We start from the raw sequence: 72,089 nt of genomic DNA on the forward strand, positions 1-72,089 counted from the left end.
CTCCTTGGCTAACTATGAGAGATTGGCTATTCTTCTTGAAAAAATGCCTGTTTTTCAGCTAAAGCCAAGGGCGCCCACGACATGAAACTAGATAACCTCATCTTGCAACCACCCACCAAAGACAGAGAGAGAGATTGATTTCACTTTGTGAGTGTGGGTGTGGGTGTGGGGGTGTGTGTGTGTGTGTGTGTATGTGTGTGATAGAGAGAGAGAGAGAGAGAGAGTGTGTGTGTGTGTGTCATACATATATATATACCCATATGTGAGTGTGTATGTGTGTGTGCCCTTTCATGCTTGTTGCCTTTAAAGTGTGATAAATGGTTATATGGGGTTGTGATTTCAATGGCATGTATTTTGTTCATTTGTATGTGCATTAATTTTGGCATGCATTAACTTTGTGTGTGTGTGTGTGAGAGAGAGAGAGAGAACATTTTCAAGAATGCAAGTGCCGGAGATTCATCGTTACAGGGAGATGTGGACGATGCTTTGATTTTTGATATATTGCATTTTCTATATGCATTTTTTTTTTGTAATATTGGCTGGGTAGGTTAACATGTTTTCTTTTATGTGTGTATTTCTATAGTCAAATGGTGAGGCTGCAGGGCACTCCGAGGGAACAACTTTGGATGCTACCGATGAGGGCTCAATCGTCTCAAGGAGGAGGGAATGCTACTACGGACACTGATTTGGGGGGGGGGGGGGGGGGGGCTATTGTAGATGCTTCCAAAGGGGGATCCACGGTCAAGGAGGGAAATATTGCAAATCGAAGGTACAACACAAGACATTGTGGCATTTGCATCATGAAGTCCTACACTGAAGGACGAAAGAAGAAGACCGCACTTAAGTTGCCATATTAAGATCCTTTGTATGCATTTTGGAGTTTGTGATACAGAGTTCCATAGAGTCAATATTAATGCAATGTGTTTCCATTATGGAAGTTTATCGTGAGGAGTAGCATTAGTGTAATGTATCGCCACAATGCATCCCTATTAATATTATTTTATGTGTTATTTGCTAGAAGATGTGTTGTGTATTATTGTTATGTATTACCATTATTGTAATACTATTAGTGTTAGAGTAACATGTGTATTATGTTAATATTGTTGTTATGTTAATAGTACTAGGTATAATACGGTTAGTTCGTGTTATGTGTTAGTGTTACCTGTTATGTGCTAGCTACTATTATGTAGGCCTGTGCACTGTAGTCCTAAACATCCTATTGATTCACATTGTATTTTTTGTTAAAGGCTTGCACAATCAACAAATTCTCATCCCTCACAATGTGTGGATACAAGAAGAATTTGATTCTTCCCCATGAATACAAGAAAAATGCAAGAATGACATTGTTGAATAGTTTATAATGATGTGTTGAAATAGGTCACCTCTCGAATTACAAGTTTCGAGTTAATGAATGTAATGAATGGATTAATAAAGCTTATGAAAGACCTCTAAAGAGCATGAGCGTCTTCATTTGGAGTTCTCATTATCGTAAGAATGGTCAAGCTTCCCTTGCATTATGACCCTCTTTTTCTTTGTCCCCTTTGGAATTGGGGCAAAGCTCTGACCTCTTGTTTCCTTCTTAGAACCTTCTTAAGGCAACCAACCTCTTGCATGGGCAAATGAATTCCCAAACCCGTCTTCTCGAGCTTGCAACTCATGGGATGGCTATGTTGTAACCATGGCCCTAGATGCTTTGGCTTGTTGCATAGATGCTTGCATTTGGAGAGCTAGCACTTAGTATATGCTAGAAGATTGTTATCACCATCTGAAACAACACACACAGTCCTGCTATTTTCCTCACGAATGGGACCTCACCCAAGTAAGCTAAAGATGATATGGACAAGAAATCATTAGGAAAATGGAAACGGGAACCTTCGAGCTAGCAAGCCTGGATGGAGAAAGGCTAAAGAAACTTGTGAACAAATATAGGCTGAAGCCTTATCAGGATGCCAGAACAAGAAGAGACCCAAGCAGGACAAGCATGCCAAGATTTGGAAAGTGTCCAAGGACTAGAATTTGAATCTAATCAAGATCAGGAAATGGAAGTGGGATAGGATTCTGGAGGGAGAAAAAATGGAAAAGCACAAAATCTAAAAATAGGAACTCCTACGAGCAATGTGAAGGATGTTTCAGAGGTTTCCAAGAAGATAATATGCTTTCTTTCATTAATGAAGTACCAAGTGTTAACCAACCAATCACCAAGGATAACCTCTTCGAGCTCCTCATGGGTAACTTGAAATCATTTCTTATTTTTGTTGAATATTTATGCCCACTATGAATTCTAGCCAAAGGTTGATTGGATTCTAAAGTGGTAGCATAGATGTTTCAATGAATGATTCCCATTCACTTTTAGATTCATTCATTTGATCTTCACCCTCCAGTTCATATTGTCTTGGAGCACCTTCAACTATACATTTATTTGTCAAAGGTTGATCAAGAGTTTGAAGGTCATTATTATGGTCTACAACATTTTTTGTGTCCCTCCATGTAGCACTTTCATCCTAGCCTCTTTGTCTACTAGCAAAACTTGTTTTGTGCTATCAACATCAATAGTTTTGATGTTTCTTATGCAGACTGTAGATGTTCTTGCATTTTAAGTTGACTTGAGTCCTTTTGGTGAGACTATTCTGATTTTCCTATTCTCATTTGATCTTGTTTCAACCTCCACCTTAATCTTATCATGGGTTTTATTGGGTTTCTGAGGGTCCAGATCCCTTTTTTGTAGTTAAGATTTTGGTGGGTTTGCGGCTTGTTTGTCTTCATTTTGTTTCCATTTTGATCTCTAGGATTCATCCTTCAACTTTGTATCCTCTGGTTTGATTTGTTACAACATTTTCCTTGACCCATTTTGTAGTTTCAACATTGGCAAATTTTGTTTCGGTTTGCACCTTGGCTTGCAGCCGTGTTAACACATTCAATGGTACGGTGGTTAACCGTACCATTATGCACACTAACAATGTTGAGTGATGTAGCTTCTATTATGTTTGGTTTTGTTGTGTTAAGTTTTAGGTAGTCTTTGAACAAGTAGTGTAACACACATTATTCACATACGGGTTTCAAAGTTTTGGCAACAGAGCTGCTATAGTGACGACGTATTCCAGAGACTGGGCAATCTACTATCTTATGTGGTCCATGACAATAAAAGCACTGGAGTGACGATCTTGTCACATCCTTAATAATTTCTACCCCTTGTCTGGTCTCATTCTAGGCCAATGGCACTAGACTTTCTAACCTGAGTTCTTGGATTTGCAGGGCTTGAGGGTTTTGTGTCTTAAGTTGATTCATTTGTGCCATAAAGATGATGCTCCAATCAAACAAGGTTCATGCACAACATGTATTTGTGATTTAGTTGGTTTAATTGTACAAACCTTAGGATAAAGTTGGGCTTGTTTGCAATCATTTCAATATAAAAGCATTGGCTTTATGTCTCTAGGTGGAAGAGGTTTCATATTTTATTGATGTTTAATCCCTTTTTCATCCCGTGTTTCTCTCCCCACCATCAAGGCAGTGTAAAGCTGTTGAGTGGTAAGCTCTGAAATCAATTTGCTTACTCTTTGTTTGGTTGAAGGATTTCCCACTTCCGAGTCATCATGAGGTCATCATCCAACATGTTGTCATCCAATCGGATAGCCTCTTTGCAACATTGGTCAAAGGTCTCAGGATTTGATACAAAGATGTGCAAGGCATTTTTCTTTAGTCCCATCATAAAATATCATTTCAATTGAGCCTCATTCAAATTTCCCCATGGTTCACACTGTGAATCCGAGTGCTTATTTGAAGGATAAAATCTCCTATGGTTTCAGCAGGTTTTCGCTCAATTAAGTAAAGTTCACGTGATGCACACCACCAATGACCTTGCTTCGAGAACCCGTTAGATAAAAGCTACCTTAAAGTTCTAAAATTCACTTTGATTTTGGGATGTAGTGTGGTAAACCATCAATTAGCTTTACCCTTTAAATATAATGTAAAAGCTTGAACCTTAGACGGTCAGTCAATGGCTATAAAAGCACCACGATGCTATTCAAACACTTGCATGAACTCATATGAGTCCGTGAAATCATCAAATTTATTGATATACTTGGATATTTCACAGGCAACATGTTTAAGGGCATCCCTTGAGCTATATGCAGATCCTTCTTGGCCTAAGACATCTTTCAACCCATGTGCAAGCCCTTCCTAAATTTTTCAACATGGAAAGAGTTTGTTCACTAAAGGATAAAGGGATTTGAAAAGTGATTGGGTTGAACTTAGTGTTATACAAGGGACTTGAGATTTGTGGCATTGGGGTTATTACAGAAATTTTGGTGAAACCCAATGGAGCACTCATGTGTATAGTGTTGGTCCAATGCGGGTTTAAAGTCCCTAAGGAGTCTGAGGTCTCAATGTGTGGGATAGGTAATTGCTACATAAGGCTGGCTTTGAGGTCTAAATTAGATATTTGCATGTCTAGGGGTAAGCTTTAACCTTCTACACTTGCCATTCTTTCCTTTTTTAACCTTGTTCTTGCACCATGATTTTATAGGCTTAAGTTTTCACGAGACTGTGATTCAAGAGGCGTGATTGGTGATATGGCAATCGTCGTCGGTGATTGGTGATATGGCAATCGTCGTCGTGATTGGTGATGTGGCAACCATGATCAATGATGTGGGTTGTGATCTCGATGATGTGGCGATCAATTGTGATCAATGACATGGTAGTCATGATTCCAGACATGATTGGTGATGTGGCAACCATGATCCTGATCATGATCAATGACATTGTGAGGGGCATTTTCTGATGCTTGCCGAGGGATTAGAGCCCCAACAAAAGTCTATGATAGGTGTTAATTTGAGGAGAAATAGATATAGGTAGTCCTTGAATCTTTGTAATATGAGGTTTGATGGAAGATGAATGGATGTATGTGGAGAGTGATGAGAATGAGCTATGATTGATGATGCACATGGTAATGATACATGATTATATGGATCAAGTACCCATATGGTAAACCTATCCACTTGGCAAAGCAGACGGCTATTGGAGATATAAGTCTAAGAGGGGATGGCTTTAGATGATCATAGGATGCTCATGATGTGAGGATGTTGGAAGATGTGTGAATGTATGTGAGACGTATGTGAGGATATTGGGAGATGTGTGAATGTATGTGAGATGGTGTTAGAGATGTCCTATGGTTAATCATACACATAGTAATGATGCATTGCCATAGTATCCATGCATAGGTTACTTGTTCCACTTGGCATTAGGGAGAGGTGTCATCATTTAGAGAGAGACCAAAAGGAGTATAAGTAGAAAGTGGTAGATTTTTTAGTTAGTTCCTAATTGGGAGTGCATGCAAGAAAGAAGGAAAAATGACGGGGAATTGGCGGGATGATCATCAAGTTGGAACAAAGGTAAATTGGACAGCAGATACCTATGTCACAAGATGTGAGGGAAGCTATAGGATGAGGGAGTGAATGGGATGACCAGGGAGGTGTTGAGATATCGACCTCATCTAGTGAGGCAGTGGACACTGATGACCCGCCTGGGGGATAGGCCCCACACTTACACCACTGGCATGGTTGGTGAGATCTTGGGTGATATGCGGCCACTGGGATGACAGGCTGTGTGACAGCCATTCTAGAGACTGGCATAGTTATAGCACCAGCTCATTTAGTTGGGTTCACACTATAGAGAACCCGTGTATGTATTTGGTTGAGTACCTTTCATATTGTGTGTACTCTTATCTTGTATATGAGTGTTGAGTGAAGAAGAAGAAGATTTTCAGCCTCTCACCTTGTGTGTTCTCTATTAGGGTTTTGTGAGTGTGTGTGTGCTTGCAAGAGCTCAAGCTCTCTTCCCCCCTGCATCTTGTCATGGTATCAGAGCCTGGTTCATGCTAAGGGGGCTGAGCTGCAAGCAAGAGAACCACAGGAAGCGGTACGAGGGTAAGAGCTTCAACTACTCTTCCCTATTTGTGTTGGTGTGACTACACCCTTGTCGGGAGCTCTACGGGAGGCACCAGCAAACGATCTCTGATTGAGGAGCTTTCTTCGCGGGAGTAAAGCTATAGGGCAACTATACTGTCCTATCAAACTTAATTTTTCGGGCCGAAAACGCATTTCGGGCGTGTCTGGACCTCCGTTTCTCAGAAAGCAGGCGATTTCGAGCGATGCGGGTAAGTCATCGATTCTCTACAGAACTCTCTTTTAAGAACTGCAGGAAGACAGATTGGCTGTGCAGACACTGTGGGTGCTGCAAAGAGGTCAACAATTACCATTGGGTGTATGTATGCATATTGAAGTCACTCGTTTGTGACATTTGAGAGTACTACAATACCGCTACTGTAGAAATATAGCAGTTTGTGCAGGATAAACCAGAGTGCTGTTTCTAGTAAAATTGTATCTGGCAAGATGTCAAATGATGGCATAACCCAGATTGTGGCTGAGAAGCTTGATAAGAACAACTTCCATGCTTGGAGGTTCAGGTTGACGAATTTCCTGATGGGAAAGGGCTATTGGGACTACATAGAAGGTGAGCATGAAGAGGCACCAGAGATACAGGATATAAATCCGACTGCTGCAGATGTGAAAGAGTTTAAAGACTGGAACCAAGGAGAGTTATGTATTGGCTCTCCATTAGTATACAGGACACCATGATTGGGCACATTCAGGATGCCAAGTCTCCCAAGGAGGTGTGGGACACCTTGGTAAAACTCTATGAAACAAATACCAAGGCACGTAAGATACAGTTGAAGAATGAACTTCATACTGTGGAGAAAAAGAGCATGTCTGTGAATGACTATGCATTGAAGATAAAGGGTATTGTGGAATCCCTTGCATCTATTGGTGTGTCAGTAATAGATAATGATGATAAGGTGGAAGTCTGTCTACGTGGTCTCAGGCAACAATACAAGGCGTTCAAGACGTCTATTCAGACTCGGGAAAACATTCCCAACTTTACAGATTTGGTGTCTATGCTGATTATAGAAGTGAAGAGCTTGGGTGAAGACCAACACTCTTCACAAAACAAAAACAGTTCAGAGCAACAGGCCTTCTACACAAGTTCAGGTAGAGAACGAGGTAGAGGAGGCCGTGGGCGCGGTCAAGGAGGTGGCCGAATAGGTAATCAGAATTATGGCCAGCAGCAGCAACAACAACAGTCCCAGAATACACAACAACAACATCAACAACACACAGGTGGAAGAGGCAAATTCAGAGGCAGGGGGAGTCAAAGAGGACGTGGAAATTGGCAAAGGCAATATAATGATGCACGTGAATGCTTTTATTGTGGTAAGCCTGGACATGTGCAGGCAGAATGTTATAAGAAGCAGGCTGACATGCAAAATGGGAAAGTGCAGCAGAACAACTATGCATCCTCAAGTAGAAACAATGAGGATAATGAAAGGTTGTTTGTTATGCAGCATGTCGTGAATGCCATGTCTGAAAATGTTGAAGCAGCACAAAAAGATGATGTATGGTATGTGGATTCAGGTGCTTCGAACCACATGATAAGTCATGGGGAGTGGTTAAACCTTGAACGACCAAGTTTTGCGGAAACGTTTTGTGGAAATAGGGGATGACACTGCTTATCCAATTGCCCATGTTGGAGATGTGCCATTGTCTATGCAGGATGGCAAAGTGAAGTACCTTGCAAAACAGATGTATTTCACGTTCCGAACATAACAAAGAATCTAGTTTCAGTTGGCTAGATGATTGATCAGGGTTTGCATGTTCGGTTTAACCCTGATGGTTGTTATGTTGAAGATTTTAAAGACAAGTGCAGGTTGGTTGCAAAAGGCAACAGAGTGGGCAGAATATTTACGTTGAATGTAGACATGCCTGAAATGAGTGCTGCGATGTTTGCAAATGGTTCAGGAATTATTGCAGACACAGACATTTGGCATAAAAGAATTGGACATGTGAATGTGCAGAGAATGAAGTCTATGCATACTAAAGGAATTGTGAGAGGGCTGCCAAAGTTTAAAGTGGAAGTATGCAGAGAATATGTGAGGCATGCCAATTTGGAAAGCAAACAAAGCATGTATTTCCACGTAACAGATATGTGAGCAGAAATGCACTAGATGTTGTGCATTCAGATGTATGGGGTCCTACGAAGACCATGTCTATGGGAGGCAGGTATTATGTGACATTCATAGATGACCACACAAGGAAAGTGTGGGTATATTTCATGAAGGAGAAGAGTGAGGTGTTCACTCACTTTCAGAATTTCAGAGTTTTGGTTGAAAAGCAAACAGGGAAATATGTAAAGTGCTAAGGTCAGATGGAGGGGGAGAGTACTTCTCCAATGAGTTCTCTGAATTTTTGAAGAAGAATGGTATTCGGAGACAGTTTACATACAGATACACTCCGCAGCAAAATGGAGTTGCTGAGCGGAAAAACAGGCACATTGCTAAGATTGCACGAGCATTGATGGAAGAGAAGAATATGCCGCATAGCTATTGGGCTGAGGCTGTTTCTACAGTAGTATACATCATGAACAGGACTCCAACTGCAGCCATACATGATGTAACTCCAGAGGAGAGGTTTACTGGGGCAGAAAACCTGATTTGTCTCATCTGAAAGTCTTTGGATGCATTGCATATGTGCATGTGCTAGATGAGCTGAGAACTAAGCTGGATCCAAAAGCTGAAAAATGTGTGTTTATTGGATATTCCGTTGAGCAAAAGGGATATATGTGTTATAACCCTAGTTGAGGGTAAGCAGGGATGTTGTTTTTGATGAGATGAGCAGCTGGTATGTTGCTGAAAAAGAAGCTGTTGGGGCTAATGTGAGTGGAAGTGTGGTTGCACAAAATGCAGGTCAGCAATCACAGTCATTGAGTGGACCAGGAGAGTCCTCATCTAGTGGGTCTGTTGATAGACCATGGAGTGGCAGGCTGCGTCATAATACCAATCCTGCAAATGTGATTAGTACATCATGTAAAGGAAAAGAGAAAGTGGTTGAGCCCCTTGGTATGCTTGACATTTCTGCAGGGGCATTCTCATGTTGATGGAGATTCTAGTGGCTCAGATATGAGCCTTGATGAGGAGCTTGGGATCCCAGCTATGAGAACACCTGGTGTAAAGAAGGCTATGAAAGCCATGAATGAAAAGCTGCGAAGATCTGGGAGAGTGAAAAACCCTATGCAAAGGTTTACCTATGATGGTTATGTGGCATATCACTATGCATATATGGCAAAGGTTGTGCAGGTTGTAGAGCCCACATGCATTGATGAGGCTGTTGGAAATGTGTGTTGGGAGAAAGCTATGGATGAGGAGATGGATGCACTATATGGAAATGAAACTTGGGATTTAGTGCAATTGCCTGAAGGCAAGAAAGCCATTGGATGCAAGTGGGTGTACAAAGTAAAACATAACAGTGATGGAAGCATAAACAGGTATAAGGCTAGATTGGTAGCCAAAGGGTATGCGCAGACATATGGCATTGATTATGAGGAAACTTTTAGCCCAGTTTGCCAAGATGGCAACAGTGAGAGTTGTGATAGCAGTGGCTGCATCAAAGCAATGGTCTTTACATCAGATGGATGTAAAGAATGCATTCTTGCATGGGGATTTGCAAGAAGAGGTATATATGTTGCAGCCACCTGGTTATGAGGATGTGAGTCACTCCGAGCATGTTTGCAGGTTGAAGAAAGCCTTGTATGGCTCAAAGCAAGCACCAAGAGCATGGTCGGACAAGATTTCTGATTATTTTGTCACTATTGGCTTTGATGTAGCCAATGCAGATTTCTCGTTGTATGTGAGACATGGTGATAGAGGGGTTGTGCTTGTTGTCATCTATGTAGATGACTTGATCATTACGGGGGACCATGATGCAGAGATTTTTGATATAAAGATCTTGCTTAGACAGAAGTTTGAGATGAAGGATTTGGGGGAGCTCAGATATTTCTTGGGCATTGAGGTGATTAGGTCACCACATGGTATTGGATTACTGCAGAGACAGTATGGCTTGGACATGTTGTCCAAGTATGGTATGACAGGCTGTAAGCCTATTTCCATGCCATTGGATCAGAATGGCAAGTTGAGTGCAGATTCAGGAGAGATTTTGGAGGATCCTACTATGTATAGGCGCATAGGAAGCTTGATCTATATGATGATCACCAGACCAGATTTGAGCTATGCTGTTGGGTTGGTGAGTCAGTTTATGCAGATTCCACGGAAATCGCATTTGGATGCATTGAGACGGATACTGAGGTATGTGAGGTCTACTTTGCATTGTGGACTATTCTATGAAACTGGGACAGAGATATGTGTACGTGGGTACACAGATGCTGATTGGGCTGGTAGTATCTCAAATAGAAGATCTACAAGTGGCTTCATGTTTTCTTTGGGGAGTGCTGCTGTGACTTGGAGCAGCAAGAAGCAGCCTACGGTTGCTCTATCCAGTACTTACAGAGGCCGAGTACAGAGGAGTTGCTATGGCAGCATGTGAGGTAGCTTGGTTGAGAAAGCTACTTGCAGATTTGGGTCTATTAGTGGATAGACAAGTTGTCATTTTCTGTGACAACATTAGCAGTATATAGTTGGCCAGGAACCCAGTTTTTCATGCTCGCACGAAGCATATAGAGGTCCACTACCACTTCGTCAGAGAGAAGGTCTGGCAGGAGACATTGACCTTGTTTATGTCAGCACACAAGATCAGGTAGCTGACATCTTCACCAAAGCATTAGGTGTAGAGAAGCTCCACAGATTCAGAGCTTCACTTGGTGTACATGAGATGGAGTTGAGCTCGAGGGGGAGTGTTGAGATATCGAGCTCATCTAGTGAGGCAGTGGACACTGATGACCCGCCTGGGGGATAGGCCCCACACTTACACCACTGGCATGGTTGGTGAGATCTTGGGTGATATGCGGCCAGAGGGATGACAGGCTATGTGACAGCATCCTAGAGACTGGCATAGTTATAGCGCCAGCTCATTTAGTTGGGTTCACACTATAGAGAACCCGTGTATGTATTTGGTTGAGTACCTTTCATATTATGTGTACTCTTATCTTGTATATGGTGTGTTGAGTGTTGAGTGAAGAAGAAGAAGATTTTCAGCCTCTCACCTTGTGTGTTCTCTATTAGGGTTTTGTGAGTGTGTGTGTGCTTTGCAAGAGCTCAAGCTCTCTTCCCCCCTGCATCTTTTCAAGAGGTTTATACGGGCTAAATTAGAAGAACAAGTAGCTGAGTTAGAGAATGTGTGAAGAAGAACTTGATCATTTTGGACCTCGGGATCAAAGGCCAGAGTAGGTAAGGAGCCAATTGGGGTTGGACACACTTAGGACCTTTGATAGTGGCTCTGTTGGAACTTGGATTTCTCCTCAAGTTCCATGGTGATTGAAGTTTGTCTCAGCTAAGAATTTGTGGCTTCTTGTTGGGAGTTCATCATTGGATGCTTCTACCTTTATTCTTTCATATCTAATTGTTCAAAATTAGTTGTGTGTCAATTGTCATTGCTTTCATCTTGTTCATTAAGGTTCAATCATAGAAAAACTATTTCTAAATCAGTCAAAAATAGAGTGTCATTTGCATGTTGTATCTGAGGGATCAATGTTTGGTAGATGGCGATTTATTGTGAGCTCAGAATGTTGAGATTTTGTGTATATTGATCATGAGTAGTGAGTACTTGATTATACATGTTCAATTTCATCAAGTGTGTGGCTTTAATTGGGATGCTGTGATTGAACAGTGAGTGCTAATCATGGAATGGGTCCCTAATTTATACGAATCGCTTGAAAGAGAACATCTGTGAATAGGGGATTTTTAGCTTAAGTGTTCCATGTTTGAGTCTAACGACAGAGCCAGATAGGAGATATAAGAGCTTACTGGAAGGTCTACATCTTGGATCAAAGTAGCCTAAGGAACAAAAAAGGTAGATTTCTCTAGATTATTAGGAAGGGATTCAATTTAGGACAAATTTGATGTTGTGATGACAGTGAAACAAGATAGAATTGGGCTTGAATTATGGGATGATATGAGATTATAACCTGTCCAACTATGAACTATTAGTCTGGTTCTTTTGAGACTTAAGGGGAGAGAGGAATTACAAATTTTGGGAGACTAGTGAAAGAGCAATTGGCTGGATTAACCATCTCAGAAGAATAATAGTTTGGACTTGAATAGAGGGGTGGTATAGGATGAGAGGTGATCAGAGAATGGACTATTAGTATGGTGTTCTTCTGAGGATTGAAGAGGGTGATGAAATAGAATAAATGTTTTTGTGTTATGCAATGCCTCGCTCTAAAAACCATTGTGAAAAGTTTGATTCAAGTATTTGTGGAGTAGTTAATTCTTCTTAGAATAATTTATTAGAAAAATTTAAAGATGTTTTCCAAAAACATTGCCATTCAAAGCCAAATAGTAAGCCACCTTATAGAGTAAGTTTGACTCTCTTAAATTCTATGTTTAAACGAATGTGATGAGAATCAGATAGATGTGAATGAATGGATGGATGGATGTGATATGAATAGAAGTGATGAGAATGTGATGAGAATAGATGTGATGAGATGTGATGAGAATCAGATAGATGTGAATGAATGGATGGATGGATGTGATATGAATAGAAGTAATGAGAATGTGATGTGGATAGATGTGATGAGAATCAGATAGATGTGAATGAATGGATGGATGGATATGATATGAATAGAAGTGATGAGAACGTGATGTGGATAGATGTGATGAGAATCAGATGGATGTGAATGAATGGGTGGATGGATGTGATATGAATAGAAGTGATGAGAATGTGATGTGGATAGATGTGATGAGATGCGATGTGAATCAGAATGGATGAGATGATGTGATGTCATGTGAATCAGAATGTAAATGAATGATATGGATGTGAGTGAACATATGTGATGATAATGAATGTGAATGTGTGTGAGGATGGATGTGAATGAGTATGTGAAAGAATGGATAAGGATGTGTATGAGAAGAATGGATGTGAATGTGTATGTGAAGAATGGATGTTAATGAGTATGTGAAAGAATGGATGTGGATGTATGTAAAAGAACGGATATAGATGTGTATGTGAAAGAATGTGATGTGATGTGACATGAATATATGTGGATGTGAAGTGATAGATATGAATGTATGGATAGGTATGAGTAGTCGTACACATGTGAACGATTGGATGGATGTGGATGGATGTGGATGAATGAGATGAGATGTGTATGAATGAGATATGATGTGGATAGAAGTGATGTGATATAATGGTGATAAGAATGAATGTGATGGATATGAATGAATGTGATGTGATGGGATGTGAATCGGGATTGATGTGAATGAATGAGACGTGAGGTAAAATGAATGGATGAGTTGTGAGTGAATTTGATGTGGTCTGAATGAATGTGATGTGCTGAGATGTGAATAAATGTGATGTGATGAGATGTGGATATGGGTAGATGCGAGTGGATGAGATCTGATGAGGATAAATTGAGGAAAGATGTGATGAGATGAAAATGATGTGATTGGATGAGAATAGGAATACTTGTGAAATGGTTGTGGAATTAAATAATGTGGTTGATGTCGAACAATGTGGAAAGACGAGAGTTCGTTATAGAAACTGTATTTTAATGAATGTTTTATGTCAAGAATGCTGGGGAAGCATTTTGACCGTCTTGTGAATGAGGTTGTGGAGACCTAATCTAATAAGTTGCAACAGCGATTCACCTTGCTGGTCCTCAACGGATGAGTCCATGGCCCTTTTATATGGATCCGTTGGTTGATCTTGCTGATCTTCAACGGAGTTTCCATTTTGATATGTGAATATATTGCTGGTTACTATGAGCTAGGAACTATTGACGAAAAGGCCCCTGAGTGGACAGGTGGTGAGTGTTCTAGTTGCCAATGATGCCATAGGTACACCGATGAAGGAATGATTGGAAATAAGGATTTAACCGGAGATTCAGTGACTCACTAGTTTCATTAAATCATTGTTTTTAAAGATAGGTGATTCTGTGAAAAAGGCAATTTCATATTGGGTATGTAAGTGGTGTGACTAGTTTTAAGTTTGCTTGAATATCCGGTTAGGGGACGTGGGAGCTCTTTTCCCTGGTACCCAGGACAAAACCTAACCAAATTCCTAATTGGATCCCATCACTACAAATTTTGGGCGGTTTGCTAACCCATGGGACTGGATGGGACTGATGGAACCCTAAATTGGGACTCAATTCTGTTATGGTACGATAGATGAAGTAAATTATGGACAAAAATTGTTCTATGGAAAAGAATCAACGGCTGTGCCTCTCAATGAGGAAAAAAGCGTTGGTCTCTATGATCCAAGTGCAATCTTTTTCCTAATCTGACTATGGGACTTACGGGGTTTGGTCAGATCAGTAATGTTAGATAAGGCTTTTGACTACGTTATAGAAAAGTTATCCTAGAGGAATCGCCCGTGCTTTTTGGGCAAGGGAAGTTATTCCGGGTTTGGTTTTGGAAGAACCGATGGATTAGTCTTTTATCCGGATATCCGTGGGGAGCGAGACCCTGAGTGAGGGACCCTGCCCCACGCAAGAAGTGCTACTTCCACTGCTAGCACCCTGAATTCGTTGCGCGATGGGGACAGGGATCTTACAGGTGGTATCAGAGCAAATTTGGCTAATGTGGATCAAGCAAGAAGCCAAAAATGTCAAAATTTATGAAGAAACAGTAAAAGGTTGTAATTGTGTGATAAAATTCATACAAATTGTTATTCAGACTGAAATTCATAAATTGATAATTGGGTCTTCAGATGGAAGTACTGCAATTATATGGAATCCCTGACTTGCTTGAGGCCTAGATATGATGGTATTTACCTAATAGTTCCAAGGACCGTGACTACCTGTATATACTGAGGGTATCTCTTTACTAGCAGTATATACGAGTAAATCTAAGATCTTGAAATTATAAGCTAAAATGCTATCCAGATGATGAATTCGAATGTTGTTGATATGATTTTAAAATTCTAATTGAGAACTGATGAGTTGAATTAGATTCTGATTGAAAAATGATGATTCCTGAATTTTTGGTTGAAAAGCGATAAATTGAGCAAAACCACAAAGAGGATGAATGGGATGAGTCCCTGTGTTGATGTTCGTAACTAGAATAACGATAATGACTTCAGCAAATCACTATGAGATTAGTGGATTGTGCTGACAGATTGCTACTGTTCTCTTGACCCAGTGGATCAAGTTGAGGGATGACAAATTAAAAATCTATAAAATTGAAATCCCCCATGGAGTACTGTTCAGATGGAAATCTCGATCTAATAGACTATTATTATGTTAAAGATATGAATGTTATGTTCTGAATGAATTGTTATCTGATAATGCGAGTATCTTTATCCCACGATTCTGTGGGGAGCCGACCTATCTAAGAACCCCCGAATCAAATAAATCAAAAATCGGATTTGAATCATAAATAAAGGGACTTAACAAGATTTTTCGTATTGATAGGAACATGGATCGAGGTCGTCGTCGTGGTAGAAATGATAACCCCCAACTCGATGAGAAAGAGCTCGACTTGGAAGTTTGTAAAACTCTTCATAGTTCGCAGTGTGGGCCTTTCAAGGGTGAAGGGGAAAACTTGGGCGAGGCTGTGGAGAAGTGGATCGAAGCAATGGAAGAGTACTTTGATGTCACCGGGTACAATGAGAAGAGCAAAATGGCTCTTGCAAGGTTGAAGATAGTAGAAACAGCCAGAGTGGCATGGAGAAACCACTGTGAGACAAACCGTTTAGATCAGAATACCCAGACATGGAATGATCTCAAAACTTACCTAAGGTCGAGGTTCTGTCCTCCCGGCTTTTTGGAAACAAAGATGAACGAATTCTTAAAGCTAACCCAGGGGAGCAGAACTATTGAAGTATATCACCAAGCGTTGGCTCTCCTCCTCAAATACTCGCCACCACTGAATGAAGAACAACTGATGGCCAAGTTCATTCGGGGAGACTGAACGAACCTTTGAATATTTTGGTGAAGAACGCCAAGCCAGTTTCCATGGCCGAAGCAGTGTGGATGGCGAAGGATTTCTCCAAGGCCCTTGATGTCAAGGTCCCACCAAAGCTAGCACCATCACCTTTCAAAAGGTTTTTAGTTCCAGAAGGTGATTCCAGCCTTCCATCGCCTAAGAGATATCAGGGTCAAAGCCTAGGATATGGGAAGTTTCAGAATGGAAGAAATGTCCTTTTCCTGAAACTCAATCCCCTGGAATTCAACTTCAGAAGTTCCACCCTTGAACAAGGGAGTGAAATGCTATAACTCTCAAGGATTTGGACATCGTAGTATGGATTGTCCAGCTCCCTTTGGATCAATGTTTTCAGGGCAGGGAAATCAGGGATCAAGATTCCAGACTCCAGCTCCTTCCTTCCAGAGTAATCCGGTTTCTATCACCAAAATCAAGGAAATCCCAGAGGTAGACCCTCTAACCAACCCGCAGTTTCAAACCAAAGTAATGCAAGACCTCTGCCTCACAATAGGGAAGTCAAAGAGAGTTGTTCCCAAATCAACCTTCCACTTCCAAGGCATTAACGTTGGAAGTGATTGAAGAAAAAGAAGAAGATGAAAGAGGTCATACTCCACCTGCGAGATGAGGACATCTCACGTTTTTTAAGTGGGGTAGGATGTAAGATTCCTCCCCCAGTCCCTCAAGATGTCCAGTTTCTCTCTCTGTAATCAATCCCCTTTTCAGAATAATAACAGATCTTGTTTCTATCTGTTTTGGCCTAGAGAGAGAAAATATTCTAGAGAGAGGTAATTCAGTTTCTAGATATCTTTGGATGGAAAAATATCCCTTCTTATTAAAATGATTTCCCTTAAAACAGAAATTCAAAAAGAACTTTCCAGTGTGCAATTGGAATAAATTGAAAATAGGTAAAAAGGACCTTAGCCTCAGGGTCCAGATTTTCTGAAAATTTTGGATTAAGGTTCCTATGGACCAATAAGATTAATCCAAATGTAGGGAGGAGATAAATTGAAGAATAAAAGAAAAATAAAGATTCCAGAATTTTTGGTTGAAAAGCGATAAACTGAGCAATAAATTGAGCAAAAGCACAAATAGGATGAATGGGACGAGTCCCTGTGTTGATGCTCGTAAACTAGAATAACGATAATGATTTTAGCAAATCACTATGAGATTAGTGGATTGTGCTGACTGTTAACTCTTGACCCAATGGATCAAGTTAAGGGATGACAAATTAAAAATCTATAAAAATTAAATCCCCCATGGAGTACTGTTCAAATGGAAATTTCGGTCTAATAGACCATTATTCTGGTAAAGATATGAATGTTATGTTCTGAATGAATTGTTATCTGATAATGCGAGTATGTTTATCCCATGATTCTGTGGGGAGCCGACCTATCTAAAGAACCCCATAATCAAATAAATCAAAAATCGGATTTGAAAAAAATTCTAGAATCAGTTTGCTTGGTTAGAGGCTCACTTTTTCCTATAAATAGAAGCCTCTCCCCTTGTAAGAGGTTAATAGTGTTTATGCACTGTTACTCTACTCCTCCTAGAGTCAAATACATTGAATTCACTTGATAATTCAATTGTTTTTTACTAAATCCTCTCCAAAAGAACTAGTGGCCACTCTTACTGCAAACAAGACTAGAACCCTCAATCCCTCAAGCCAAAGAAAAGCTTACAAAGTCCATGTAAGCTTAATTCTTACTTATTGTGAATTTTAAATCTATGGTTTTCTTAAATTTTATGCTTTCAAAATGTTTGAATTAAAATGTTTGAATTAAGCCAAAGGAAAGCTTACAAACTCCATGTAAGCTTAATTCTTACTTATTGTGAATTTTAAATCTATGGTTTTCTTAAATTTTATGCTTTCAAAATGTTTGAATTAAAATCTGATGCTATGCCTTGGTGGAAAGGCCATCCCCTTCTCTTCTTTACAATTTAGCCCTTCTTAATCCTAGAAAGTTTAATTAAATGATTGATTAAACTCTTTTCATTGTTTACTCTCTTAATTTTTAGAAAATGGAGTAGATTAGAGATATTAGAATTCAAATTGGATTAATTCAAGTCATAAATTGAATGTTAAAATTGAGAAATGGTCAGCCATACAAAGGAGGTTATGGCAAAATTTTCTTGAATTTTAAGGAACTAAAGTTTATCATTAGGTTATTCTAAAAGAGTAATTCCTTCCGTTTGTGCATTCTAAAAGATTTATTTTTATTTCAAAAGTGTCATTCCCATTAAAATTAAATTTATGCATAAAAATATGCATAAAAGAATTATTTTGATTTCAAAAGAGTTATTCTCATTAATTTTGATTTTATGCATTGAAAGATGCATAAAGAAATTTATTTTTATTTCAAAAGAGTTATTCTCATTAGTTTTGATTTTATGCATGAAAAGATGCATAAAGGAATTTATTTTTATTTCAAAAGAGTTTATTCTCATTAATTTTGATTTTATGCATAGCAAGATGCATAAAGGAATTTATTTTTATTTCAAAAGAGTTATTCTCATTAATTTTGATTTTATGCATAGAAAGATGCATAAAAGATTTATTTTTATTCCAAAAGTGTTATTCTCATCAAATTTGATTTTATGCATAGAAAGATGCATAAAGGATTTATTTTTATTCCAAAAGTCTTAATTTCATTAAAATTGATTTTATGCATAGAAAGATGCATAAAGGATTTATTTTAATTTTAAAAGTGTTATTTTCCTTAAAATTGAATTTATGCACAAATAGATGCATAAAAGGATTTTGTTAAAAGTGTTATTCCCATTGAAGTTGATTTTATGCATAAATAGATGCGTAAAGAATCTTTATATCAAAAATTAGAATTCTCTTAAATTCTATGTTTAAACGAATGTGATGAGAATAGATGTGATGAGATGTGATGAGAATCAGATAGATGTGAATGAATGGATGAGTGCTGTTTCTGGTGAATTTGTGTGTCTGGCAAGATGTCAAATGATGGCATAAACCAGATTGTTGTGCTAAGAAGCTAGATAAGAACAACTTCCATGCTTGGAGGTTCAGGTTGACAAATTTCCTGATGGGAAAGGGCTAGTGGGACTATATAGAAGGTGAGCATGAAGAGGCACGGGGGATACCGGACATCAATCCCAACTGCTGCAGATGTGAAAGAGTTTAAGGATTGGAACCAAGGAGCCAGAAAAGTTATGTATTGGCTCTCTATCAGTATACAGGAGGACACCATGATTGGGCATATACATGATGCCAAGTCCCCCAAGGAGGCGTGGGACACCTTGGTAAAACTCTATGAAACGAATACCAAGGCACGAAAGATACAGTTGAAGAATGAACTTCATACTGTGGAGAAAAAGAGTATGTCTGTGAATGACTATGCATTGAAGATAAAGGGTATTGTGGAATCCCATGCATCTATTGGTGTTTCAGTAGATGATGATGATAAGGTGGAAGTATGTCTACGTGGTCTCGGGCCACAATACAAGGCGTTCAAGAGGTCTATTCAGACTCGAGAAAACATTCCCAATTTTACAGATTCGGTGTCTATGTTGATTATAGAAGAGAAGAGCTTGGGTGAAGCTTAACAGTCTTCACAAAACAAAAACAGTTCAGAGCAACAGGCCTTCTACACAAGTTCAGGAAAAAAAGGATGAGGTAGAGGAGGCCGTGGACGCAGTCAAGGAGATGGCCAAACAGGTAATCAGAATTATGGCCAGCAGTAGCAACAACAACAGTCCCAGAATTCACAACAACAACAACAACAACACGCAAGTGGAAGAGGCCAATTCAGAGGCAGGGGGAGTCAAAGAGGCCAATTCAGAGGCAGGGGGAGTCAAAGAGGTCGTGGAAACTGGCAAAGGTAGTATAATGATACACGTAAATGCTTTTATTATGGTAAGCCTGGACATGTGCGGGCAGATTGTTATAAGAAGCAGGCTGACATGCAAAATGGGAAATTGCAGCAAAACAACTATGCATCCTCGAGCAGAAACAATGAGGATAATGAAAGGTTGTTTGTTATGCAGCATGTCGTTAATGCCATGTCTGAAAATGTTGAAGCAGCACATAAAGATGATGTTTGGTACGTTGATTCAGGTGCTTCAAACCACATGACAAGTCATGGGGAGTTGTTCAAGGAGATGAAAAACCTGGAAAGACTAGGTTTTATGGAAACAGGGGATGACACTGCTCATCCAATTGCCCATGTTGGAGATGTGCCATTGTCTATGCAGGATGGCAAAGTGAAGTACCTTGCAGATGTACTTCATGTTCCGAACATAACAAAGAATCTGGTTTCAATTGGCCAGATAATTGAGCAGGGTTTGTAGGTTTGGTTTAACCCTGATGGTTGTTATGTTGAAGACTTTAAAGACAAGTGCAGGTTGGTTGCAAAAGGCAACAGAGTGGGCAGAATGTTTACGTTGAATGTAAACATGCCTGAAGTGAGTGCTGCGATGTTTGCAAATGGTTCAGGAATTGTTGCAGACATAGACATTTGGCATAAAAGAATTGGACATGTGAATGTGCAGAGAATGAAGTCTATACAGACTAAAGGAATTGTGAGAGGGCTGCCAAAGTTTAAAGTTGAAGGTATGCAGAAAATATGTGAGGCATGCCAATTTGGAAAGCAAACAAAGCATGTATTTCCACGTAACAGAAATGTGAGCAGAAATGCACTAGATGTTGTGCATTCAGATGTATGGGGTCCTATGAAGACCATGTCTATGGGAGGCTGCAGGTATTATGTGACATTTATTGATGACCATACAAGGAAAGTGTTGGTATACTTCAGGAAAGAGAAGGGTGAGGTGTTCACTCACTTTCAGAATTTCAGATTTATGGTTGAAAAGCAAACAGGGAAATATGTAAAGTGCCTAAGGTCAGATGGAGGAGGAGAGTACTTCTCCAATGAGTTCTCTGAATTTTTGAAGAAAAATTGTATTCGGAGACAGTTCACATGCAAACACACTCCGCAGCAGCAAAATGGAGTTGATGAGCGGAAAAACACGCACATTGCTGAGATTGCGCGAGCATTGGATGGAAGAGAAGAATATGCCGCATAGCTTTTGGGCTGAGGCTGTTTCTACAACAGTTTACATCATGAACAGGACTCCAACTGTAGCCATCCAACTGTAGCCATACATGATGTAACTACAAAGGAGAGGTTTACTTGTTGCAGAAAAGCTGATTTGTCTCATCTGAAAGTCTTTGGATACATTACATATGTGCATGTGCCAGATGAGCTGAGAACTAAGCTGGATCCAAAAGCTGAAAAATGTGTGTTTATTGGATATTCCCTTGAGCAAAAGGAATACAGGTGTTATAACCCTACTACACGTGAGTTGAGGGTAAGCAGGGATGCTCTTTTTTATGAGATGAGCAGCTGGTATGCTGCTGGAAAAGAAGCTATTGGGGCTGATGTGAGTGGAAATGTGGTTGCACAGAATACAAGTCAGCAATCACAGTCTTTGAGTGGACCATGAGAGTCCTCATCGAGTGGTTCAGTTGATAGACCATGGAGTGGCAGGCTGCGTCATAATACCAGTCCTGCAAATGTGATTAGTATATCACATAAAGACAAAGAGAAAGTGGTTTCAAGAGCCCCTTGGTATGCCTGACATTTCTGCAGGGCATTCTCATGTTGATGGAGAGTCTAGTGGCTAAGAGATGAGCCTTGATGAGGAGCTTGGGATACCAGCTATGAGAACACCTGGTGTAAAGAAGGCTATGGAAGCCATGAATGCAAAGCTGCGAAGATCTGGGAGAGTGAAGAACCCTATGCAGAGGTTTACCTATGATGGTTATGTGGCACATCACTATGCATACATGGCAAAAGTTGTGCAGGTTGTAGAGCCCACATCCATTGATGAGGCTGTTTTGGAAATGTGTGTTGGGTGGGAGAAAGCTATGGATGAGGAGATGGATGCACTATATGGAAATGAGACTTGGGATTTAGTGCAATTGCCTGAAGGCAAGAAAGCCATTGGATGCAAGTGGGTGTACAAAGTAAAACATAACAGTGATGGAAGCATAAGCAGGTACAAGGCTAGATTGGTAGCCAAAGGATATGCGCAGACATGTGGCATTGATTATGAGGAAACTTTCAGCCCAGTTGCCAAGATGGCAACAGTGAGAGTTGTGATTTTCATCATAAATGATTTTTATACATAAATGGATGCATAAAAGAAATTCTTTTATATTAAAAGAGTGATTTTTATCATAAATGACTTGTATGCATAAACATATGCATACAATATATTTTTTTATATTAAAAGTGTGATTTTCATCATAAATGATTTTTATGCATTAATGGATGCATAAAAGAAATTCTTTTATATTAAAAGAGTGATTTTTATCATAAATGATTTATATGCATAAACATATGCATAAAAGATATTTTTTTATATTAAAAGTGTGATTTTCATCATAAATTATTTGTATGCATAAAAGAAATTCTTTTATAATAAAAGAGTGATTTTCATCATAAATGATTTGTATGCATAAAAGAAATTCTTTCATGTTAAAAGAGTGATTTTCATCATAAATGATTTTTATGATGATAAAAGTGTGACTTTCATCAGAATTAGATTTTATGCATAATTAGATGCATATAGAAACTTTATAATTAAATAAGGATTCTCTTTAATCCTCTGTTAATTTTTGTAAAAATTAGAAAAATAAATAAGTAGATCTAATATGTGAAGAAATTCTACCGTTTCATATTCACTAAGATGGGAATGAGAAAATTCAAATAAACTATCGAAGTCGAAGATCGAGATAAATGATTATTTTATTCCTCCTAGGAATTCATGATTAGTTTAGAAATCTGTAAGCAAATATTCAATGAACGAAATTTAGAAAAAGAGAAATTGAAATATTACCTTTCAAGAAAGATAGTTTAGGAAGAACCTTTCCAGACCCAAAACTTTGATTCAGACTATTGACCAAGACCTAATTCCTTCGTCAGTTTCAATCAATGACGATGTGCCCAGTTCAGGAAAAATGCACTCAAAACACCCACCGAATCCGAAACTAAGTTAAGACATTTGATTTTGATCTGAGAATCAAGTTAACAAAAATTGAGGAATTCTGAATGAGATATGATGTGGATAGAAGTGATGTGATATAATGGTGATGAGAATGAATGTGATGGATATGAATGAATGTGAATATGATGGATATGAATGAATGTGATGTGACGAGATGTGAATCGGGATAGATGTGAATGAATGAGATGTGAGGTAAAATAAATGGATGAGTTGTGAGTGAATGTGATGTGGTCTGAATGGATGAGATGTGAATGAATGTGATGTGATGAGATTTGGATATGGGTAGATGCGAATGGATGAGATCTAATGAGGATATGGGTAGATGCGAATGTGATGAGATTTGGATATGGGTAGATGCGAATGGATGAGATCTGATGAGGATAGATGCGAATGTGATGAGATTTGGATATGGGTAGATGCGAATGGATGAGATCTGATGAGGATATGGGTAGATGCGAATGGATGAGATCTGATGAGGATATGGGTAGATGCGAGTGGATGAGATCCGATGAGGATATGGGTAGATGCGAGTGGATGAGATCCGATGAGGATATGGGTAGTTGCGAGTGGATGAGATCTGATGAGTATAAATTGAGGAAAGATGTGATGAGATGAAAATGATGTGATTGGATGAGAATAGGAATACTTGTGAAATGGTTATGGAATTAAATAATGTGGTTGATGTGGAACAATGTGGAAAGATGAGAGTTCGTTATAGAAACTATATTTATGTTTTTAATGAATGTTTTATGTCAAGAATGCTGGGGAAGCATTTTGACCATCTTGTGAATGAGGTCGTGGAGACCTAATCTAATAAGTTGCAACAGCTTTCTGACGGAGAGTCAATGGAGGACGTCTCGCATAGCAAGGTCGACCGAGGTCTTGACCAGCCTCAGTTAAAATGGTGAGCTTCCGGTATGGTGATTGAGGGACCAAGGAAGTGGCCTATGAGTGAAGCGCTAGGTCACCTGCGAAGGATCCTAGAGGGTGCTGACCATACGATGCTCGGGCTCTAGGTCGCCGCGATGATACCCACACGTGCGTCGTGGAAGATATTGAAACAAGGAGTAAGAGTTGTTTTCTGAATTCGGGCATGGATCTGGTTGATTGACCTTGCTGGTCCCCAAGGGATGAGTCTATGGCCCTTTTATATGGATCCGTTGGTTGATCTTTCTGATCTTCAATGGAGTTTCCATTTTGATATGTGAATATATTGCCAATTACTATGAGCTAGGAACTATCGAAAAGGCCCCTGAGTGGACAGGTGGTGAGCGTTCTCGTTGCCAATGATGCTATAGGTACACTGATGAAGGAATGATTGGAAATAAGGATTTAACCGGAGATTTTGAGGATTAGGATCAGTGACTCAATGGTTTCCTTCATTAAATGATTGTTTTTAAAGATAGTTGATTCTGTGAAAAAGGTAATTTCATATTGGGTGTGTAAGTGGTGTGACTAGTTTTAAGTTTGCATGAATATCCAGTTAGGGGGCCTGGGAACTCTTTTCCCTGGTACCCGGGACAAAACCTAACCAAATTCCTAATTGGATCCCATCACTACAGTGGTTGGGCGGTTGGCTAACCCATGGGACTGGATGGGGTTAGGCTGGACTAATGGATCCCTAAATTGAGACTCAATTCTGTTATGGTACGATAGATGAAGTAAATCCCGGACAAAAATTGTTTTATGGAAAAGAATCAACAGTTGTGCCTCTCAATGAGGAAAAAAGTGTTGGTCTCTATGATCCAAGTGCAATCTTTTCCCTGATCTGACTATGGGACTTACAGGTTCGGTCAGATCAGTTCTGTTAGATAAGGCTTTTGACTACGTTAGAGAAACGTTATCCAAGAGGAATCGCTTGTGCTTTCCGGGAAAGGAAAGTTTTTCTGGGTTCGGTTTTGGAAGAACCGATGGATTAGTCTCTTGTCCGGATATCCGTGGGCAAGGCCTCGAGTGTGGGACCCTGCCCCGCGCAAGAAGTGCTACTTTCGCTGCTAGCACCCCTGAATTCGTTGCGCGGTGGGGACAGGGATCTTACAACTTAAAGAAGGGTCAATAAGTGAAAAAGATCGTTGGAAACAATTTTCCATTGATAATGGATACTTTTTATATAAAGGTCGCATTTGTGTGCCTAAAGAAGAAAATATTCATGAGAATATATTACTAAAATTTCATGACAATCCAAGTGTGGGGCACTCGGGAATTTCTAAGACCTATGCACTTGTTAAAAGATAATTTTATTGGGCAGGTTTAAAGAAGGACGTCTAGAATTATGTTATAAAATGCCCTAAGTGCCAAGTCAATAAAGTTGATTACCTAAAAGTAGGTGAAATATTACAACCACTACAAATACCTGAGGGTAAGTGGGAAAGTAGTGTGGGTAGTAGTGGATAGGTTAACCAAGGTGGTACAATTTATACCAACTAAAAAATAAGTAAAAACACCAGAATTGGCTAGAATGTTTATCCATCCTCTATACAAATTATATGGATTGCTAGCAGATATAGTAAGCGACCGAGATTCAAGTTTACAAGCCATTTTTGGAAAGAAGTGTTCAAACAATTAGACACCAAACTTTGTATAAGCGATGGGCAGACAGAAAGGGTTAACCAAGTCCTAGAAGATATGCTTCGAGCATATTTTGATCATAAGCAAAACAATTGGGATGAGTATCTTCCATTATTAGAATTCGCTTATAATAGTGCTAAACATTTTGCTACCGATTTTAGTCCATTCATACTAATGTATGGATTTCAACCGAGAGAGCAGTTGGGTTACAAAAAGAAAAATTACAGTGTAAAAGACTCTCTCAAAGACATGCTAAACATTACGAGAAGCAACGTCAAAAGAGCGCAAAAGCATTCTATTAGTTATGAGAAAGGTAAAAGAAGACCAATTAATTTTGAGGAAGGTGATTTAGTTTATATAAAAGTTTCTTAAAAGTCAGAAACTATAAAAAGTGAAAAAGTTCCCAAATTAAGTTCAAGGTATTGTGGTCCTTATACAATACTAAAAAATTTGGAAGTGTAGCTTACAAGGTAGCTTTACCTAAAGGTTCCAGAGTACATCATGTGTTTCATGTTAGTAGACTAAAACGTAAGATGGAAAACAATGACAACGGTATCGAAAAGAAGCAATAGTGGATTTTATAGAACCGCCTATTCTTCCACATGAGCCTCAAAAGATTCTCGAATATCGAGAAAAGAAAACTAGACATTCTGTGTTTAAATACTGTTTAGTAAAGTGGAAAGATAGACCAGAAGAATGATCAACTTGGAAAAGAGTGGCTACACTGAAGAAAAGGTTTCCTGAGTTTGTTTTCGAGAACGAAAACTTGTCTTTCAAGGGGGGAGAAATGTTATGAGACTGATAGGAAACACTAAAAATTAACTAGGAAAGATTATTTATATGTAAAAGGTTTGTATATAAATAACGTTCAAGGGATTTCAAATAGGAAATACCTAAGCTATGGTTAATAGGCATAGAAGTTAAAGTAAAAGCGGAAGTAAATGGTGCACAATAGAAGCCCAAGCAACACAGAAGAGAGCGCCCCCTTCTAGGGGTAGCTAAAGAGACATTGGCTAATGAAAAGACGATGTTAGCCAACGAAAAGTCAAGGGGCTGAAGTTGAAAGGTCATGCACCACTTAGACCTATATAACCATGAGTTCAGGGTCCATTTGGGATATGGTTGGGTGGAGAATCAAAATACTAGTCTTACAAGTCCTCAAGCTTAGAATGCAAGGAGCATTACACATAGTACCTAGTGCCATCTCAAGGAGGTCATCGGGAAGGAGTGGGTGCCCAAGAGTACCTTGGCTAGCCAAGGCCAATTCGATGTCCATGCAAAGACCTCGTAGCCACCATTTGGCCCAAAGCCCAATCGTGAGTGGAGATCTACTACCCGAGCCCTGTTTGTGTATCCCGATCAAGCTGCTATGGAGAGAACCCGCCTATTTGGGTTCCAAATACTTTTGTGTCCGCACAACTCCTAAAGCCAAAAATATCCAAGAAACAGCCAGAGTACCCAATACCACCTCAGAAGTCAACGCTTTGTTGGATTGCAACAAAATTGCTATAAGCACAAGGATTCTACAAAGGAAAGCCCACATCTGGGTACCGAGATTAAAGAAACCCATGTCCCAAACCCTCGCATATGCACCTTTGAAAATGAAATCTAAGTGGGTGTGGAGACCCAAGGTCCTACCTTTGACACTACTCCTAAAATCTAAGAAGGACTGGAGAGCAGCGGCAACATCCCCAACTTGTGTGCCAACCTGCCGATGAAGCAGGTAAAGAAAACCTTGATTGTATCACCAAGCCCATGTGTAGTGATTGCACACTATATAGTTCCTAAATTTGATGAGCCAACTGGGGTGCCAAGTGTTCCACGGTGCCCCACAATTACGCCCTAGTCTCAAAGAGATACCCATGGTCCCACAACACCCCCATGCATCATGCAATAACTCCAACTTTTTAGCTAGAAGACCAAAGTTCAAACAAGCGCACCAACCAGGCCATAGTCACAAAAAACGTGTTTTTTCCATTCAAAGCCTTGAAACATTTTGAAGAGAAACGTTTCTAAAAAACCTCGAAACCTCTTGGCTAGGGAAGTTTCAAAAATAAATCACATTTTTTAATTTTTTTTCCTTTTTGTTGTCCTTGAGTAGATCCTTTAGTAGTAGCAACTTATGTATACATGTGCGTGCGTGTGTGTGTGTGTGTGTGTGTGTGTGTGTGTGTGTGTGTAATTTTTTTGAAACCTGTGATTTTTTTAAGCAATGAATGAAACCTTTCGAAAAAAAATATTCAAAGCCTTCGAAAACTAGAAATGTTTCTTGTGACTATGAGCCAAGCCGATCGCTCGATGGCATCGAAGATTTGGGCAAATGATTCTCCACCCTCGTCCGTTGAACAAGCCACAAACCCTAAGCCCATGTGTACATATGTAATGTAGCCCGCCCTCCCCCACTCAAGTGTGCCGTTATCACCTTCACCGAGAATGATAAAAACACAAAAACCCAAAAACAAAATAAGAAAAATAAGAAAAATCAAGAAACAAGTAAAAACTCGCACATTTACATGCACATGCACGTACACCACATTCGCTGGTACATATTTACACGTGCACCCACCTATTCGTACACACATGCAATGACATTCTTGCACACACACGTGCACACACATTTTTAAATGCATGTGCATCCACATTTACAACTGCATGTGCACACACATTTTTAAATGCATGTGCATCCACATTTACAACTCCATGTGCATGCACATTTACCTTCGCACCAGGCACACAAATTCACACGCACATGTGCACTTACCTTTGTGCCATGTGTACGCATAATGCACACAAAGCCACCCCACTCTCTTCCCTAAACCCTAATCCCCCCCCCCCCGCGCGCCCAGGCGTGCTCCATGCCATGCTACCAGCACAGGCCCACTTCCACCACCCTGCCGCCCTACCAAGCTTCTTGATCTGGCCGACTATAAGCCCGATTGGACTTTCTGAACCAGGGGTTGAGCCCGCTGGCAGAGTGAGGCCGCCACAAGAAGAACAGGACGTCGACGAGGGGTTGCAAATGGAGACTTGTGGTCACCTAGGCCGCACACCACCCATTGGTCATCAATAGTGAAAGCAGGGAGGAGGGGGTCTCTAGCCACATACTCCAGAGGTGATAACCGACCTGAATCAAGAGAGGTTATGCTTACCTAGACTTAGAGGCAAATTTGTCACAAAATCCATACAGATATCCTCATATCCTCGAAAGGGTGTGAGAATATGTGAATATGAAGCGAAAGCAAGTAGAGATCACACAAGAGAAAGTAGATAACCAAGATCTAAAATGTATAGATTGAATTATGAATCCATGCTTATATACATATCTGTAGAGCCAGTCAGCTGTAGCAAAAAAAGCTACTAGATTGGACAAATGATAAAATGCCTAAAAAAGCCTAAAACTAAGCTATAAAATAGAGAAAAAATATCCCTAATTGCATCACATAAATATTTGAATAAAAGGTAGCATAAAATGGAGTAAAATGGGCTAGAGATGACATGTCCAACAACACCTATCAACTCGAGCACGGGAGTCCGATTCCCATACGGGTAAGGAGCTGATCAATAGTATCGCAAGGAAGAGGTTTGGTGAAGAGATCAGCAAGGTTGTCTTGAGAAGGACAATACTCCAATGTAATAATGTCGTTGGCGACTAGCTCAGGAATGAAGTGAAAGTGGACCTTAATATGTTTGGTCCTACCATGGAAGGATGAAGTTCGACCCAACGCCAAGACACTCTGGTTGCCTTTGAGAATACGGATCGGAGAATCTGAGAGTCCATCAAGATTGCTCGACATCTAGAACAACCATAACAGCTCGCAGTAGGTATCTAGATAAGCACAATACTCAATCTCAGTAGAAGATAATGAAATTCAAATAAGACCAGAACCAAGAGTGAAGAAATACCCAAAAGTGGATCGTCGAGTATCCCGATCACCTGCCCAATCAGCATCAGAGTATCCAACAAGCTCAGTGCCTCCTATGAAATAGAGACCATAGTCCAAGGTATCGGGATAACCCTCAGAGCGGCCTGCCAATGAGAATGTCAAGGCGCGAAAGAAAAGTGACTAAGAACACTGACATTGTAAGAAATGTCGAGCCTGGTGTAAGTCAAATAAAAAAGAGAACCACAAGCCTCCGGTACTATGTACTATCCTTGAAGAGGGGAGGGGGATCATCACGAGAGAGCTTGGAGTTAGGATCCATTGGACAAGAAATCGGACAGCACTCGATCATCCCAAATGTCTCAAGGCGCTGATGCAAATATTTGTACTGAACACTCCATCAAAAGACTGATAGACCGCCATCCCAAGAAAGTAGTGGAGAAGTCCTAAATCAACCATCTCAAAGATGACAGCTAAATCTAACCGGAGCTGTTCAATCTTAGCAAGATGTGAGCCACTGATTAATATATCATCAACATAAGACAATCCTGATCAACAACATAGAGGTTGTCTGCAAAAGCATCTCTCGAATCCAAGGAAAAGAAAGAATGCATCAATCTTATCCCTTGGGTGCCTGTTTCAAACCATAACGGGCTTTGTGTAATCTATACACCTTACATCCATTTGGTAAACCGGCCAATGCTCATGAGCAGAAAGAGCAATAACTATCCAGATGGTGGTGTATCTGGTTGTAGGAGCAAAAGTTTCCTCATAATCCACACCCTCAATCTGAGAGTACCCTTTCACAACCAATCTGGCTTTGTGTTTGTCCAAAGATGTACAATTCCTCTCAATGGAATCAATCTCGGCCTCCATGGTAGTCCGGCACTCAAGAAGAGGAAGAGCCTCTTTAGCTATAGTAGGCTCATATGATTGTATCAATGTACTCATCAAGGCGAGGTTACAAGAATGACGAAGTTGTTGTAATCATCATGCCCGTGTCAAAGATTGTGCTGAAGAATCAGCAAGCTGATGAAGTTCCATATCGGAGAGATGAGAATAACAAACAATGGTTTCCAGCCATCGTGGAATCTTGGGGACAATCCTCCATTGCATAAGACCAGGAGGAGGAGGAGAAGCTAAGGTAGAAGGAAGTGGGGGTGGTGAGGCAAGGTGTAAAGAAGTTGATGGTGGAGAAGCTAGTGGTGGAGTTGGGGTGAATGAGGAAGAAGGGACCTCAATGATAAGCTTTAGATGAGAGCGAGAATCATCCGAGGGTTCAACAAAGTGAACATCACGAGAAATCACCAAGGATCGCGACTCCGGACCCAATAATCTGTTTGGAATGAGAGCTATATCCAAGGAATTTGCACTTCCTCGACTTGGGATCAAATTTGGATATGTTAGAATCAAGGATATGAATACAGGCATCACAACCAAAAACCCTTAAATGAGAGATGGAAGGTTCTGTCTAGTAAAAGCATCCTCTGGAGTGGAGTCATATGAGAAATCGCCTTTGTAGGAGAACAATTGATGATGTAAACTGCAGTGCTTACATCGTCTCCCCAAAAAGAGGGAGGAAGATCAGAAGAAGAAAGACTCGTACGGGCCATCTCCTGAACAGTCATGTTCTTGCGTTCAACCACACCATTCTACCGAGGAGTGTGAGGAGTGACGGCTTATACCTTTCTATGAGCAAAAATTATGAAAGGCTTTGGAGATGAATTCTCCTCCATTGTTGGAGTGAACTTGTCAAACCTTTTGTGTGGTCATAGTCTCGACCGAAGTCACCCACTCTTAGCAGCGGGAGAAAGCTTGAGAAATTTCTGCCAAGAGATAAATCCAAACTTTGTGTGCGTAATCATCAATACTAAGCATAAAGTACATGGCTCCTCCTTGGGTAGTAGTCCGCATGGGGACCACACATGTCCATATGAATGAGCTCCAAAACATGAGAAGCTTGATGAGTAGCCTCGTGAGAAAAGGCATCTCGATGTTTCTTTCCCCATGAAGACAAGCCACACACGTGGAGTGGGAGGATTTCAATAGTGGAAGACCCTCGACCATCTGTTGAGAAGACAGGAGCTGTAGAGAAGTATAATTCAGACGCCCAAAGCAAGCATGCCACAAATTGGGACTCACTCAAAAGAGCCACCAAAGTCCTTCAACCGATAAAGACCACCTTCCTGGATACATGTGGCAATAATCTACAAGGTGCTGATGTCGATGATCTCAACTACGGAACTATCAAAGTAGACATTATATATCCTTTCTCCGCAATCCGAAAAACTGAGAGGAGATTATTGGAGAGCTCGAATGATAGAAGGATGGCCCAAGGAAGAGTTAAGTCGCACATTACCAACCAAAGAGGCCTCCAAGTTAGAAGCATCACCAATGGACACCCTCGAAGAGCTAGGAGAATGGTCTGTCAGGAGTCATGTGAGTAGTACACCCACTATCAACCACCCAATCCGTAAGACGTGAGGTGGAAGAAACAAAAGAGTTAGAGGGAAGCTTCTCAATACCAATGAAGACAGTCTCCTTGGTGGAAGAGGATTTTTGAGTTTGGTTGATGGATGAAGAGGTTTGATTGGGGTGTTTCTTAGCAGAACCACCTTCTCTCTTCTTCTTGCAACAATCATGCTGAATGTGACCTTTGAGACCACAATAATGATAAGTAAGCTCCTTATGAGCGAAATTGTTGGCAAGCAAATTTGTTACTTGTGGAAACCTTGGACTGCCATTTGTTTTTGCCCTTAGCTTGAAGAAGGGTCTCGAAAGTACCTTGGTTGGTCTTCTTTCTCATGGCCCTATCCTAAAGCATGCCAACCATCGTATGTATTAGGAGTAAAAGGACGAAGTGATATATTATCACAAAAAGCAAAGAAAGTCTCGGACAATTTGGCAAGAAGCTGATTGACAAAGTCCTCGTCGGTAGCTTTGCTCCCTAAAGAGACCAACTACTTCAGAATGGTTATGAACTCCGTAAAAGAATCCATGATGTTAGCAGTATCGACAATCTTCAGGTTGGAGAGTTGATTCTCCAAGGCTACCTTATGAGGAAAGTTCTCATGGTGATACCTCCTCTGAATGGTATCCCACAATTCTTCTGCAATTTCCTCATCATTGTCATCAAATCGACGAGCAATAGAGGGTTTTATGTTGAAGAAGATAAAGGCACAAGCCCTTGCATCTTTGTCAGCCCAAGAATCAATCTCAACCTGAGGAGAAGTAGCATCGAAAGAGGCATCCATACCATAAACAATACCCCATAGCCGATGATACCGAAGAAGAGTCTTCATCTGTAGTGCCCAATCAAGATAATTAGTTCCATCTAAGATAGACTCCTTGGGAAGATGAGGAATGAATGAAGAGATGACAGTTGGTGTAGAAGACACGGAATCCTCCTCTTGAATTTAGAGCGGAAAGGCTGCAAGTACGTACCCGAGCGTTGCCCACTCCTCCCTAGTCGCTAGGGGAGGTGAAAGAAAGATGCAGAATTGTACTCCTGCCAGAGATCAAGGCACACGCGTGACGATGGGAGCCGACCTGATGCGCGATGTAGTAAGGGAGGGAGAGGCTAATGGAGCAAGTACATGGTGCTACCACTAGTCCAAGGTGGGGACAGAATACAAAACAAAAAAAACAAAAAAAAAATGTAACTTGTCCAGGGGAGGGACAACACAAAACGCACCCAAAAAAAAAAAAGCACGTGTTATGCTACAGGGAGAGAGGGCTGGGAATGAAAAAACACAGAAAAAGGGGACTGCAAAAATAATAATAAATAAAAAATAAAAATAAATAAATAATCGCAGGTTTTAGGATTGGCCAAGATTAAGGAAAGATGCTAAAAATAGCCTAGAATCAGTGCCAAGAGAAGCATTGATATGTGCTTGAAGGAGATCTCCTAGTGGCCTTTGGCCGAACTTTAGCTTGCTCTTCCCACGAGACCAGTTTCCCTTTCTCATCTGATGGCTTCCTCAGAACAACCAGCTCTGCCTTTTGTGACCTGGTCATTGCCATCACTTGTAGTTTTTCCTCTTCCCACTGTCCCAACAACACCATATTCACTCCCGGCTGACTGGTTTCTCCAGACTCACCAAGCTGCCCCTGCAACTCCTGACGATGCTTCAAAAAAATCAGACAGTTGTTTTCTCTATGACCCGGACATCATCTGGAGTAGCATACATCTATCTGATGGGCCATATCTTCCTCTACCCTGACCTCTTCTGTAATACGGTCTTTGCGACAGATGATCGTCGCCAGATGCCACTAGATTCATTGCAAGGGCTCTATCATTTCCATTGTATCTACAGTTTTGTGTTGTGCGCCTCCATGCCAAACAGATTTGGCATGTTGGCTTAGCAGTGCACTCTTCCCTGAGGTGCCCTTCTTGCCTGCATTGCCCACAGTACATTCCTCCAGAGAACCTAGAACGATTCAAACTCCTAACACTTTTCTTGGTAGACTTGGCGATGGCTCCTGCAAGATCCCTCCTCACAGAGTAGCAACACTCACCATTCCCTTATTATCACCATTCCCTTCTTATCCTTCTTCTTTGCCAAGCCGTCTGATTCGGACTCCCCTTCTCAGTCATCAAACTCAGATTCTTCAACCTCACTGTCCGAGGACTCTTCGACCGCTGTCTTCATCTTCTTGTTGGTCTTGTCAGCCTCGTTCAAGTTTTTCTGGGCCCTCTTGGCCACTTCTGCCAGTTCATCAAATCCAAGATCTTCCATGTCTATAATGGCAACTAACTGCTTCAACTTCGGATTCATTCCCTTGATAAATCATTCTCCTATCAAATCTTCGAAGGGCTGTTGGCTTCATCCTGTTAAAAGTAGTATCTCATGTGGGAACGAGGCTTAGTAAAGGGTATAAATTATTATTTAGTTTATGCTACATGAGTCGGCCATTTCCATCATGAGGGTATAAATACCCATGCCCAACATTGTATTATTTCATCTATTCATTGCTAATCAAGTTCAAGCGTTGTTCGCCAACCTCTCTCTCTCTCTGCGTCAACTTCTCTCTCTCTCTCTCTCTGCGTGTATTCAAACTTCCGCATGCTCGATTCTGGCATGGTATCAGAGCTGAGTGCTCGTTGATTCTTGGGCACACAGAGGAGTTGGAGAAGGTGGCTGCTGCAGCACAGAGGAGCCAACGATGACCTGGACATCATGCGGCGGTGATGGCGAGGGCGGAAGGGTCATCCAAAGGGGACGGGTCCAGTGCAGGGGCGCCGGAAGGAGCGACGCAGGAGCAGGCAGTGGGGTGCAAAGCTTGCGGGAGGGCGGAGGTGGAGAACGGGTGCAACGGGGAAGGGCGAATCCAGGGGGCATCGGCGTGGTACCCGGATTCGAGTGGTGGCCCATCAAAGCCTACCGCCCCTGCCCGACCTTCGTCCAATCGGGCGGCCATTACAGGCGGTTATCCAAAGTGCATATTGGCCCTGGTTTGTGCAGGCTGGGTAGCAGGGGGAGCTCTCGAGTAGGCAAGTGTCCTAGAGCTGCATGTATCCGGCCAAAGCCTGGAAGAGATCGCCTTCGGGTGCAGAGGAGCCGTTGTTATAAGTGCGGAAAGCGAGGGCATTTGGCTCGGGATTGCAAATCCAAAGCTAAAGCTCAAGGCTCGACAAATGACAAAGACAAAGGCAAAGCTGACGAGGATGACAGTGACAGTGATTCTACTAGGGATGCTACGGCGTCTGCCGGTGTGGCGAGGACTACACTGGCACATGCTCCAGCATTCTAGCTTGGTGGATGGATGCTACCACGTGCTTCAGCCAGAGAGAGGCATGTGAGTGGCAGAGAGGGGCAGTCTGTGCTCCCGTTTTGGTGATTTGGACCCGTGTGTCGGAGTTCAAGGCACATGCATCTGGCATGGAACAGCTTGACAAATCTATGGACGTGATGTGTTCGTAGTTCATTGGTAGTAGACTATGGATGGGATGAGTTCCTGGTTCATTGTGTAGCAGAATTTTGGGCGTCGTGTGTGACAGTTCAAGCATTCAGAGATTTTTTGAACGTGATGTGTTCGCAGTTCAACGAATGGGGGATCATGGATGTGGAGTTGTCTGCAATTCATTATTCTATGTGGCAGCTAAAGCTCAAGATGGCATTTTCTTGTGGAGACAGGTTGATTGGTGCATTATCCGAGGTGTATCTAGCAAAGGCCACGCTAGGGTGTCCATGGTTGCATCTGCATCGACTTGGTTTCTTCATCTATGCCCACTATGAGCTACAGAGAGGGTGTTAAAAGTAGTATCTCATGTGGGAACGAGGCTTAGTAAAGGGTATAAATTATTATTTAGTTTATGCTACATGAGTCGGCCATTTCCATCATGAGGGTATAAATACCCATGCCCACCATTGTATTATTTCATCTATTCATTGCTAATCAAGTTCAAGCGTTGTTCGCCAACCTCTCTCTCTCTGCGTCAACTTCTCTCTCTCTCTCTCTGCGTGTATTCAAACTTCCGCATGCTCGATTCTGACACATCCAGCCTTTTTTTGAGGGATTTAAACTTTGCCGCATAAGCTTCGACATGCATGTCGTTTTGTTTCAGTTCACGCATGATATTTGTCAGCTGCCCTGACATCTTGACTTTCTTGAACCTGTCTCTGAGCTCCTCGTGGTCGACATCAGACTTAGTGAACCACTCCATCGGCACATCTAGGAAGGTAACTGCAAACTGGTCTCGTTTCAGCTCCTCCAACCTTGGATCTCTGGGCTTGCTGACCTTCCATTCTTGCTTGAACTTTTTGACGTGGATGTCTACATCCTCGGTCTTTATCCTCTTGTAGGTCAGGATCTGTTTGTTGTTGGTGAAGTTGCTGGCCATTCTGATTTCCCGCTTTGGTCTTGGCTCTGCATCTTGGAATAGATGTTGAAAGCCTAGGTACTCTTCCCGATCTGGTTCTTGTTCCTGAGCCTCTTCTTGTTCTTGATGTGGTTTTTGTTCTGGATGTGGCTACGGCTCGAGCTCCTTCTGGAGCTTCCTCTTTATCCACCCCAAGATTCTTTTAGAAGTCAGGGGCGCCTGCACTGAACTCTCCTTGCTGCACCTTCGTCAGGTGCTCTTCTCGCTACTACTTCCGCCTGCAGCTGCCCAATTTCTCTTTCCCCAACAACTCTTCTTCAGCGACACTGGATGATCCTCCTGAAGCAGTGGCTCCTTCCCCAACAGGATCCCCAAAAGTGTTGGTGGATTATACTAACACGGCAAGACGGTGGCTGAACTTTGTGCCTCTGTTCTCTCAAGCAGTCTCTCTCCTTGTTACAATCAGCTAGGATGCTTATATCTTCCGCTCTGTCTGTTTTTACAATCAAGAGGCTAAGTAATAATACAGTATACAATGTCCGTTAGGGTGTTGGCGGAGGTCCGACAACCCTCATGAGGTCTGGGACACTTCCGGTAGGGGTCGAACCCATAGATCAACACCAGGCCTAGACACCCAAGTGTAGAAGGCCATAAAAGTGAAAATGCATCATTTAATGATTTATTTGCCCACATTTGCTAATCAGCCTGCTCTTCATGCAATCGACCTGTAAGAGCAGCCCACATAAAACTTTATATAGGTGCTCCAGCCCCTTGGATTATTCATTGGCAACTACTTGTGTGTCATAATGCATACTCTCCTGTGGGCATAATTCAGCAAAACGCAAGGCTGAATTATCAGATCCAAGCGGCCAGTCAGGCTGAAGTAAAACATTGCTCTTCAGGAGATCGTAGACAGGGAAAATGCCAGCAACGTGGTGTCCAGCACGTGGGGAAGAAGGCAGCCAGGTCAGGCAGCCCCTTCTAAGATTCAGTGTGATCCCACGTTGTCATCAGCATATTTCACAATCTTACTCTATTCAAAATGTCCTATTTTGGCCCTCTTGCAAACATGAACAGGTGCAGGGTGCTATACTCTCATCTAAAAGCCACATCTACATCATGGTGGATTCTGGAAGGTAAAGCAACTGTCTGAATGGCAGTATGTCTCACCTTCCCACTCCACTGTAAAACCTTCCTTGAGAGGGTCCTGCTGACAAGCAAACAGGACTGATAGTAAAAGATGCCATCTTTAAACCTTGCATTTGGGGGGGGGGAGGGGGGGGGGGAACAAAGGAGGTAACGGTGTAATGTGTAGTAGGGAGATAACAGAAAAAGGTGTCATGGGCAGGGTGCTATATTCTTGTCTAAAAAACCACATCTACATCACAGTGGCTAAGCGCCTGGCTACTGCTGTCTGAATGGCAGTACATGTCACGCCTTGCCACTCCACTGTAAAACCTTCCTTGAGAAGGTCCTGCTGACAAGTGAACAGGACTAATAGTAAAAGATTCAGTCTTTGAACCTTGCATAAGCTTCAGCATTAACCTTGCACATCTACAAGACCGGCTTCTTTGAAGTCCCAAGCTGAAATTTATGGGACAAAGTCTAAGCAAAAACCTGCCACGTTTCAGAAAAGCTCACCACATTTTCAGATTACATAGCCCATTCATTGGCCTAAACATGCACATCAACACCATGCATGACATGATTGTGCATAGCATCAATACCCAGTAGTAAGTGCAAGTTACATGAAATGGTCTGCATCAATTGCTTCATATTTTCATTTCCTGAAAAGTACAAATGCCTCATAAATGCAAAAATGAAATTGATAATATAAATCTTGAATGAGTCACATATCATCAAGGTCAGTTACACATAAAGGGCATGCCTATAGAGGGACAGCTGCTCGTCAGCCTAGGATGGGCAATCGTACCCATCCAACCCCCACCCATTAGGACATGCCAGCCTGGCACCGGGGGGGGGGGGGGGGGGGGGGGTGTTGTGTGCAGGGGCGGAAGGAGATATTTGTGCAAGTACTCTAAGTACCAGGTTTGTCATGTTGCCAGTAAAAATGCCAGCTCATGTTGTTAAACACAGGGAGTTCTAAGGAAGATGCTGCTTCCAAAGGAATCTCCTGGGCATTCTGTTGAAACTCCAATACGTAAGTTGGGGGAGGCTTTGATCTGCCCCCAAGGAACGATGACCATCTCTCATGATAACTACGGAAGCTGTTGCCCAGAATGACCAACTGGCTCAATTTCTGGGGCACCCAATTGGCCTGTAGAACATTGTTGTACAGCCAATCCTCACAATGAGGCATGTAGAATATAGTCGGCCTGTCGATGCTGCGGCATCCCTCCTCGTTAATGGGAATGGAAGAGCAGCCCATGCCCTCAATGACTTTGCACTCAGACTGAGATAACACTGGATCATAGACTTGAATATCTCCCACCCAAGAAAATTTCTGTTTAAGCAAAAGGATTAGAGCAAACTGGCATCTGGAGACTTCAGAATCAGCAATGCTGCCAAGCCCATACACTACAATTTGCAGATGCCATAGCTTGTCACTGATTTTGTAGCCAATCCCTTGCTTTGGACATGGGTCCCTGTCTCCTTCCTTACCATTAGAAATGCCCAATTCCTTCTCTGATTCAGAATCTGTGCCAGCTGCTGTAACCATGGCACTTCTGCATTCCAATTCGATTCCAACACTTTTCCTGCCACTACAAACCTTAACCCTAGCTTCTGTCACAGAGGCACTTCTGCATTCCAGTACGTTTTCAAAACCCTCACAAGCCCTTACCCTAGCTGCAGTGACAGAGGCTTCCAATATGTTGTCTCCCCCCTCACATATCCTAAGCCTGTTTGGACTTCTGATTTCGAGAGCAAGTTCATGGTTGTGGTGAATCGATCCATGAGTAGATCTTTCGGTAGATAAAGTTGCAGAGATCTTACCTTTATCGCAGGGTTTTATATCCCTTTGCTTATGATCCACATGCGATTCAGCATCTGAAGCGGCTCTGCAGAGACTATCAAAGACGCAAGGGCTCTGAGCTTGATCTAGAAATCTTTTGAAGAACTCTGACTCCTGCACTCGCGCCATGGATCGCTTCATTCTTAGCAGAATGAGAGCTTCATCGTGTTGCTGGCCCGTCTTCACAAATGCTGCTTTTGGTTCTCTTCTGCTTATGTTATGTGAGGAATCCGCAGAGCAAAGTGTCACATGGCTATGGCGAGTTAATATTCGGGAAGACGACTGGAGCTTGAAGGCTCGCCGGCTCACAACGATGGTCCAGCTATCATCGTCGTCCACATCCACCATGACTCGATTGGAGCTTCTAACGTGTGGATCAGGAGGTTTGACGAGAGAGGCTGTACACAGAGCTCCAGAGCTCTGGCTATAGCGTGGGACGACCACAGGGATTGGTGCGATGAAAAAGCCGAACTGGTTGGGACCGTTGTTACATAGTCTAACCTTTACAAGTCCTTAATGTGAATTTGTAACACGACTCTTGCCACAACATTAATTTACTATTCTCGCCCTTGTCACAACATTAATCCACGTGTCATATTAACTTTTAACTTTTTTCATGTGGCATCAATTAATATAAGTGGCATTAATTAATATATAACATAAGAGTACGTTAGAGTTCGACAATTGCATTTATTCAGTGTTCGTTTTGTGGGGGCTGGAAAAACGGGGAAGCAAGTTTATCAACAGGAAGGAAATACAATTACATTTATGTTGACAAGATACAGAAGTAACAGATAACCAGACTTGATTCTTCTGAGCACGAATCTACAAGTATCCATGGCGAGACTTTCCTCTGAAACCATATAGTGAAGACCAAGCAAAAATCGCAATTGTAATAAAAGCAAACTGACAAGCAACACCACGGCAACTACCACATGTAGAAACAATTTACAAGAAGCAAGCATCTTCTTTTTACATTCCTTTCAGTTTTCTAGAGGTCGGTGAGAGAGGGACAAAGTCATCTCCATCGGCTTGAATCTTCCTATTTTCTCCAACACCGAGAAACGAGCATTTGTAAAGGCTTCTTCTGGAGCATGCTCCTCATCATCAAGCACAATGGGATGTCGGCTCTCCTCTGCTGGTCCCTTCATCATGCTACTGTGCCCATGATATTTCCTCACAAAATTGTTCACTTCCGTATCACTTCCAAAGAAGTATCTTCTTCCACCAGTATCCATGTAGAAAATAGTCTCTACATCAACACATTCTGTCAGGTGTGGAGTTTTCATCACCTTCCAAACTATTGCTTCTCTCTTCCTCTCCATACCATTCCCCATCTTCGGTATTATTTATGACACTACTGGCTTTCCACCTTGTATCATCTGTAGCAATGTATTCTCTAATGTCGCGCCTAACTTCTTAGGGATATAGTTTTCCATATATACATAGGCGAGCTCAAAGAGATTAACTAGTGTCATAGAAACTTTATTCTTGAGGTCACCTTGCCCATACAAAGCATACACTTCATGCCCACAAGTGATTTCTTCCGATGACACATTGTGGCAAAAGAACTCAAAATGATTCTTGTGTATGTCTTTCATACAATACCTGACCATACCTTCAAAGGTATACATGCATACTTGTTGAAGTGCTCTAAACATGACCAGACCACCTTGTGGTTTAAATAAGTCCCACTGCATATACCTCTTAATAAGCTTTCCAATTCTTATCAAGGATGGTTCCATGATTGTAATGACCATTTGGAAGTGGAGATGATTCAAAGTGCCTCCTTTCTCGAGCACAAAGAGCCCTTTCACACATTCCATCCGTACAAACTCTTCGACGGTAAGCCAGTTAGACAAGTCAATGTCCCCATTGCCTACACCTATGGTGATGGATGCCTTGATGAGCTTATTTTTTTTGCAGCAGCAAATAGATTTCTGACACTGGCCACCAATGGATGGCTCCGATGCAACTTCTTGATTTCTGAAGAACCTGCAACAAAAACAACAGAAAATCTAAATAGTCCTAGCCACAGAAACGATAACACGAATGCGCTGCTTGCTTTTTATCATGACAAAATGAGATGCCTGAGATAAGACACATGCATCAAAGGACGGCATCTACAGCATCCTGGCAGGACACCACCAAATAGGAAACAGAGGAGTCGCAAGCTTGCACCTTCGAAGAACAGCACAATAGACGAAAGTCACAAAGCCCGGCAAGCACAAGTGCCAGCAGCAATGACATATACACAACCCAAACCAACATTAAAGCACAACGACCATCCTCGCATGCTAGCAAAACCGTCACAAATGAAGGAGGAGGAACAAAAAGAGCAATGACAACCCCCCCACACGAGTCAGGAAGATCCGCATGTGATCGTCGGACAGCAAAAGAAAAGCACAAACCATTCCAAAACAATGCAGTAGCATGTTTGGACACGTGTCCATGCACATAGAACTATAGTGAACCTTAGTCAGCGGTGAGTAATCTTTGTCCACTGGAAGTTAACGTGAAATCTATTAAATTAATTAATTAAAAAAATGTTGTGGTGTTTTATTCCATGTGTCACTCTCCTTGACTATCTTATTTTGCCACCTGGCAGAAGCGTGTGTAAAACTGTTGCGGAAGTGTAAAACTGTTGCGGAAGCAACAAGACTTCACTAGTGTAAGATGACTTAAGGATATACCTCACACATTCCCTTACTCATATCTTAAACTTGATTGTAATTTTAATGTTTTGCATACTATAGAGTAAAAAGTGTTAAACTCCCATGAATGACTCATAAATTGCATAGTTATTTATAGTATCTCATGGACCGACGTCAATTTAGACAATGGAATGGTGTTGAAATTAATCAATGGTGTTTACCAAGATAACAATTACCCATTTAATTAATACAGTAAGTTATCACCCACTTCACCCCGCCCTAAACTGCCCACAAGCTACATCCACCCCCACAATACGAACAACCAAAGCCCACCTCTCTTTACTGGAGTGCTGGAGTCTTCCTCCCCCTCTCCTTACGAGTGGCCTAGACCTACCTCCAAGACAGGTTGATTGTTGCCTAGTATAAAGCAAGCACTCTACACACATTTTTGCGTCTATGATACATGCACATGTACATAGAAGGGGATAGCCATTTCACGAGTGAGAGAGAATGATCGAGACACTAAAACTGAGAAATTGCAAAAAAAATTGATCAACATAACACTATTCATCTCACAATATAGGTAAACTATTAAAAAGAGAAGCACAAGTTATCTGAGTTTAACTATAGACACCACATTATTTGAAGTAGCTACATCGATCCACCATAATATCAAAACCCCACCAAAATATTAGAACTAGCTACATGGAATTATCAAAAGATAGGCAGAACTAAGAGGACCAAAGTTATCATTTGGAGATTCTCCTACCAATAAAAAGGTAAAGGCATGTAGCATTTATGGGGAAGCAGCTAGGCAGTTTCAATAGTTGTGGGATACCGACGCCCTGACAAAGCCTAATTCAACTTTTGTGAGTGCTTGTTGATGCATGAAATCATGAGCATTAGCATCCAAGTTCAGAACTTGTAAGAAAACATAGTAGAGGTGCTTGCAAGGCAAGTAAATTGAGTGCTTAGCCTCTCTCTTATGGAAGTCTGCACATGAACACCTTGGGAATTCAGAAATTGTGACCAAGTAATTCACACCGTTCACCTTTGAAACCTCTGTGCTGACATAGAGAACGTGTGTCTCATTATAAAGGATAATCACCTCCCTTAGGATCTCAACTGCAATAGACCAACCTTTCTCGATGTTCTCATAGAACTCTTGAGTTAGCTTGCTTCTCCAACGCACTATCTTGCCATCCCTATACTTTGCTCGAATAGAGCTCGGGACTCTTGGTGTGGTAGTAGTGGCCCCCCTAGATATTGGAGCCGTCGAGACAAGTGCACCTGCCTCTAAGATAAATCCTGCAGACTGCAAAATTGCTATTTCATCAATACTTAGGTTAGTTCCTTGGGCCACAAGCCAAATCCCTGGAGTAGGCCCTCGTGACCCAATGACATTTGTAGTATCTACTTTCCAAGAGTGTGTGTTATTGGAGCTAAAGAACCAAACAAAGCCCTCTCTAATACCACCAGGGTAAGTGCGACATCCCCAAAAACAAGGGGCTCCCTCCTAGTCATACCCACCCATGGGGTTAATAAAAGCACCACATCTCCCACTAGTCTTTTCCAGAAGCCCAAAACATGTAACTTTGCTCTACGACTCAATTCGACGAATGGCCCAGAAGCTTCAATTCAATTGTCTTTCTCTGGCTGATGATTGAGAGTCCTCTGTAGGCATGCTACATGTTGCCTTCCTCTGGTCCACTATCACTATCACATATTCTAGTCTATGACTATCATTTTCTAGTATAGCACTTGGGTTGGCCCATATATTTTACTTTCATCAAACACTTCTATGTTCATGGGGGTGAACATGCTGCATTTTTGGACTATTAAAACCCACCTCCTCCATGGTCGAGTGTGTCAAGTCTACCAGTTTCTTACTAGAGGAGGCACCACCCTTCTTAGAGTAAAAGCGTTCCATGATTTCTTCCAACCCTGGGCCTGTTCTAGTATACCCACCAGTGATATGGGCATTGCAGTGTGCACTTTGAAGAACCGCCATAGAGAGGTCAATGGCTATGGCCTCAAATAATGTCAGGTGTGCTTCCTATACCCAACAACCATTCTCATACTAGAGTGTTGAAAGTTTGGTGCCAAGATGCACAAGTGCTTGTACTAAAAGGGGAGGTGTGTGAACAGCCTCTTGAGAAGAGGAAGATATTTGGGATATTATGGAGGTGAAGTGGCACCATTTGAATCCACATGATTCGTAACCTTTAGCTATATTAAGAGCCACATGCTAATGAAGGGGATAACTCATTTTGGTTCACCCAAGTCGTGGTCTCTTGTTTATGCTTCCCTAAGTTGATTAAGCACACTAACTCTTCTTCCCATGCACAAATCCATGGCTTCCTTCACATTTCATCCACCATAGCTCTCCCCTTCCTCATGTATCCATGCCCACAACCCTAATTTCAATTGTTTTCTCTCTGCCAAATTACTAGTAGGGACAAAAGGCCCATCATCTTCTTGCTTCAAAAACCAGGCACTCCAATGGAACGCACACACTTCCCACCATGCAATCCATGTCTCCAAGGATGGCAACTCACTCTTAAAGGCATGTCCCTTTCACCACCATTGTTTGTAACTCTTGTTTGTAATTTTTTGTAGTTATCTTCGTGGTTGCGTTTTTCCATTTTCTACAAATCACCTTGTGTTCTTCATGAGAAGAAGACCCAATACATTTTTTCATGTGTTATATCATACTCTGCTCCCAATGAAATGAACATGACTGCTCTTTGTCAAGCATTTCCTTTCCTTTAAAGTATACTTTACATATTACAATCCAATTTGCACTCGCCTCATTTGCCATAAATCCTATGAATTGAGGGACTTCATATCCACACTTCTTCAAATAGCATTTAACATCTTCCAAAATTCTATCTGGGCATATCTATCCTCAACTTTGAACTCACAAGTAGCAATTGTCAACAATTCACAAAGGTATGGGTCATAGACATGAGCACCCATTGTGGACCAACCTTGTACTCTATGAACATGGTCAAAGTGCAGCCACATTTCTTGTCCTCTAGGTCGTATCCTATCCACAAACCCAAGCCACTTCCTGATCCAAGTGTCAACATCTTGAAAACATGAGGTTGAACTTTTGTATCCAGCTGACCTGGGAAAAGAATGTTGTGAATGAATGGGTACCTGATTTTGTTCTTGAGATCTAGAATTGCCTCCAGCTCCTTGGCCCCATAAGTGGAGCCTTTTTTGGCCTCTTCAAAACATCTTTGGATTCTTTTCTTGTCAGACAACGGAGTAACCGCTTTTAATAGTTCAGTCATCTTTTTGTCACTAAACTCACCACATGCATTCTCTGATTCTTTAAGCAAAAAATCCAATACCATGTCTTGGGCCACAACAATCTCACCAATAGGGAGTTTGAGGAAGAGATAACAACCTGACCTAATCTTCACATGCTTGCATGGCGTATGCTTTATGTATGGGAGGGAAACCACATAACAGTGGCATGGATGGAGGTAATATATGGAAAAGATTTACTAACAAAAGAGACAAGCATGTCCAAGAGTTGTCCACCATTATTGATCCTTCACGAGAGTTAGCGAGATTGCACTGCTCTCATGCTTATAAAGAATGAACTTGTTAGTCCTTACCTTTTTCCTTATTGTTTAAACTTGAGAGTCCTTTTTTTTGTTGATTAAAGTATTGATTGAAGTGTTGATGAAAAACTTTTAAAGTGTTGGTGTGCCTCGATTGATGTAGCTTTAACATGCATGCATTGATGTAGCTTTAACATGCATGCATTGGTCACCACCTCTTTGAGGAATGAATTAGTGAACACAACCAACATTTGTTCGGCGAATCCAGAAGATTATTTAAAAGAGATTCCTGATGAGGATGCAAAAATTCAGAAGAAGTACACCAAGGGAGCTGAGCCTTGGTTTCCATTAACACGGAGATACTTGGGCAGATTGGTATATAATGTAAAATATTTGATGTTTATAAGACATTTCCACATGTGTAACTTTACCATTTAAGAAGTTTTCATATACAATAAGACAAGGGCATATGCAACAAGCATCAAGTGTATATGAATTGGATATTTTAAGTTGGTGATAGCATAATGTGGTTTGCAATAGGTTCGGTTCTTTAAAGATTTGCATAAGAAGCTGGAACCAATGAGGTATTCTTTGTCTAAGGAAGAGTTGAGAAAGGTAGAGATAAAGGAAATGGATGAATTGACTAGAAAGTACAGTGATGGGATTGGAAAGGTAACTTTCTCGACAACTTGGAAATCGTGTCTTTCAACAATATGCCCTACTCTTTTTACTGCTGTAACATCTCATTTTTAACTATTTTTGTTGTGGATGTTGGTCCCTCCCTTGGGGGGGAAGAGTGGTGGAAGAGATTCCTAACACTGAAGTGGCAAGGTGAAAGCTTCGCCACATTGGAGAAGCTAAAATTGCTTGCAATGTGTAATATTTACAATGAGACAAAGTTATATTGGTTGTCTCTATTTGAGGCAAACAAGGCTACTAAATCTATGTTTGCTCTTCCAAGAGAGGACCACGAGTACAGAAAGTAAGTCTCTTTCTTTCTCTCTATTATGAGTATTTTGTCATGTTGAAGGAACACGAAATGAGTACATAAATAAACAAATCTCATGTAATCTTGGAAATGTTACCATTCCATCTCATATGCTCCATCATTATATAGGTTTAGTGTAGTTGGTTCAAATGAGGTGACTCTTTCGTTGTTTGTGTTTGGAAGGGGGTGCGGATGGCAGGAGATGTCTTGTCAACCTTTCGACTTGACATACAGAACAAATGTTGTCACATGCACATGGAATTCTTAGTGCCAAGCTTAAGGATTTCCGTTCAAGGAAAGGTTCATAGGAGATGTCCTGATTGACTTAGTTTGAATGCTTGGAAGAAGATAGACTGCTTGCTGTCTATAGATGAGCCAAAAGTCTGAGGTACAAGGAGTGGGATGAAAAGCTCAAAGACAAAGATATCAAAGTTAGGCACATGGTTCTCATGTATACTCTATCCTTAAGTGCACCCATCACAATGTTTACATCTCTCCCAATGGTTGTTATGTCGACATGCTCATCTTGAAATTCAACGTTCAAAATATCAAAAAAATTTAATACATCTAATAAAAAGTGGATAAGAAATTAAACTTGAAAAATCACCCCTTGAGCATACAAGGTTACATTCTTCTGCATGCCATGGTTTTAGTCCTCTGGAGTGTTGCGATAGATGCAAGGGTGAGTTCCTCTTATGTTTGTGTTATGGCTTCCCTGGCCCCTCAACTTCGGTGTGTAATACTTCTAGATCTAACTGCATTTTCGTCATAGAAGAAAAAGCGACCTGAAAATCAAAAAGGCAGTCTTGAGAGTTTAGTATGGCTTAGGAGAATCTTTCAACAGAGTTTAGTATTGCTTGGGAGAAGCTTTTAGTAGAGTTTAGTATGGCCTGGGAGAAGCTTTTAGCAGAGTTTCAATAGAGTTTAGATTGCCAGCCTTGATCCACTTGTGTTTTAGTAATATTTTGGGCCTCTTGTGGACTAAATAATGTGCTACCCTCAAAATGTACCGCATGCCTGGAACTTCCCTGTGTATTGCCTCAACCTTAGGGAATGATTTGTGGTGGGAGGGTACACCAAACTATGTTGGCGCTTTGGGGTCCTAGCTTGTGCCAACTATCGCGTGCCCTATGGGTGTGTCCATCAGGTTTGTTTCAAGAAATTTTGTGAAGGACTCTATGGGAGCTATCTCTTGATCCAACCTTTGCTTCTTAGGTTTAGGAGAGTCTTCAAGGGAGGGGGCCATGGGGGCTTGTTGGCAAAAGAGGCTTGGTTGGGGTGGCCAAACCCTGGTGGCTATATGGATCATGGAGCTCTACCCATCCTATAGCCTAATAAAGGATCTTTGCTACAAAAAACTTGCTAACTACGATCGCACAAATGGTGTGGAGTTCATGATGGAAATGGTCAGCCCAATTCACTGTAACCCCTACTTAAGACAAGCAAGGAGGGAGACGTTACACCTATTATACCTATCTATCCATTGGAGGTTGGTCAACATGGTCAGGACTCGAGCTAGACAAATCAAGTTGGGTCAATAAATATCCTCCCATTTGACCCGTCCTTGTTGAATGGGGGCCTGATGATGTCCTCAACCATGGCTTGTGCCCCACACAGTTTCTGGTAGGGCTCTATGTCTCAAGGTAGGTGCAAGGCTTTGGGAAAATATCCACAATGAGGGCCAATGTTAGGTTAGAAATTCTACAATCACAGACTGTGCTAGTACTAAGGTGGGTGTCATAAGAGAAAATCAATCTAAAGCAAGTGGTGAGGTTTGGGTCCCAAGATGGAAGAGTGGTGAGCCCACCAAGTCCGAGTTTTTCTAGGTGTTCCATGACTTTGGGGTGTTTGGTAACCTAGTAGCACTCTTGTGTGTGATAGGTGAGCTTGTGCTCTACCTTCTTCTTGGATTGGATTATGCTATCGATCATGTGGCCTTTGACTCCCATCGGGGGAAAGTGAGTGCCAACAACCTGGTACTCGAGTTTTGCTACCTTTGTGGCCTTCCTCTTTTTCATGGGTGGAGCAAGACTGTGTCTAAGGAGGTCTAAGATGCCCTAGTGCAGTTGCCATGATTAGAGAAACTTTTTACATAAATAGTATTGGCTTCCTTGTAGACTCTTCTTCACAAGTCTCCATCCCTCTACTTTCTTCTCTTTCTGCTTTCTTCTTTACCCCATCTCAACTGCTTTCTTTAAATCTTTTCCTTGACATTTTTCATTAGTTTTTTTGATGGGTATCCCTCTTCATCTGGCAAGGGTGAGGTATTTGTTTTTGGCCCATTTATCAAGGCTTGAGAGGGATGTCAATTATAGCAAGGAAATGGGTGGTTCACGGTCTTCCACCACGTCATAGGCTTTTGAGTTTGAGGTGGAAGGAATATCCTATTCATGTTGTGAATTGGTTAATTTTTATCTTAACCTTTGGGTTGCACATGGTATTTCTATGGCGCTAGTAGCTTTGGGCTATTGCCATTTCTCCTTGGTTCTTTTTATTCTAAAGAAGTTGGCGGAAATGATGGTGTGACTTTAGGGACCCAAATTCTCCTATTACCTTCATTATACCCTTGGGCCATTCTAAGAGTGTTAGGGACCCACCATCTTTGGGTGATGCTCCTTTGTCGAGATTGTCTTATTTGGCAGAGTGGTTTTGACTACAGTGCTTTGGGTAGCCATAGTTGTTTTCATCTAGTGTAGTACCCTTGGGCTTCCAAAACAACTCTTTTTTGATAAACCATGTTTTTGGCCTTGGAGTGAGGGTTCAGTGCTTTGCTACATGGTCCAAATGGTGGCGTGGCTTTAACTGACGCATGTTGGATCTTCCTTTTGGGTATCCAAAGTTTCCTTTGCCCTTCAAAGTGACCTTGTGCCTGAAGCATTACTTTTGGTATCCAGTTTTCACCCTTATCATGGAAACATTGGTGTTACTGACGGCTGGCACCAACGCAATCTTGATTCTGCAAGGTTAGAAATGATATTACGATTGGTGTTATTTGTTTTAGTTTTTGGAGAGGTCACTTGCATGAAGGGGATACTTGATGATGACTCAAAGGTTGATTTTTCTTGGGTGAGGCTTTTAATGGAGTTTGGTCACTTACCCTTACGGTCAAGTATAGAATAGACCTCTTTTTAAGTGGCATGGTTAGAGTGTGGGGTACCTTTGGATGTTTTATGGGTTGGAGCACTTATTTGATGGGAGAATTTGACCAAAAATGGGCTCCTCATTTGCATTAGGATAGTTACCTGTCCGATGGGTAGTTACAAGGTAGAAGTTTGTGAGTCCTGGTCTATTTGGCTCTATTTGGCATTAATTCTTCCCCATCCATCCTTACACAAGAAGCACTACCTGCAGGCATAACATAGAAATTCCCTTCCAAGGGGTTATTTCCAATGTAAAACATAGCAATAATTGAACCCGTGCATGAGGTTTTAAATGTTTTTACTCCCTCTACACTCACTTTTGGGGTTCGTCAATAATGGTTGTTTGCAAGTGCATAAGAGGTCATGTGGGACATTAGGTTATGGCTTGCACTTGTGTCATTAACAAGTGCGAGCTTGTGTTCTAGACCATTTTTTGTGGTCATGCCCAACTAGAGTCTCATAGGATTCACCTCTCAGTCCTTCACTTCTAAGTCAACAACTTGGGCCATGTTAATAGAAACTTGATGGTTGCACAACTTTTCCAATCTAGCCTTAGCTTCTTGGTTGTGCCTCACATTTTCTTGCAGCTTCTTTTATTTTCTCCTCCTTCAAAAATGTAAAAGAAGAGCATTATCTTTACTAATCTAGTTATTGCATTTCCTCTAGATAACCATCGAACACTATGAGTTCGCAACACTTGGTAATTATTTAATTGAAATGAATCAAATACTTCAAATACTTTACTAATCTAGTTATTGCATTTCCTCTAGATAACCATCGAACACTATGAGTTCGCAACACTTGGTAATTATTTAATTGAAATGAATCAAATACTCTCGATTAGACTCTCCTAATCATTTCCTTATCTTGTTAGTAAACTTATCTAAATATACAAACTCTACGAAGTTCTCATAAAAAAGCATCCTTGACAGCAAGGTTTTCACGGTGGGTAATACAATGCACACTAAAAAGATGTGGAATAATTCATCGTAATTTCACAAGAAGACCCTCATTTACACCAACCATAGCACTTTCCCCATCTGAGGCAAACCCTACCATCTTTTGTTCATTTAGGTGCATGTCATCTAGTAGTTCTTTGATTCCCACAAGCATAGATTGTGCTTTTCTACCATGTATGCAAACAAGACATATATATTTTGTTTTGCATTCACCATAGACGCCTTGAGATAGATATGTAATATATATAATTAGATGTTTCTCATAATGACGATTAATACACTCATCCACCATTATGGAGAAAACTGGACTTGCATAAATTTCCTTTCTAAGGGCTTCCCAATAAACAAGATAGCATGCCCCTTAAGAAATTTTTTCTAGCCGAGTTAGTGTAAGATGAGTACTCATTAGACAATGTCATATTTAGTGTGTGCATATACATGTGAAAGTGACACAATTCTTTAAAATATTCTATAGACATGTCTTGTTTAAACACAAACCATAATATATGGTGTGCATATACATGTGAAAGTGACACAATTCTTCAAAATATTCTATAGACATGTCTTATTTAAACACAAACCATAATGACGATTAATACACTCATCCACCATTATGGAGAAAACTGGACTTGCATAAATTTCCTTTCTAAGGGCTTCCCAATAAACAAGATAGCATGCCCCTTAAGAATTTTTTTATGGCCGAGTTAGTGTAAGAAGATGAGTACTCATTAGACAATGTCATATTTAGTGTGTGCATATACATGTGAAAGTGACACAATTCTTCAAAATATTCTATAGACATGTCTTGTTTAAACACAAACCATAATAAATGGTGTGCACATATACATGTGAAAATGACTCAATTCTTCAAAAGATTCTAAGGATATGTCATGTTTAGCCACAAACTATAGCATTTGTATCACACTCATTATTAAGACTTTTCTCAGCATCTAACACTAGATCCACATGTTTTTCAATAACCTTAGATGGAGCTCTTTTTTGCTAATGTGGTCTTTCTTTAGCTTTCTTATGATGCACTTCTAAAGCTTGTTTTGTATAGTTTTACTACCCTTGTCCCCCAACAAACTGTTTACTTTTAATTTCGAACACACTTCACATTTTATATGTTCGTTCTCTTCATCGTCAGTAAGAGGATAAGTCCAAGGAAATGTCATTCTGCAAGTAGGAATAGTCCCTTTTCTTTTTAGGATTTGTATTTCAATTTCATTTTCACTAAAAGCCCATCTTTAATAGAAATATAATTAAGGTCAAAGGAAGCTTTCGTTGCATCTCTTAACATTGCTCCATCTCTCAATGTATCTCCAAAAGCAGCATGAGTAGTGAGTTGCCTCTTATCCTTCTTCGGCCTTCTCATTTTCCATGTATCTTATCCTCTTGTAAGTGATTGCTATATTCTTTTACTTTAAGATATTCCGTCCAAATCTCCCAATTCGAACGGATGAACCTTACCATTCCCCGTATGTTTCTATTCACATAATCCTGAGTTGCAAGATTTTCTGCCAACAAAGAATTGCCCTCTTGTTTGGAGCTACAAGACTGGCAGAAATTTTTTCTTCTCCTGAGCCTTTCATCTTTCCTTCCCTGAATTATGATCTCACCTTTGATGTGTTTATCTTTATCTTAACCTAGGGAGAGAAAGGGAGGTGAGGAGGCTGTGAGGTTTCATACAAGTGTGTTTTGATTCTAAGAAGTGACCGAAGTCAAAACCCCAACTTTATGTCACATCTTTTGGTGGAGACGGAGGGCAGGTTTTACTTAGAATTATTCTATTTTAACGTCAAGGTCCCTCATGATTAAAGAAAAGTTATTTTGAAATAAGTAAATTTTCCTTGTTGCTACTCATCTTTTGGTGCAAGATGTTCAACATTTCGGTGTTCCAAGGATCGGAAAGAGAAGACCCGGCGGGGAGTTATCTCCAAGAGTTTAACCAAGCATGCCGCTTGACAAGTTGGACTATGAAGGAGAGGGCAGAAATACTTCTAGATTTCTTAGAGGGTGTGGCCTTAACTTGGCATGAGGCTTTGCCAGAGGAGTCCAAGAATGATTGGGAAAGGTTGACCAAAGCAATGAAGAAGAGATTTGGGATAGTGGAGTCACCAAATGATTTACTATTGCAATTAGATCAGATTTTCCAAAAGGAAGGAGAGTCAGTATCTGCCTTTTTAGTGAGGTATGAAGCCTTGTTCATCAAATATCAACAAGCTGCTTTACATGTTGTTGCTTCTTCTTTTTCACCTTCTATGGGAGATTCAAAGAGTTCTTTAGCAATGGAGCACCTTAAGATAAGCAAGTTTATCATGGCTTTGGATCCCCGCTTGCATGGAAATGTTCTTAGCAAAGATCCCACTAATTTTAAAGATCCCCGCTTGCATGGAAATGTTCTTAGCAAAGATCCCACTAATTTTAAAGAGGCTCTTCGTATTGCTTTGAAGAAGGAGGCCACTCTTCATATTGAGTCCACATTCTAATCTTCTCCGAGTGTGCCGACCCCACCACGAGTAGAGATAGCCTCAACATCTCAGGTACAAGCTCCATCCTTGGATCATAACATTGCACAACTTATGGCAAAATTTGTTGATTTGAAGTTACACTTAGTCAACGCAAGGCCACCTAGGGTTCCACGAGTTGAGGATAAACCTAGGGATAGAAATAGTGGCACATGCTATGAATGTCAAGAGAAGGGGCACTATCGCACTGAGTGTCCAAAATTGAAGAAAAGAGAGGATAAAAGTTTAGCACTTTTAGAGGAAATATGCTCAGAAGAAGAAGAGGAAACATTGATGCCATTAATGGTGGCAAAAAGGGGTCGTAAAACTAGGAGGCAAGAAGAAGAAGAAGAAGAAAATAAATCTGAAGAAGAGGAGAAAAATAAGAAGAAGAAGAAGTCGTCTAGGAGAAAAATAAGAAGAAGAAGAAGTCGTCTAGGAGAAAAATTGGACAATCTGACTTTCCTCTTGGACAAGGATCTCTTAGTTGTGACCTCTTAACAAATCTTAGGGAGAAAACGGCACAAATCACATTTGGGTAGCTTTTGGCACTCTCTCCAAAGCTCAGAAAGGAATGGGGTAAGCTGGCTAGCACAAGGGAATCTAAGAAAAAGAAGAAGAGGGATAATGGGACTCCTATGGCTCAAAAGGTGGATATTGATGTAGGAGATGATGTGCCTACATTGAGGGGCAAACAATTTCTAATGCATACATTGATGGAGGTGCGTCAATCAATGTCATGAGTGAAAAAACAATGAAAGATGCCGATTTAAAGTTTTCTACTAACTCTCCCTATCGCATCAAACTTGTTGATAATACTAGGGTGAAAACCTTAGGAATTATCAGGAATTTGGGAGTGGATGTATATGGTATTTCTGTGCCTACAACTTTCCAGGTCATTCCTACAAAGCCTGATGCTAGGGCTTACCCATTGATATTGGGTAGGCCATGGCTTCGCCAAGTGAAGGAAATTCAAAAGTGGGAGACAGGTGATCTTATTCTACAAGGTGAGAATAAGAAGGTCCACTACAACATCAAGAGTTGTTGCAAGAAAGTGGTAAGAGGTGAACCTTCAACTTCCAAAAGTTCAGAATCAGAGTCATTCGATGAAGAGGAGACAAGTGGTAGCTCCGAGGATTCCATCTCAGAAGGGGAGGTGGAGGGAGTTGCATTTGGTCTTTCCCTGGGAAGGGATCAAGGGGATGCTGAAGATAATGAATCCTTGGAAGGGGAAGCTTCTTCAACCATGTTCAAGAAAGGAGATGTGGACCTCACTAGTCTTCACCAACAGAATGAACTTCTTCTTGATGAGTCCATAGCAGGTACTAAAAGGGAGAATTACTTAAAAATGTTGGATGGATTTCCTAACCTTTTTGCAAACAACTACTCACAAGTATGCCAAGTTACCCTAGTAGAGCATATAAGATTGATCTCAAGCCCCAAAGTAAGCCAGTGGTACAACGGCTAAGGCATTTGGGAGTAGTGCAAGCAGAGGTGCTTAAGAACGAGGTAACTAATTTGCTTAAAGCTGGATTTATTTTTCCAGTAGAGAACTCAGAGTGGATTTCTCCAGTTGTAGTCACTCCCAAAAAGGGTGGAAAATGGCGTGTGTGTGTGGACTTTCGCCCTCTGAATGCATGCACAAAGAGGGATTATTATCCTCTACCCTTTCAGGATGAGATTTTGGATCAAGTTGCAGGTCATGAGTTGTTTTCAGTGTGTGATGGATACTCTGGATACTTTCAAATCCGGATTTGTGAAGAAGAACAAAGGAAAACCTCATTTATCACCCCTTGGGGAGTGTATGCCTATAGGGTGATGCCATTTGGCTTGACCAATGCACCAGCAACTTTTCAATGCTTCATGAGTCAGGTATTTGTTGCACCTTACTTGGGAAAGTTTATAAGGGTCTTTTTGGATGATTTTTCCATTTATTCAAGCCGCATGGATCACTTGGAAAAGTTGAGGTTGGCCTTGCAAAGTATTGATGATGTAAAATGGTGTCTTAATCCTGGAAAATGCCACGTGGCACGAAGGAAGGTGGTTCTCTTGGGACATGTTATCTCAGAAGAAGGCATAGAGATGGCTCCTGAAAAGGTGTAGGCAATTGTGGCTCTCCCACCACCTACCAATGTAAGGGAGGTAAGGAGGATTTTAGGTAAAACAAAGTATTACCAATGCTTTGTTGACATGTTCTCTGAGAAGATGTATCCTATAAATCTGTTGACAAAGAAGAATGTTTCTTTCCAATGGGGGCCCGATCAAATTCAATCTTTTTGTTTACTCAAGGAATGCATGAGTCAAAGTCCAATTGTGCAGCCTCCTAGGTGGAGGGAGGACTTTTATGTGAACCCAAGTGTCTTATCACATTCACTGGGTGCTATACTCTTGCAAAAGGGAGAGCAAGGGCGTATGCAACCAGTGTATTATGCAAGCCGACAACTCAATCACTGATGCCGAGGAGAGGTATGGTGAAATGGAGAAAGGTGGTTTGTCTCTTGTTTTTGCAGTAAAGAAGTTCAGGTCATACTTGTTATCTTGCCCTTTTTTCTTCCTCACATCTCAACCTTCTTTACAATTCTTGGTCCACAAACCCAATCTTGCAGAAGGGAAGTTTGCAAAATGGATTTGAGGCTGTGCGAAAATTGAGGTTTCATGTAAAGAGAGGGAAGTGCAGTTTTTGTGGTCTAACACCCAAATTTCAACCGGTAATTACTCATCACTTGGGTATTGGTTTCTAAAATTGATCATATGGCTAGGAAGCTCTTTATATGCTCTTTCCACTCATGTAACTAATTTCTTAATCCTTTACTTCATTGATGATCAGAATTTCTCCCAAAGTTGCTAACTTTTAGGCGAATTTTGGCAGTTTTATAGTCTTGACATAGTAAAATGTTCATAACTTTTCGCTCGGTTGCCCGTTTTCAAAAGTTTTTATATAGGTGCGAAGCTCTCTTCAAGCTCTACGTACCTATATAATCCTCTTTTGTACAGTCTATATGGATTTAAAACTGCAATTCTCTGTGTATCTCTGTTTTTATAGACTTTTGACCGTTATTTCTTCTTAATAATGATTAATTCTTCTTAATCTCTTATCAAAAAGCAAATCCCATGTATCTTATCCTCTTGTAAGTGATTGCTATATTCTTTTACTTTAAGATGTTCCATCCAAATCGCCCAATTCAAACGGATGAACCTTACCAACATTCCCCGTATGTTTCCGTTCTCACATAATCTTGAGTCAGAAGATTTTCTTCCAACAAAGAATTGTTTGGAGCTACAAGACTGGCAGAAATTCTTGCTTCTCCTGAGCCTTTCATCTTTCCTTCCATAAATTATGATCTCACCTTTGATGTGTTTATCTTTATCTTAACCTAGGGAGAGAAAGGGAGGTGAGGAGGCTCTGAGGTTTCATACAAGTGTGTTTTGATTCTAAGAAGTGACCGAAGTCAAAAACCCCAACTTTGTGTCACAATACTATAAGGACCCAAAACAAGATAAAGAACATCTTCAATAGCTAATGTCCATAAAAGTACAAAGCACAACACAGCAAAGCATCATTAAAAACCAAAAGAAGAGTGGACATACCTCTATTGTAGATCCCAAAGCTCCACATAGCCATAGGTAGAGTGATGCATGACAATAACCCGATGCCAAATCCCAAGATCAGATACACGACAATATCGCTCAATCCACCCTATGGCATGCTCTAAAAGCAAAGCACATAAATTATAATTTGATTATTTGGATCACACCAATGTTTCCCATACAAGCAAAAAAGATCAATCACACCTCCTCTGGATGCCATAATGAGAAGCCATCCATGATCAGAAAGCGAAGAGGCCACCACTGATATCCCATATCGTATGTGCTCCTCTGTGATCATATCCCATGCAGGTCAGGCAAAGAACTATACAAAAATCCACCGAAGTGGAGATCAAGAAAAATAAAATCTATAGCCCACCCGACAAGTTTCTCCTTCCTCACACACTCTCTACCTTGAGGCCCGATATCTCATGACGTGCTCATAAATCTCTATGTACATGTGATTCTTTTTGTTGCCTGAGAAATCTAGCCCTATGGTAATGTAATCACCAATAATGGCTATACACTTATGCTCCATCCCAAGAGGCAATGAATCCATGCTATGCTTAGGAACATAGACAAAAGCACTTCTTTTCTTAAAAAGAAGTCTCGGTGAGTGTAGAATGGTTAAGGACCATTCTTCGATGCCTCGTGTGACAGCTCCAGCGTGGCCTTGGAGTGAAGCAAGAATGGCCTAGGGCCATTCTTTCTCGTCTTGTTCATGTGAGAATGACTCTAGGACTATTATTAGATATGCCAAGGCCATTTCAACATGACCTTCAGGTCATTAGGTAAGAATGGCCCTAGGACCATCATTGTAATTGTTGTGCATGAGAAGAAAGAACATAGGGCCATTCTTAGATGCCCAACGTCACTCCCCAACATGGGGCCATTCTTAGATGCCCAACATCACTCCAACATGGGCTTGCATTAGAGCATGCAAGAATTCTCCTAGGGCCATTCTTAGATGCCTAAGGTCACTCCAACATGGGCTTGCATTAGAGCATGCAAGAATTCTTATTCCTATTTGTGCATTAGAAGAATGGCCCTAGAGGTCGTGTTGGAATGGCCTTGGGGCATCATAGAATAGCCCTTGTACATGAGAATAATGGTCTATTCTTGGAATGGTTATGCATGAAAATAATGGCCCTAGGGCCATTCTTTCTCTTCTTGTTTATGTGAGCACCGCTATATGGGCTATTCTTAGATGACCTAGGGCCATTCCAACATGACCTTGAGGCCATTAGAGCATGTAATTATGACCCTAGTGTTAAGATATCAAGCTCATCTAGTGAGGCGGTGGACACTGATGACCCGCATGGGGGATAGGCCCCACACTTACACCACTGGCATGGTTGGTGAGATCATGGGTGATATGCAGCCAGTGGGATGACATGTTGTGTGACATCCATTCTAGAGACTGGCATAGTTATAGCGCCAGCTCATTTAGTTAGGTTTACACTATAGAGAACCCTAGTATGTATTTGGTTGAGTACCTTTCATATTGTGTGTACTCTTATCTTTGTATATGGTGTGTTGAGTGTTGTGTGAAGAAGAAGAAGATTTTCAGCCTCTCACCTTGTGTGTTCTCTTTTAGGGTTTTGTGAGTGTGTGTGTGCTTGCAAGAGCTCAAGCCCTCTTCCCCCTTGCATCGTTTCATGGTATCAGAGCCTAGTTCATGCTAAGGGCTGAGCTGCAAGCAAGAGAAGCACAGGAAGCGGTACGAGGGTAAGAGCTTCATCTACTCTTCCCTATGTGTTGGTGACTACACCCTTGTCGGCGGGAGCTCAACGGGAGGCACCGACAAATGATCTCTGATTGAGGAGCTTTCTTTGCAGGAGTAAAGCTATAGGGCAACTATATAGCTCTATCGGATGGAAGTTTTTGGGCCGAAAATGCGTTTTGGGTGTGTTAGGACCTCCGTTTTTCAGAAAGCAAGCGATTTCGAGCACTGCGGGTAAGTCATCGATTCTCTGCAGAACTCTGTTTTAAGAACTACAGGAAGTTGTGTGTCTGGCAAGATGTCAAATGATGGTATAAACTAGATTATTGCTGAGAAGCTTGATAAGAATAACTTCCATGCTTAGAGGTTCAGGTTGACAAATATCCTGATGAGAAAGGGTTACTGGGACTACATAGAAGGTGAGCATGAAGAGGCACCGAAGATACCGGAGATCAATCCGTGAACGAGTTCAAGGATTGGAACCAAGGATCCAGAAAAGTTATGTATTGGCTCTCTATCAGTATACAGGACACCATGATTGGGCACATACAGGATGCCAAGTCCCCCAAGGAGGCGTGGGACACCTTGGTAAAACAATATGAAACGAATACTACATGTGAGTTGAGGGTAAGCAAAGATGTTTTTTATGAGATGGGCAGTTGGTATGCTGCTGAAAAAGAAGCTGTAGGGGCTGATGTGAGTGGAAATGTGGTTGCACAAAATGCAAGCAGCAATCACAGTCTTTGAGTGGACCAAAAGAGTCCTCATCTAGTGGTTTAGTTGATAGACCATGGAGTGGCAGGCTGCATCATAATACAAGTCCTGCAAATGTGATTAGTACATCACATAAAGGCAAAGAGATTGAGCCCCTAGTTATGACTGACATTTCTGCAGGGCATTCTCATGTTGATGGAGAGTCTAGTGGCTCAGAGATGAGCCTGGATGAGGATCTTAGGATACCAGCTATGAGAACATCTAGTGTAAAGAAGGCTATGGAAGCCATGAATGCAAAGCTGCGAAGATCTCGGAGAGTGAAGAATCCTGTGCAGAGGTTTACCTATGATGGTTATGTGGCACATCACTATGCATACATGGCAAAAGTTGTATAGGTTGTAGAGCCCACATGCATTGATGAGGCTATTGGAAATGTGTGTTGGGAGAAAGCTATGGATGAGGAGATGGATGCACTATATGGAAATGAGACTTGGGATTTAGTGCAAATGCCTGAAGGCAAGAAAGCCATTGGATGCAAGTGGGTGTACAAAGTAAAACATAACACTGATGGAAGCATAAGCAGGTACAAGGCTAGATTGGTAGCGAAAGGATATGCGCAGACATATGGCATTGATTATGAAACTTTTAGCCCAGTTGCCAAGATGGCAACACTGAGAGTTGTGATAGTAGTGGTTGCGTCAAAGCAATGGTCTTTACATCAAATGGATGTAAAGAATGCATTCTTACATGGGGATTTGCAGGAAGAGGTGTATATGTTGCAGCCACCTGGTTATGAGGATGTGAGTCACCCCGATCATGTTTGCAGGTTGAAGAAAGCCTTGTATGCCTTAAAACAAGCACCAAGAGCATGGTCTGACAAGATTTCTGAATATCTTGTCACTATTGGCTTTCATGTAGCCAATGCAGATTTCTCGCTGTATGTGAGACACAGTGATAGAGGGGTTGTGCTTGTTGTCATCTATGTAGATGACATGATCATTATGGGGGACCATGATACAAAGATCTTTGATGTAAAGATCTTGCTTAGACAGAAGTTTGAGATGAAGGATCTGGGGGAGCTATCAGATATTTCTTGGGCATTGAGGTGATTAGGTCACCACATGGTATTGGATTACTGGAGAGACAATATTGCTTGGACATGTTGTCCAAGTATGGTATGATAGGCTGTAAGCCTATCTCAGTGCCATTGGATCAGAATGGCAAGTTGAGTGCAGATTCAGGAGAGATTTTGGAGGATTCTACTATGTATAGATGCATGGTAGGAAGCTTGATCTACATGATGATCACCAGGCCGGATTTGAGCTATGCTGTTGGGTTGGTAAGTCAGTTTATGTAGGTTCCTCGAAAGCCGCATTTGGATGCATTGAGACCCATACTGAGGTATGTGAGGTCTACTTTGCATTGTGGACTATTTCATGAAATTGGGACAGAGATATGTGTACATGGGTACACAGATGCTGATTGGGCTGGTAGTATCTCAGATAGAAGATCTACTAGTGGCTTCATGTTTTTCTTTGGGGAGTGCTGCTGTGACTTGGAGCAGCAAGAAGTAGCCTACGGTGGCTCTATCCAGTACAGAGGCCGAGTATACAGAGGTGCTGCTATGGCAGCATGTGAGGTAGCTTGGTTGAGAAAGCTACTTGCAGATTTGGGTCTATCAGTGGATAGACAAGTTGTCATTTTCTGTGACAACATTAGTAGTATACAGTTGGCCAAGAACCCAGTTTTTCATGCTCGCACAAAGCATATATAGGCCTACTACCATTTTGTCAGAGAGAAGGTTTTGGTAAGAGACGTTGACCTTGTTTATGTCAGCACACATGAGATCAGGTCGCTGACATCTTCACCAAAGCATTGGGTACAGAGAAGCTCCGCAGATTCACGGCTTCACTTGGTGTACATGAGATGGAGTTGAGCTCGAGGGGGAGTATTGAGATATCGAGCTCATCTAGTGAGGCGGTGAACAGTGATGACCCGCATGGGGGATAGGCCCCCACACTTACACCACTTGCATGGTTGGTGAGATCATGGGTGATCTGCGCGGCCAGTGGGATGACAGGCTGTGTGACAGCCATTCTAGAGAAGACTGGCATAGTTATAGCGCCTGCTCATTTAGTTGGGTTCACACTATAGAGAACCCTAGTATGTATTTGGTTGAGTACCTTTCATATTGTGTGTACTCTTATCTTTGTATATGGTGTGTTGAGTGTTGTGTTGAGTGTTGTGTACTCTTATCTTTGTATATGGTGTGTTGAGTGTTGTGTGAAGAAGAAGAAGATTTTCAGCCTCTCACCTTGTGTGTTCTCTTTTAGGGTTTTGTGAGTGTGTGTGTGCTTGCAAGAGCTCAAGCTCTCTTCTCCCCTGCATCTTTTCACCTAGGACCATTCTTGATATTGTTATGCATGAGAAGAATGGCCCTAGGGCCATTTTTTGATGCCCAAGGCCACTCTAACATGGCAATCAGGGCATTAGAGCATGCAAGGATGGCCTCGGGGTCATGCAAGAATGGCCCTAGGGCCATTCCTAATGCTATTGTGCATGGAAAGAATGCCCCTAGAGCAAGGTTATCATAGTTTAAATTTTGTGCAAGTTATAGAATTAAATTGGCTACCACATCTTTTTGTTCGAGAACTGTTTACTTGTAGTTAAGTTTTGTGCATCCTTTTAGTTTGTTGAGATTTGCATGATGAATTGGATGCTACCAAGTCATTGCAAAGTTCTAATGCAGTAGAATTAAAGCCATTCTGCTACGGCAGCAAATATATCAAAACTTCTATCTAGGAGCTTTATTACTTTTAAGTAATATATATTTCCTTGAGAAAATATTTGCTTAAAAAAGGACATATTTGTTTACTATGCATATGGGTACACCATTGTCTAGGCCATATCATGCTTAAAAATGTTATCATTAGAGTTATTTTGCGCAGGAGCCTCTTATGAGCTGTATGAAATAACTATAACATCAAGCATCACGCGGATACTAACACGAATGAAATTGCCATTGAAGTTGTGGAGGAGTCAATTCCACTTGAGAAGGAGATTTGTTCAATACAAAACACATCTAAGAGAGTAATGCTGACTGTGGTATTGGATTTAAATGGATTACTCTTAAAGCTTTGCTTCCAGCCATGTTCTCTACACCAATCCATTATGTATACTCCAAATAGATACCTTATACTTCGTCCAGGGTGTATATCATTTTCGCAAAATGTTTCAGAAAAATTCAATGTTGGTATCTGGTCAACTACAACACAAGAGAATGTTCTTCAAATGGTGAGAGCTTTGCAAGGGAAAGCTGGGAGAATACTTTCTTTCTTTGCTATTTGGAGTCAGAATACTTGTTATAGTTTTGAGAAGAGAAAAGTGTTCAAGCCATATAACCCAGGTGTTGAGGCAATGTTTAAACCACTTGCAGGAATGTCAAAAGCCTTTCAATGTGATCCACGAAGGACAATTCTTATTGATGACTCTCTATATAAAGCTTGTCTTGCTCCCTCTAATAACTGCATCTTTCTAAACAAGTTTGATTTAGATAAGAAAGATGACAAGGTTCTCATGGGAGAGCTACTACCATACTTAATGCTTCTTGATGATACAGAAGATATACATATTGTCGTTAAAAATAATCGATATAGCTAGCTCCCAATATTGAATGGCCATGATTTATATAACCTTGTTGGTGATGTTATTGACAAATGGCAAGAGTATAATGTGATTTGGTCACAAACAAGGTTTAACACTGGTAAACTTCCTCTTGTAAGTCAGTTTACAGGACTCTTCTAAGGTGGACACAGGTGGAAAGAGAGGTGATAAAGGAGAATTGATTGGTGCAAGAAGCATGCAAAGCCTTAGTGGTAGCTTGTCTCACATCATGGAAGATGAGATAAAGGATATTCTAATCAAAGAATGTCCTCAAATTTCAAGCATAAAGCCATCAAATTTGATTTCTCTAGCTAAAAGATTGGGTTGCAAAGGAGGGAGTAACTTGAGGTCTCAGTCGGTAAAGGCATTTATCAATAAATTACTAAAGGATCATGATCTTCTAAATATCAATATAAGTAGAGCAAAGGTATTATCCTATCTATAATTTCTCACTATATTATAGATATATTAAGAAACTGTGTACTATAACATTCTAACTTTCATCATGACCTTTTGTGTGCAGGTTTTTCTAGGTTGTAGAATTTCCAAAAGATCTATTCATGTAATGCAATGGATCAAGAACTTTAAATCAAGATATAACTTGGAAGTTTAGAAATATTCACAATGATGTACATGTTTATTCCCTTGATGAATCTATTCAAGTTTTGTGGAGATATCTCTATTCTCTTGATGTACATGTTTATTCTCTTTATTTAAGTTTTGATGGATTATTTCAGTCTTTAGGGTCTTGAACTTTGTTGCATTTTTTCTAGTGTTAGTGTATAGTGGGAGTGCATCCTATTCTAAGGAGGCTCCTTTATTGCAAATTTTCTCATATTTTGTCAGACAATTTCTTCGTCGGAGTGCACCCTATTTCTTCGTCGGAGTGCACCCTCTTGAGGCTTATTCATAAGTGTGTTTACAACATAAAGTTTATGTATCACTTGTTTCTTATAAAGTATCACTTGTTTATGTATCACTTGTTTCTTATAAAGTGATACATAAAGTTTATGTATCACTTGTTTCTTATAAAGTACCTAAAAAACATTCTACAATCTATTATTTAGTATCTTCTCTTTTGTCCTATAATTTAAAGCCCCTCGCTCAAGGTTTGATTAGCACCTTGTACTAATAGCTTTGCACAAGGAGTTTTGAATGGCCCTAGGACCATTCTATAACATGCACCTAGGGCCATTCTTTTATGGTAAATAAGGCCACTATTTTTCCTTTAAGGTCTCAAAGAGCATGCATGAGTAGCCATGGGGCATCTTCATGCACAACAAGAGCAAGAATGGCCTAGGCCATTATTGCATGACCCCAAGTCCTCAAGGTCATGTTGGAGATGGCCATGGGGCATCCAAGAATGGACCTCGAGCCATTCCAGCATTGTTTTGGTGGATCACCCAACTTTCATGCATCATTCTAGGCATCAAAGAATGGCCCTAGGGCCATTCTTGAATCATCCAACTTTCTTGCATTCTCCTCAACATCAAAGAATGGCCTTAGGGCCACTCTTTTCATACAGAGCAGGTGTAAGAATGGCCATGGGGCCTTTCTTTTTCATGGCAAATAAGGCCCTTGTTTAGCCTTAAAGGCCTCAAAGAGAATTCAATAGTGGCCTTGGGCATCCAAGAATGGCCCTAGGGCTATTCTTTTCATGTAGAACAAGTGCAAGAATAGCCCTAGGGTCATTTTTGCGTGACCACAAGTCCACAAGTCCTCAAGTCCTTTGTCTTCAAGGTCTAGATTATTATTGTGTAAGAAGGGGTACAAAATGATCCTAGGGCCATCCTACTATACACACTTTTGTACTATTTCTCTTTGAAATGGCACCAAGATCACTATACCACTAGTAAGCCCTTATTTGAAACTAGACATAAAGGGTTTTTATTCTTTCCTTGTCTTGTAAAGAATAAAGGAATTTGGCTAATTATGTGTGTTCCTATTTCAAATGATAACATAGGAGCAATCTTGGAAAATCAAAATATTTGCGAGCCGTCAAATCCATTGATGCTATGTTGGCATGTTTCATTATCTTTGGTACCACGACAACCAATGTTCGCATGTGTGCCTTCACTTAAAGATCAAAGAAGGGTTCTCATTCTTGATATGATTGGAATACTTCTTGAATCATTTGAGCTAGACCATGTTGATGAGATACTATATTGGACTAAGCATATGCAAATAGTTTAAGAAAGCAATGAATTGTATCATGCTGTGCATTTGGATGTAGAAAATTTCTTAGACTTTTGCTTTAAATGGTTCGAGGTTTGGATTTGGAGTAGATGCAAATTAGATTATATTCTTCGCATCCTCAATTTATGTCTTCCAAAAAATCATATGAAATTCAAGCATGTGCTAAGCCAAGAGATGTGCCAAGACACTGGGATGTTCTTTAAAAGCCATATGTTCTTTGGCTATGAGCATGCTTACCACAAGAACCTACCAACAATCTAGACATATTTTCAAGACTTGGATGGAGACAACACTTTGATTTTTGATGACACACTATATCAAATTACCTGGAACATGCTAGGTTCCTATCTTGTATTTCCAAAGCTGTGGAATCAGACACCGAAGAAACTTCAAGGCTTCTTAAAAACCACAACTATCCATTGGTTGTGTCAATGGTTATATGCTTCATAATAAGAGACGCTACACACATAGAAATGTCTTTCACACTAAGATTAATCTTGAAACAAAGATTGTACTGGAGGAATATTTATGGAGGCGATGTCATTAAAGGAAAGGTGCTTTAGACACAAAAGCAATGTTCATTCATGTAGGTTATCACAAATCTTGTAAATATTTCAAGCCAAAAGACCCATCTTGACGTACAAAATCTCAATGGGTATCCCACTTGTATAACAGAAATGTGATTCTACTGTGTCTCTCCTATGAGACAATGTATATTTCTCACTAGAAATAAAAATTTAATGTTATTTGCTAGAGCCTCAAGTCTTATGTATCTTGTTTATTGATCTTCCTCTTTTCTTTATTATTCATGTAGAAGTCTCAAATTTGATTACAAATGCAAGTTATTTGAATCATTCTAGTTTATACCAATTCAAGTGTCAAGATCAGTAATTATCATGCATGGCCTATTGTTATTTGAATCATTCTAGTTTATACCAATTTAAGTGTCAAGGTCAGTAGCCATCATGCATGGCGTATCGTTTGTTGGTCTCTCCTTTCACATTATTTTATATTTTCATATTTTTCTCATCTTGTACCACTCCCATTATAAACAATCAGAGGTACAAAATGGTGCTAGGGCCATTCCTCTATTAATACATGTTTTTGTTCTTAAATTTAAGAGAGTCTCGAGCAAGCATGCACTCATATTTACCTCTTCTAATGCCAGATAAGGCACATAGTTTAAGGGACCTATGTAGTAGCCTCTAGAGTAAAACTTATTCTATTAAACTAAAACTTTACTTATTATTTGAAGGTGCACATTAGCGCTAGAATAATTGATTGCCCACAAACTCCCATCTAACTTCAATGTGTTGCATATAGGGTTTGTTCTACTTTTATTTCAAAGCACCAAATTACAGGAGTTTCTCTTTACTCTATAGCCTTAGAATGTCCCTACCATTCTTTTATCTTGTTCTTGGACTATTAAAATAACAATGTGGCACATGGGACTCCTAATTTCATAGTATATATCATATATTTCCTAACAAGTTTGCACAGTCTTTTAATATTTTTTCACACAGAAAGCACATAAAAATGAAAAACATGACCAACCTAGGAATGGGATTTTTTCCACTTTATCTAATATGCTGTTTCTAGGATGTGGTTGCCCTAGATTCTCTGTAGACATCCCTATTAGGAGACTTGACTTTAATTAATATCTAGCTCAACTACAAGTTTTTTTTTGAAGAATAATTGGTTTCTATAATTTTGAAGAAGAAGGCTGCATATGAGGCTGTAGATTCAAAGGAAATTGAAGCAATGGAATCCATATTTGAAGGTTTTTTTTCTTGAATACCCCTGTGAAGGTTCCCTCTTTTATGCTATTGTTTTTCTTTTGTTTGAACCCGTGTCTCAGGGTTGTTGGGACTAATTTGATTTTGAGATAAGAGACAGTTAGGCATGAGTATGTTGTCTAAGAGGTGATGGGGTTCTAAGGTCTGATGCCTTGTTTGAGATGAATATGTTGATTTGGTTAAAAATTTTGGGAGAAATATACTGTGATGAGGCTTTGAGATCTTTAAAGAAGAAGGCTGTAGATTCAGAGAAAATTGAAGCAATAGAATCCAAGTTTTAAAGGTTTTTTTTCCTTGAATACACCTATGAAAATTCCCTCTTTTATGTTATCGTTTTCCTTTTGTTTGAACCCATGTCTTAGGGTTATTGGGACTAATCTGATTTTGCAAGTTTTGGGAGATAAGAGAGACTTGGGCATGAGTATGTTTTCCAAGAGGTGATGGGGTTTTAAGGTCTGATGCCTTGTTTGAGATGAATATGTTGATTTGGTTGAAATTGTTGGAAGAAATATACTGTGATGAGGCTTTGCAGTCTAGGAGTCAGGACTGAGTTAAATGAGACGTTGGATTTGAGAGAAATGTGGTTCTTGTTGATATTTTTTAGGAGATCCATGAAGATGTGAAGATGTGAAGATGGCTATGTTAGGTTTGAGACAGACAGAGACAATCAGGAAATATAAAGGCATTCAGGGTCAGCTGAGAGTCAATTGCCACATCAACTTGTGGGTTGTTAAGATGAATCTTTATAGGTTCTAGTATGTCTGGGTGTTTGTGGCCTTTGAAGGATATAAAATGGTAAAGAGTTGGATCAACCTCTTCAAAGAGACAAGAGCAATTTGTTAGGCTCTGTTTTGATCAGCAAGGGATCAGGGGAGATCATTTAGGATTGATAGGTGCTTTGGAGCTAATGATTTGGGAGCCCCCAATTTTGGTACCAGTATATCTCACACTTGTGTGGTGTCTGGTGGTGTTATAGAGGCCATCACCCAAAGCCCTCATAACGTGGCATCTATGATTATGCAGGTCAAGCCATTAGATAGATATAACAAGGTGGATTTACACAAGGTTTATAGGTTGCACAAAGTAGAGAGAGATGATTGGGCCAGCATGCTACATAGGGACTTCACCCACCATTACTTAAAGCATGGAAACAAAGTGATCAACCCATATATCCTCACACAGGTGCTTAGCCATGCTACCAGTATTCATAATTTTATCCCATAGAGCCATAAATAGCACCTATTCCAATTTTGTGCTTTTTCTTTACATCTAAATAACCTTATCCCAAGTTCAGAAGGTTTACACATGATAAAACCATTGCCTAATAAATACAAATAGGCCTATGCCCCAGCTTAAGCACACTGTCGCTTTAAGAGCTCCACACCTCCCTCTGTCTCTGTCTCTGTCTCTGTCTCTCTCCCTCTTCCTCTCTGAGAGAAAGTGTTGCACGATGTGTCCTCGTCCCTCCTCACCTCACACCACTCTAGCACAATCACTAGCATGCATTGGAGAAGAATATTAGAGAGAGGATTAGTAAGAGCAAGACTCAATTGCACAATGAGAGAGTACGTTGCATTATGAGAGAAAATGACTTATATACAAGGTCATAAGTGTTTAAGACTATGGCTGGTCAAATGGCCAAGGATCATAAGTGGGCTATTTCTTATATAATGCTTAATCTCATAATACTTGCATGAAGTACATTCATGGAGAATCCATTCTAACTTGTGCCGCACACTCTTGGAGCGGAATTGTCATAAATATTCCATCAAACCATTTATAGATTTGGACATCGTTCTTTAATAGATTGATCATACATGCTTTTGGTGTCTTTGTCTTTGCTATTTGATGTAGAATTACAATGACAACTCTCGTTAATCCTAAAGTGGGTTAACATCACCACTTGTCCTTCTCCCTATAGGCTTGTGACGCTTTTTGGGATTTTTTCCTAAGTTCTTATGTTTTGTCATCAGATTTTTTTCACTCCTCGTTCTTCTAAGATAATTTGAGTGGAGGAATGTGGTTAAATAAAAGAGATTACATCATTGTGTGGGTAGTTTGTGCACACTTGCCTGAATGATATGAGGTATGGAGACGTGGGTCTTCAATCAAAATAACATGGTAGGTCCTTCAGGTCTTTCTCTTTGGTCTTGCTCACCATCTTAGGACTTTGGGAAGTCATTGGTCCAAGTAGTTCTATTGTAGGTTCATTTGGCAATGCTAGTTCCTTCCCTTTGGTATGGTATTTTCCCTTTTTTACTTTTAGGGGGTTTTGATATAAAAGATATATTGGACAGAACTACCTAACCTTGCAATTTCTTAGCTTGGGTAGGAACTTGAGCACTTCTTCGAGTCCTTTGATCATAACAATTTCTATGTCTTTGATGCTCTTGGGTGCTTCGGCCTTCTTTGAATCATGGCTCTTAACGCTAGGCTCAATTTTGGTCAATGTTCTTGACCTTTGCAATCTATGTGGCCTTAGGCTATCTATGGATGGGATGCCAGTAAAGTTGTCATCAAATTACATGACATCTAAGTAGCACTCCACTAGTGTCATGTATCATGTAGTTGCTTGGTTCATCCTTCTAAAAACAGCAAAACTAGCCTAATATGGAGCGTTCGTTTCATTCCATGCCAGTACCAAAGCATGATTATGACCCTCTCAACTCATGAAATTATGTTTATGAGCCACGTGAGTTCTTCACACAAGGAGCACCACAAGGAGAGTCACATGAAGACCAAAGTTGAGATGGTCCAAGTTTCCCACCAAGAGGTGCAACAAGCAGCACATGTTAATATCTTTTCGCAAATTCCTCACTAGCTCATACCAAGTCTAAACCTAGGACCATCCTAAGACCACCTCTGACAAACCATCAAGGAATCCACAGATAGTTCCTTCTCTAACCATCTCGTCCCACATAATGGTTGCATTGATTATCTCATGGGACACCCAATGATCTTCAAAATTAGCGCAACTGGTGGGCCGAGCTCATTGGCCACGTGGTTGAGATCTTTACCCCACACAACAAGAGGACCTTAAATGCAGGGAAAAGCTAATCTAGGAGGAGTTAAACCTTTTCAAGCAACAAGAAGTAAAACCTTTTCAAGCAATGACTTCATGAGACCAATTTAGAACCCAAGCTCAAAAAAGCAAAGAAGAAAGCCAATAAGCCCGAGAACGAGCTTGTACCTCTCTCACAAGAAGGACATCACAAGAAGGACATGGATTCCCTCCTGCTTACAATAGAAAGAACTAGAAGTGGCCAAGAGACAGCCAAGGCACATGGAGATGACAAGGAAAATCTCCTGGAAGAGATCAAGAAGAAGTCGAAGCAGTCAAAGTTGCTAATCAATTACAAAAGAATTCAAAGAAGCGATCAAGGCAACTGAAGAGGCAACAAAGGCCCTAACAAAATTCTATAAAGAAGTCTACCACAACAAGATGGCTAGAGATAAAGCTTAATAAGAGCTCCTTTAACACAAAGAGGACATCATTTCAGAGGCACACACAAAAATCAAAAGGATGGAAGCTACCTCAAATGATACCCCATAGGAAGGGTGTGACCAAAAGAAGCTGGATTCACTCCTCTCTTGGGCGGTTGACCTCGACACCTTGCCAATAGGTTGTCGGTCCCCACACCATGCCGCCCCCCTCCCCCGGCTCCCTCATGGGTGGATTCTCTCACCCTCATTCATCGCACACTTTCCATCTACCTCCTTTAATTCATCGTCTTTTTATCCATATCAATATCCACCCCTACCTTCTGCACCATCTTGTCCCATGTCAACAACTCATGGCACCCTCTTCTTCTTTACGACCAATTCATCTCCTTCATGGACACCACCCTCCTCTACTCCATCCCATCCTATTCAATCGTGTCCAACCTTGCCACTTGGTGAGAACATCTAATCTATGCTGCCTTAAAAGCTATGAAAACCTTCATTCAAAGATGACCTATTGGAAGTTACGCAATATGCCCCACAAATAGTACCACCCAAAGGGCATCCTATGGCTGTATATCAAATAGTCTACATGTACCTCTGGTATGCATTATGCCTTAGAAACTAGAGACTCTACCATTGAAACCATCCATTGGCGAGATCTTTTCGAGGACAAAGCCAAGGAGGCCTATGCGCCATAAGCCAGAAGATGAACAAGCTGAAGATGATGACTCCTTGGACGACAAGAACGATGGACAAGTCTACAATGGATGATGATCAAAGGGCGACAAAGGAGACTCCTCCAGTAATAATGATGAAAAAAAAGATCCAAAAGTGGGTGATCCGAAGCAAGGAAAAGGAAAAGGAGCCAAAGGACCATGACGGTATATGGGCAGATAAAGCTAATGCACCCTCTTCCTCCGCGACATTGGGGACAAAGCTTCCCCACTGCCACCACTGCCTTCTAACCCACCACTGCAAACCGCCACCACTTCCAACCCACCACTTCCTTCCAACCCTCTACTGCCACCACTGTCACTACCTTCCAACCCACCACCCACCCCATCCTTTCCACCCCAAAACCTCTCCCACAATCTCCACTAACCCTCAAGCCTTATCTTCCATGGGCCTATCGACTACACACCCCACCGCTCTTGGGCATCCCCTCACCTTTACCTCCTTATTATTGAGATCCATGAGCACCTAATCATCGAGATATTCCATGAAGGGCTCGACCCTAACGAGGCACCACCTATGGGAAGAGCCCATAGGATGACGAAGGATGATTGGAAGGACTTGGCTATATCCTTGCATGTTTGTGAGCAACAACACGTCATTCCTAGGACCTCATCTCCTAGGGCAACTTCCTCAACGCTCTCGATAGCTCCTTTGATACGGTCGAAGTCCACTTAGTGAACCAACATATAAAAGATGAATGTGAAGTGAACCTGATCTCCTAGGGCAACTTCCTCAATACTTTCGATAGCCCCTTTGATATAGTGGAAGCCCACTCGGTGAGCCAATACATGTAAAAGACGTATGTGAAATGGAAGTGAACCTGATCTCCTAGGGCAACTTCCTCAATACTTTCGATAGCCCCTTTGATATAGTGGAAGCCCACTCGGTGAGCCAATACATGTAAAAGACGTATGTGAAATGGAAGGCCAAAGAATCCCAAGCACACTAGAGGCAATTAACATTATGACGATCCATGGTACTACAAAGCAAAAGATCATATGGCAGTACAGCCTCTATCTCTTAAACAATTATGAGATGTGGGAAGAGTACACAAGTGCTCCAAAGGAAGTTTGGACTAACCCAATGTTCATGCCAATCAAGATAAGGTGGTCTTGGTGCAAGTTCTTGCAAATGGAGGGCAAGGGCTCCTTCTCCAAATTTCCTTACTTAATGGACCCACATGATAACAACCGCAACAAAAATGCAA

General features: G+C 40.9%; 1 protein-coding gene across 1 annotated transcript; it reads right to left on the reverse strand.

The window, feature by feature from the left end:
* Positions 1-28,797: 28,797 nt before the first annotated feature.
* On the reverse strand, positions 28,798-39,693 carry LOC147635642 (uncharacterized). The gene is made up of 3 exons (XM_086803013.1): positions 39,185-39,693; positions 29,429-29,552; positions 28,798-29,351 (listed from the first exon to the last, which is right to left on the reverse strand). The coding sequence occupies exons 1-3, from the start codon at positions 39,549-39,551 to the stop codon at positions 29,303-29,305; spliced, it is 540 nt and encodes a 179-aa protein (XP_086659139.1). The 5' UTR covers positions 39,552-39,693; the 3' UTR covers positions 28,798-29,302.
* Between the last annotated feature and the right edge of the window lie 32,396 nt (positions 39,694-72,089).

The sequence above is a fragment of the Cibotium barometz genome, chromosome 9 (assembly GCF_041138505.1).
Source record: "Cibotium barometz isolate CiBa-2024 chromosome 9, ASM4113850v1, whole genome shotgun sequence".
Taxonomy (NCBI): domain Eukaryota; kingdom Viridiplantae; phylum Streptophyta; class Polypodiopsida; order Cyatheales; family Cibotiaceae; genus Cibotium; species Cibotium barometz.

What these genes read in the sequence shown, in the direction of transcription:
- LOC147635642 (XM_086803013.1), bottom strand. Translation starts at nt 39,551, where the DNA reads ATGGTGGATGTGGACGACGATGATAGCTGGACCATCGTTGTGAGCCGG. An exon ending in TATAAAACCCTGCGATAAAG is followed by an intron (nt 29,553 to 39,184) that starts GTAAGATCTCTG and finishes TCTCATTGGCAG; the next exon opens with GCCGCTCTGAGGGTTATCCC. An exon ending in ACTCGACGATCCACTTTTGG is followed by an intron (nt 29,352 to 29,428) that starts GTATTTCTTCAC and finishes GTGCTTATCTAG; the next exon opens with ATACCTACTGCGAGCTGTTA.